Source organism: Triticum urartu, chromosome 5A, assembly GCF_056163025.1.
Source record: "Triticum urartu cultivar PI428250 chromosome 5A, HENAU_Tu73, whole genome shotgun sequence".
NCBI classification, from domain to species: Eukaryota; Viridiplantae; Streptophyta; class Magnoliopsida; order Poales; family Poaceae; genus Triticum; species Triticum urartu.
Window position 1 is genome coordinate 57553149 of NC_141877.1, and position 71415 is coordinate 57624563.

The following is a 71415-nucleotide window of genomic DNA, read 5'->3' on the forward strand; positions in this document are numbered from 1 at the left end:
AATATTTGGATAATTCCTTAATACCACCTTGGTCAACTCATAAACTCCTAGAAACCAACACATGGACTTCAAGAAAAGCCTATGGAAAAATCCTTCAAATATAACTCAAGACAACCATTAGTCCATAGAGATTGTCATCAATTACCAAAACCAAACATGGGGGCACCGCATGTTCTTTCAGAGAGGAGCACGGGGAGGAGAGGGAGAGGGGAACGATAGTTAGGGTTCGAACCGGCGGCTCGGTTCGACCTAGCCCGTTAGGTCGAACTCGTCCGAGTCAGCGACCCCTCCACGCGCCGATTTGGCCAGCGTGTCACCTGACATGTGGGCCCGACCTGTCAGATACACGGTCAATACGCGCTTATACGCTCCTTAGCCCGTTATGCACCACTTAGGCCCTGAGTTGGTACTGAACTGCGACATGCACGAATAGTGGTAGTGACTCGTGAGTAGGTGCGCAAGTGTGGTACCAACATGCAATTAACCTCCTCTGGTGTATTCATGAACACGGCGGAGGGGCTGGTGTCGCCGGAGTTTAAGACGGCGGAGTTGGGGTGGTGGGTCAATGGAACGTGTGCTGGCAGTGAGGCTGGCGGCCAATGCGCCCCACAGACCGCGACGTGCTCCGACATAGAGACTCCGAGCGGCGCGAGTGGGTACCGATGCGTGTGCATGGCGGGGTTCTACGGCGACGGGTACGCTGCCGGAGATGGATGCTAACCTCGGTAAGCACTAACCAGATGGGCAACAAGAGGATAGTGCAGCTCGACATCCCGTGAGGTTGACCACCCTCTCTTGAACCCTACCCTCTCCCGCGCCGCCACCCGCGAGGCGGCCGGGGAGGGCTTCCAGATCCCGCCACAGGCTAAGCCCGACTGGCAACGGCGGCGGGGCTCCATTCCTCCGGCGCGGTGGGGCGAAGCGGGCCTCCCTGTCGTGTGCGGGTGCGGGGCGCCACGACGTGGCGGCGCGCAGCCTCCTGGCAGGCGTGGTGTGGCATGGACGGCTGTGGGCGGAGGTGCACGCCTCGACGTGGCGGCCGATCTGGCCGGTAGGCAGCACGGGTTGCGGCGGCGCTGGCCGGTGGCAGAGGACGTGGGCAATGGTGGTGTTCTGCCCCACGTGCGAGCTCGTCCTGGGTAGGGCGGTGGAGCACGCATGAAGGGGTTGTGGTGGCGCGGCGGCCAGGTCTCTTCAGGCGGTGCGGGGCGGCAGTGTCGGCCCCCTTCTCCTGGATCTGTTCTGACGGTGCGCTGGGCTTGGTGGGCGCCAGTGGTGCCGGCCGCAAGAGTTTCGAGGATGGACCAAATCTAGGGTTCGTGCTCAGGCGGGTCCAGTCAGGGCCCGGGGCGGATCAGAGCACTTGCTTCGGGTAGGAGAGGTTGGGTGTGGCCTGGGATGTGCTCGCGGGGTTGCGCAGGCTCCCTTCGTGGGTACGATGCTCGTTGGTGGTGGTCGTGTTACCAGTGCGTCGGTGCATGGATCAGAGCTAGTGACAACGGACATGGCGTCGTGTGAGCGTGCCTGGCCATGGGCGCCGGGCAGGCTTGCCAGCGGCCATTGGCAGTCTCAGTCGTGTTCCCCCAGTTCACTGGGTATTGATGTGGGATGGAGGTGTGGGTGCCTTCTACTGTATAGGCACCTACCCAGACTCAGGGACTGATGTCGAACTAGGAGCTGACGGACTGGCGTCGCTCTTTCTATCGTGGTTGTGTGCGACGTGAGGTGTGTGACCAATGGAAGCTTTCATTCTGAGAACCGTGTGCTCACTTTGCAGCACATATGTTCATTCCTCGCATTGTCTGGTCACTTTGCAACAGTGGAGGCGCCGACGCTGTCTTGCAGCAACATGTGGTCACTTGGCGGCATCACCGTCCCGGATGCCGATTTGCAGTAGATGTGTTCGTTCCCAACTCTGGCTTGCAGAAATGCGGGCCGTTTTTTCAGCAACAGCACTGCGACAAGCTTTGCAGCGCCTGGCCGGCCTTGAAGCATCAGGCTGTGTGCAGCGTGGCCGGCCTGCATTGCCGCATGGTCGGCCTTCGGCAGTGGCGCGGGCCTGGCGTTGCACCACCATGTGGCCCGTCTTGCATCGTCTCCAAGCTATTGCAGCCGTAGCGTGCACCCCACCACCCCTTGCAACAACTCATGATGCTGCAGAGTTTTTCTTTTTGGGGGGAGTTGGTAATGGCATGGCGGAGCACAACGTTGGGGGTAGCTGCGAGAGCTGCAGAGAAAGAAGATAATGTTTATCGGTGTGGCGGGGCACGTGGAGAACGATCAGTTCGGCGTTCACATCCAGCGCGAGGATGATGCCCACCAGCCTCAAGATCGCAGGCTATATCCAACAGTATCGCATGGCTGATTAAACGTTATGATCTTTTTTTTTTCAATCTATGAAACGTTATGATCAGCCGGCTGAAAAACAAAAGAGATGCATACGTGTTGTCCATGAAAATCAGAGAGATTCATAACGTGGTGTCCATTACAAAAGAAAGGTGCATATGTGTGCACGCTCTGATTTCCTTTTTTTACCAATTGGTATCTGGCTTGTGGTCATGTACAAATTCAGATCTACGAAGTATTGCTACTGGATTTGTGTATATTTATATTTTCTTTCTTACGCTTTTGAAGGGCCTACATTCCTATTACGGATAAGCAACAAGCATTCATGTCAGTAGTTTTTGTGGGCCCTTGTGCTAGGCTTGGCCTTTATTCGGCTTTGTTTCAGTGAATATGGACTTCTCATCCGACTTGGGCATGATTTCAGTTCATCAAACTTTATGTTCCATGTATTTTCATGTTAACAATGCATTCATCTTTCTATGCAAAATGGGGATGAATGCATTCTAAAAGGGCAAATATAAAGTGAAAATCCAATTCGGCTCTTGGGAGCATATGCTCCTGCCCATGAAAAATATTGTTTCCAAATGTCAAAAAAGTTTGAAAAAAAATAAATGTGATTATTGTCACATCAAAACACTACCTGCACATTTTTAGGACGAAAGTTTAAGTATTTTGATCTGTGCAAAAAAAAACAAGTTGAACGACAAATGTTATCTTTAAATGTTACACTTATTTTTGTTTTTTCACCGACGAATCACCGTCATCCCGTTTCGCATGAAAATTGGCAAGCACTCTTGTTACACTAAAAACAACATATACAAAAAATATCAGAATTTTTAAATTTTATTTACTATTAATTTTGAATTTACTATTCATTAGGGAGCATATGCTCCCAAGAGCCAAAACGGCCCTTTATATTTTGTACTTTTCATATTGTATCATCAATTGTTCAAATAGATATATATTTGTCTTTTTTTACTTTTTTACTATTTTTTACTCCATAATCCATCTGCTACACGGTGCTTCAAATTCCCACAACAACACATGGGGTATCATCTAGTTAACTAAGTGTTCGGCTAGCTAGCATCTGTACACAACGTCGGCTTCAGAACTTCTTCATGCAGCGCTATCTCACACGGCCGCGCCGCGTCTCGCGGTACTCGGCATCTCGCCATCAAGTCGTAGCACACAACCATCTCCGGCATCTCATCTTATATCCCTGCTGAACAAGCTCCTACAGCCTACCTACACGGTAAGCTATTCGGGCCACTAAATAACATGCAAAATTAAAACTACACATGCTGATACAAAACATCAAGGTTAGTTCTAACACCGAGGAGCTAGTGGGAGGCGTCTTCGCCGTACTTCTTCCCGAGGCCGGGGTAGAGGAGGACGGTAAGAAGGAAGGGAAGAAGCAGGAGCTGTGCTGCAGCCTCCATGGATTGGGCCTCACTTGACAAGGGCTCGAGGGGAAGCACGCTCGGGCACTCACGGTCGAGGCAGCCACCCGGGCGGCTTCTCCATCCTCGAGCAGATCATCCCTGGTGCTCCATGCCAAACACCGAAAGACGTCAGCAGCTCGAGAGGCCCGACGACGGGACGGCGGCGAGACCGTTGTGGTCCGAGGAAGGAGACATCGGTTACGCTCAAGACATGTTTGATGAAATGCGCGCGAGAGAGAGGAAGAGAGAGAGAGAGAGGAGAAAGACAAGTCAAAGTGTCTATGTGGATTTTATTTTTGTTTCCACATCATCTCGACACTCGGGCCCCAGCTGTCCTAATCGGGCCAGAATGTTGACTGCACGTTTAATGCTATGTGCAAAGTTTAATGTTGTGTTCGGTGTTTTTTGTCAAAAAAAAAGAAAAAAAATATGATTCTCTGCTAATAACATCAGAGATTGTGGTGGTTTTATGCTTTTTACTGTATGAGAGGAAGTTACGTCGAAAGCATTTTCGCCCACCTTATCGTCCCCGATATAGCTGGGGATGATCTCAAAACTGTCGAGCTGGAGTTTTTGAAGTAGATAGCACACTGCATCACCCTTGTCCCACTTGATGTCTAGATGAAACTCCGTAATCCACATACATACTTCAATACAGGTAAAAGATCCATGTTATGACTACATTAAAGATTAGATTTTTGACCAATAGGAACTACTTACACTGTGACCAGCGGTTTCTCCGAGCTGTGGGTAATCCGCGCTTATATTCCTAACACAATCCACAACCAAGTCCTAGTATTGTAGAAAAGAGTTGAAAAGTGTGAGGCCAAGTTTTGAACAGAAAGTTTGTGTATCGATGCATTTATAAAAACAAAAGAATTACAATTGAGGTCAACTATATCTTCTCCTTGACAATGTACCGAAATGCATAACACATTGTTCTCGACTCTAGCGTTGTGAATGGTGCTAACAGTGCTTTAAAAGCATTGATAGCCTAATTTGCAAACAATCACTAGCTTCATGGCAATCAGATAAATTAGGATGGCGGAGCTACGTTGTAGCCAGGGGGCCGATGCCCCCCCCCCCCCCCCCCCCCCCCGCCCCACCCTCCCAATTGGTTTGTAAGTCTTGGTTTCATGGCCCAACAATTAGCATAATTTACCAAAATTCAGAAGAAGAAAATTCTACATCATACTAATGATGTACTATAGTAAACAATGAGAATAGCCATGGTAACTCATGGACTCTTGAATGCTTCAACCCAATAGATCATCACAATTTCTACATCATACTAAACCCAATAGATCATCACAATTTCTACATCATACTAATAAACACAACATGCTCAAACTTCATAGACATACCCAACAATAATCTTGAATGTATCTCAACACTCAGGCTCAGACTTGATCAATCTCATCAGCACTCTCATGTCTAGCTGCAGCTGAAGCCACCAGACAATGCAGGAACCTCTTGAACTGAATGAGAAGTAATTGTGCAACATATATAAGCATAACATGAGCATTGCCAAAAAAAGCATGACATGAGACTGGATGCATTACTTCAGGCGGGTCCTTTAGTGAGAAGTACGCTCCAGTAGCCCTTGGCTCCTCCGAGACCACAATCTCAATTCCATGGGTCTCCATACGAAGCACCTAATTGTAACAAGCACCGGGGAAAAATTACTGTTAATGATGCTTGAAAAAATAGATAATTTTGTGAGAGGGAGTAAAAAGCATAAAACCATCACAATCATAGAAAAGCATCACTTTGTTTATGAAAAAAACCACCGAAAGCAAAGCTAAACTTTGACATATAGGAGTAGCACTAACTAGAAAAAGGTCATTTCTGACCCATGAAGCCCACCCATCGGAGCTGAGTTGGCCAAAAAAAATTCGCCATGCGAGCATGTTGACTAGTCTTTTCCCTCTTCCTCCTATGTCATTCTTTGGCACTACAACAAGTACCGCACGTGCATTAGAGAGAGCAGCCGGCTGCGACGCACCCCAGTGGCAGGCGGGAGCAGAGCTCGAGGGGAGCTCGCAAGGGGCAGGGACGTGTTCGAGCCCGCGTCACTGAGTTTGTGGGGCGGCGAATCTCGGGACTCCTCCATCCTCCGCAAGCTCGTCCCAGCCGAGGCACCCAAGGCACTAGGATGCTCGCGGCCGCCCCGGCGTAAATGGAGAAGGTGGAGCTCGCTGGTGAGGCTTCTCCCCTGCAATTGAGGATAGCAACGAGCTAGAGGATGGAAGAAGAGGAGGCGACAAGCACAGGGAATCGAGGAAAGGAGCTCCAGGAGCCTGAGCCTAAGTGCCTAACGTGGCCGTCGGTGGCCATGGTGGTTTACCTCCTCAGACGGCCAGAGACGATGAAGGAGGAGGCTGTGGGCCGAATTGCTTGAGCGATTGTGGCCTCCTGCGAGCAGTGGCAATGGCACGAAGGGAGTGGTGCTAGCAGCTGGGCCCTCTAGCAGTGACCCCCGAGGAGGACGCGCTCACTACCTCACGGCAGTCGATTTCGCTGTCGATCGCCTCGCCGCCTCAAGGGACACGCGGTGTCGCCGTGCAGCTCTCTATGGCGCACCTCGAGGATAAGCCCTGGTACTAATTGCTCGTGCGCGAGCTGGGCGAATGCGTCGTGCGCGCTCATGACCTCGGCAGCTGCAGGCAAGGAGGTGGCGAGGGGCGCGGGGACCCGGCCGAGGAGCCAGAGGAGCTCTTCTTACTACCTGCTCTACCATTTTTTATGTAATTCCTTGCTAGTCTGACTAAGTTTTTTTTTTTTTGAAGGGTGCTAGTCTGCCTGAGTTTGTTCAATTAGACATGAACTTGCCCGTTATTAATGAATAAAAGCCCCTACAGCGTTTTTCAAAAGAAAAATATGTTTATTATTTATGTCACAAGTTGTGTCCCACTGCTCAGTTTTGCGGCTAGAAACTTTAACTGCTTAAAAAAGACATGGCTTCGTTAGGTGCATATTCAAAAATGTCATTGGACACCATTACTATCAGCTCAAATCTCATTTGCCTTGTTACAATGACATAAATACCTATGTACCAACATGTCAGCACTTCCTCTATCTTAATACAATAAAGTGTGGGTTCCATTTGATCCCAACAATGTTTTTTTCATGTAAAATTATTCGCTGCTTACTCCTAACAAGTCGGGCCCACACGTATCATTGCGATATATAGAGAGCTGAGATGTGGGTTTAGAGGTATTTTTGTCATATAACATGGTCAATGGGTTTAACCTGACAATAACGATATCTAATGGTATTTTTTTAGCAAACAAACGATGGCATTTTTTAGCAAGTATCTCACGAGACGATGGCATTTTTGAGCAGTTGCAACTTCTAATATCCAAACTGAGTAGTGAGACACAACTACTAGTTTTAAATATGTTTTTGCCTTGGCAAATTAAGATCAAAATGATTTACCAAAACAAATAATCCATGACACCATGGCATGCTTTATCTTTTTACATTTTGACGTGTTACAAAATATTCCATGATAGAGAACAAAATTAAAAATACCAAAGATTATTTTTCAACAACAAAATTTCCATGACCCATGAAGTAAAATTTTCATGCTACAAAAAAAGAATTGCCATGATAGAAAACAAAAGAGAAATAGAAAAAAAATTCTTCAGTAAATTTGCCATGACCCATGAAGTAAAGCTTCCATGATACAAAAAATAATTTCCCATGTTCCATGTAGTACAATTTCCCGTAGTACAGAGCATAGCTGAAAAAACATGCGGTGTCCCCATGTTTGGTTTTGGTAATTGATGACAATCTCTATGGACTAATGGTTGCCTTGAGTTATATTTGAAGGTTTTGTCCATAGGCTTTTCTTGGAGTACATGTGTTGGTTTCAAGGAGAGTTTGTGTCGACCAAGGTGTTATTCAAGGAATTACCTAAAGATTGGTCTTGTGAGAGGTTAATCAAGACTAAGTCAAAGAGTGAATCAAGTTGATCAACCCACAAAGCGTAGAAGATGTACCGAGAGGGATCAAGTGATCCCATGGTATGGTAAGCATTGTCAATTACGCTTTGTGTACTAACCCATGGTCTTCGTGAGGGTTCTTTGTGGGGTTAGGTTGCGGTGTGCAAGTTCAAGTGGAGCATCACGAAGAGATCAAATGCTTGAAGCTTGCCGTCCTTTGTGGTGACAATGGACTTGTGAAGATGTGCGGAAGAGTGGCTCACCCATAGTGGAGTATGGGGGAGCAATCAACTAGTCTTCATCAAGTCAACACAATCAAGAAAGGTTGCGGTGTGCAAGTTCAAGTAGAGCATCACGAAGAGATCAAATGCTTGAAGCTTGCCGTCCTTTGTGGTGACAATGGACTTGTGAAGATGTGCGGAAGAGTGGCTCACCCATAGTGGAGTATGGGGGAGCAATCAACTAGGCTTCATCGAGTCAACCCAATCAAGAAAGGTGGTCCAACTTGAGGGAGTCAAGATCGTCATCATCTAGCTCAAGTGGACCATGTGCAAGGCAAAGGTTTGCCCTTGGTAGGTTTTCTATTTTACCGGTCTCATGATGGTAGTTGGGAGACCGGGTTATAAGATCGATTGCCGTACTATCAAGGGGGGCTCTCGATGAGTAGCTTGACCGTATCGTTCGTAGAGAGCTTAAACCATTGCATCCTTGCATCATCTTTATTGGTTCTTGTTTGGTTCTTCTCTTTGTGAGTTTTGGAGCTTATGGTCATCTTGGTGACAAGCTCGAGTTCATCGAAAACGGAGTCCACTCACATCTTCTATGATGTTTTCGATGTTGGAGGTTTTGTCGGTTCTTCTCGGTTGGAGGTTTGATGCTACTCGTCGTCTTGTATCCAACAAGGTTGAGTTTGCTCAATTCGGAGCTCATATGCAGAAGTTATGGCAGTTCTGGTTTTCCATGAAGTTTACTTGCTTTCGTAGAAGTGGCTTAAGGATGGCGCCAGCGGTAGTACCGCTGGGCCGGAGTGGCAGTACCGCTTATCGCCACAAGCGATAGTACCGCCCATGGCCATAAGCGGTAGTACGGCTCCGGTTCCGCGCTGGTACCGCCTCGACTCGAGACGTGGTTTTCTCGTGTCGGGTTCAGCGGCAGTAGGAGCGGTAGTACCGCTCATGTGCAGTAGTACCGCGGCTACCACCACCCCTAGTGCCGCTCAATGGCCCTCCTCTCTGTTCCTTCTCCCTGTGCTCGTGATAGGCGTTGTGCGCAGTCCCAGCGGTAGTACCGCCGGGCTGGAGCGGTAGTACCGTTTATCGCCACAAGCGGTAGTACCGCTGGCTCCAGCGGTAGTGCCGCTCATACGGCTCCGCCACGCACTCTGTTTCGCTCCGCTCTCCGTGTTCTACCTCCGGGCGGTAGTACCGCTCCCCTGAGCGGTAGTACCGCTCGTGCGCGGACTGAGCACATAACGGTTGGATTCGAGAGCTCCTATAAAAGGGGGTCTTCCTCCCCATTCAACCTTATCCTTTGATCTCGTGTTCTTCCCCCATTGTTGACCTTCTTCGAGCTTGCTAACTCTCAATCCCTCCATGGATTCTTGCTAGTTTTTGAGGGAAAAAAGAGAGGAGATCTAGATCCACATTTCCACCAATCACTTTCTCCTCTATGTGAGGGGAACCCCTTGGATCTAGATCTTGGAGTTCTTGGTGTTCTCCTTCTTGTTCTTCCTCTCATTTTCCTCCCTAGCATTAGTTGCTTCGGTGGGATTTGAGAAAGAAGGACTTGGGCACTCTATGTGCCCTTGCCATTGCATTTGGTGCATCGGTTTGAGTTCTTCACGGTGCTACGCGGAAGTGAAGTTTGAGAAGCTTATTACTCTTGGGTGTTTGGGCACCCTAGAGCTTGTTCCTCTTGGGTGCCTTGGCGCCCTAGACGGTTGGTGTTGTTCGGAGCTCAATCATTGTGGTGTAAAGCTTCGGGCAAGCGTCGGGGTCTCCAATTAGGTTGTGGAGATCGCCCCGAGCAATTTGACGGGTACCGGTGACCGCCTCCAAGGGTTACCAAAGTGTATGGGTTCGGTGACCGCCCCCAAGGGTTGCCATTTGTACGGGTTAGGTGACCGCTCTCAAGGGTCCCTTAGTGGAATCACGGCATCTTGCATTGTGCGAGGGCGTGAGGAGATTACAGTGGCCCTAGTGGCTTCTTGGGGAGCATTGTGCCTCCACACCGCTCCAAACAGAGATTAGCATCCGCAAGGGTGTGAACTTGGGGATACATCGTCGTCTCCGCGTGCCTCGGTTATCTCTTACCCGAGCCCCTTTACTTATGCACTTTACTTTGTGATAGCCATATTGTTTCTTGTCATATATCTTGCTATCACATAGTTGCTTATCTTGCTTAGCATAAGTTGTTGGTGCACATAGGTGAGCCTAGTTGTTTTAGGTTTTGTGCTTGACAAATTAACCGCTAGGTTTATTCCGCATTTGTTAAAGCCTAAATCGTAATTATTTTAAAACGCCTATTCACCCCCCCCCCCCTTCTAGGCGACATCGACGATCTTTCAATAGCAAACAAAAAGGGTTTCTAAAGTAAATTTCCATCACCCACGAAGTAATTTTGCCATGATATAAAGAAAGAAATTGCCATGTTCCATTTAGTACATTTTTGCCATGATTTAAAAGAAAAAATAAATTGCCATGGCACTTGAAGTAAATTTGCCATGGACCAAAAAAAATATTTTCATGTTCCATGAAGTAATTTTCCCATTGTTAAAAAATGGCATTTCCCACTTGCCATGGTACTAAAAAAGAATTTTTCCGTTGTCGAAAAGAAAGAAATTTTGCCATGGTTCAAATATAATTTGCCATGACAGAGTTTGGGGAGTTTCTAAATAGTCGCACAGCAAAATGATCACAAATTTGCCATAATTCCTTTTTAGGAGTTTGTCAATACTCGCATCGCAAATTTCAAAGAACTTACGTTAAAACATATATTTAAAAAAAATCTTGCATAAAATTATCACTATGGCATTTTTAGTTACAAACATCGTTTTTTTTCTTCAAGCCATTTTTTATCTGATTCATTTGTACATGATGGCGGTTTTATTTTATATTACATGGAAATTCGCTTAATTGTGTCTTTATATATAACTATTCAATGTCAGGTCTAATATAATTTTTTTAGCCTTTGGTAGTAACCACAGGAAATTGCGATAATCCACTTCTAAACCCAGGCTCATTTGCATCCGCGCTCAAAAAAATCAAAATAAATACTGGAAAATTTCAAAAAAATTACAATTATTTTTTCATGGTACATAATTTGATGCGTGAGGTCCGCTTCAATTTCCAAATCATTTGATATCTGAGCAGCTCTCAGAAAAAAAGACAAATTCAAGGTCTATAAAAAAGTTATTGTTCATGCACTGTTCTTATCCGATTTATCTTTTTTTCTGAGAGCTACTCAAATGTGCAAATAACCTGAAAATTGGAATGGACCTCAAGCAATAAATTTTCTACCATGCAAAAAAATGTTTTTTTTATTTTTTGTGATTTTTTTCCTGAATGGGTGCTGATGAGCCTGGGCAACGAAACTCTGCACTCCAGGAAATTGGTCCTTTCTCGGCCCAATTGGGTCACGTTTTGAGATGGTGAGAGTTTGTGTGTTCGCACTGGGTTTTTTTTTCTTGCGAATATCTCTTTTTTTTGCGAATAACGCGCTGGGGGCTTCTGGCAGCGAACAGAATCGTTCGCTCGATTGAATTCCCCAGGCGAAAGTAGAAGCCGAGTCGGTAACTTACTACTGTAGTCGTCTATTCCTAGGTATATTACTTATATATACTCCATGTGTATTGGCGGCAGCTATCATCACAGAATATCACTCGGGGCCAGACTAGCTAGGGTTAGACGAGGCTTAGCTTTGCACGACGGTGGATCGATAAGAAGTCAGCCTCTGCGTCGTTCGTCGTCATCGTCCAAAAATGCTCACCATGGCACCTCAAGAAAAGAAAAGTAAACTAGCGGCCGCCATGGCACCAGGACCGCCGCCAACACTCCCGGACGAGCTTGTAGAAGAGATCCTCGTCCGCATCCCGCCCGACGACCCGGCCAGCCTCCTCCGTGCCTCCCTCGTCTGCAAGTCCTGGAGCGAGGTCGTCTCCCGCCGTGGGTTCCGCCGCCTCCTCCACGATTTCCACCGCGCACCCCCGGTGCTCGGGTATCTCCACGACTACAAGGACATGCCCGATTTCATCCCCTCCACCGCATCGCCATTCTCCCTCGCCGTTCCCCACCGCCGGCTCTGGCAGGCCGTCGACTGCCGCCACGGCCGCGCCCTCTTCCTGTCCAACCCCAAGTGCCCGTACACCAAGGAACTCCTCATGTGGGAGCCAATCACAGGTGCCCAGCAGCGCATACCGGTGCCCGCAGCATTCCAGAGTGGCCGCACAACCGCCGCCGTGTTCTGCACAGCGGATGGCTGCGACCACTGCCACTGCCACGGAGGTCCCTTTTGCGTGGTCTTCGTCTTCTCCGTCGACGACGAAGAAATACGCGAAGGCGCCGTCGAGCAGGAGTATGTCACGTCGGCGTGCGTATACTCGTCGGACACTGGCGCCTGGGGCGAGCCGACCTTGATGCATGGCGAGTGTTACATGTCCTTCACATGTTATTCCAGTGTGCTTGTTGGGAGGTCTCTGCTCTACTTCTTGTCCGATGGTGGGTTGGTCCTGGAGTATGACTTGGCAAGGCACAGGCTGATTTGGTTCGACGTACCATACTCCTGCAGCATTAAGGATATATTTGATTGCAACCTCATGCTGGCGGAGAACGGTGGACTGGGACTCGTCGAAGAATTGAATCCGCATCTGCAGTTGTGGTCAAGAGAGGCCGATGCCCGATGGGTACCGGGCCGGATCATCTACTCGGGAAGTTTGTCCCTAAACGGCGCTCCGGTGGAAGAAGTCCATGTGGCGGGCTTTGCCGAGGGAGCAAACATCATTGTTGTAACCACATCTGCTGGCGTGTTCTCAATCCAAGTACAATCAGGGCATGCAAACAAGGTGTGTGATGAGGCCAAAGGGTGTGATTATTTTGGCTATGGTAATATGATTCCAATTGTGGGGTATTACACTCCTGTACCCAAGTTGAGCACATGAGGAAAAGGGTTATGATATAGGTGGTACCATGGTTATTTAGCAGCTTAACCGCCTGAATGTTCTGTTTACCAACTCGTGAAATAATAAAGCTTTTGAACTGACGATAGTTAACACTGCTTTCTAAGTATTGAATTGCATGTCTGATTCCAATTATTCTCTGAAAGAATTGGATTGTGTGGAATGTGTTAGTTCTTAATGTAGATTTGCATTGGATAAGACCGTATTCAGGTGAATAAAAGAGTACACATTCACTTGCAGGTGGGTGTTACCTTGTATCCAAAACAGGAAGGTGTGGCTACTACCAGGTGTACCCACATTGATACGACCACAATTAGCACTTGCCTCTCGTTGCCTTTAGCCCCCGCTAACATATTTCTCTTAACATGCAAGCATGCCACCTCATTATTCAACATGCATAGAAGAAGGTCCACCTTAACATGCAACTATACATATTAAAAATCAACTTCAATGTGCAAACATGCATGCTATTTACATTTAATTCGTATGCACTTTCAAAAACTATTATTTTAAATATTCATGTTCCATATAACTAAAACCTCATTGAAATATTGTGAAATATTCCTGCAACAACGTGCAGGGCATCATCTAGTTTATATAGTCAGCACATCCTTCTCTTGGATACTTCAAAATTTTCTGTCTAGTACAAACTGAATACGTTGACAAATCTTCAGAACCAGCAAGCTGATCGAACTTGGAGTAGGTATAACTGCTGTCTCGTGTCGTCCATATCCCAGCAAATCAGCCAAGCTTCTGATTCTTGGTTATGATCAAACTGACTGTTTCATTAGCACGCAGACATACAAGTCACACACCATTTGACTCAAGAAACCTAACTCAAACTGATCTGACATTTCCATCTTGGCCATGAAGAAACTACCGTACAGCATGGCACACAAATCTGCACATGCCATTGTTTGAAGCAGCATAACGTGTAGGCAGCTAAACATTCCTAGACTTAAGGGAAAATCATATACCTGTAAAGTGCACATGGATGTTTTCACACAAATCACTAGCTCATATGCAAATCAGCAACCTGCATGTACTGCTGCCTCTACTTCAGCCAATCATCAACACACACACTTAAAACAGCACAGAGAACTATGACCACGAACGGCAGCAACATGACCAAACTAACCAACCAAGCAAGAAGGATAACTCGCGTGCACCGATTAATAGTTACAGTAATATGCAGCTAATTAACCAGGAGCAGAAGGATAGTTGAACTCATCATGCAGTGATAAAGAGACAGTAGAAAGTTCTCTAGCTGGATAAAGAGACAGCACAAAGTTCTCTAGCTGTCAACAGAGCGTACGTCTTCATCCTACCATTTACATGTCTCATAACGCTGCGCCATCCCTTGTTGAAGATAGATGGTGAAGGACATGATTATGTCAGGCAACAACTACTTATAAAAGTGCTGCATACTTCTCACTCTTTGAAGAACACGAACGTACTCAAAGTATTTACCGGAGTCCATCCCCATAGTTGCATTTACTGTCGTCCCACCTCTATATGAACTGTAATTTCCGCCAACAACTAAGTCAAAGCCACCAAATTCCTTAAATAGGTCCTCAAGTGCATCGGTCTTTAGCTTCCATATGCCATTTAGTTGTCTCAGAACTCCGCTCTGCTCTGTTTTTGCCCACCATCTTTTCAGAATTTTCCTGTTCACATCAGACTCTTCAACAGACACTACACACTTTAGTGGAATACCGAGACGATGCAGCGCAATTTCTGCACCCCCAACTCCACTATAGATGGATAGTACCCTCAAACCATCTGGATAGATGTCTTTTAGAACTGACAAAAGATAAGCAATGGTGTCCGTTTGAAAAGCGTATTTCATAGCACCAATCCTGTCCGGTGGATTTAGACCAAACAGATTTGTATGGTTTGATGGGTAACCTAATATCCGCTCCATTTGATTTGGCTGCAGAGGGCCTAGCCGGTCTTGACCAATCCAGATAAGATTTGCCATCTTGCATTGGTGCAAGATCTGCGCTCGTTTTTCTTCTGAAAGAAATCCTCGTGAATCTTTTATGGTCTTTCCCAACATCTCACAAAGTTGTTCAATTCCTGCCACCTCTGAAGTAACACTACCAATATGTTTTCTGGTATCCCATGTGGGCCAGTAATGTCTTGCGGAAGGCACTGCATCCTCAATTGTCATTGGTGACTTCGGAACCACAACATGCCTTCTCTCTGTTGGAAGGTTATGAAGGTAACCTTCCCTTCGCATCAAAGCTGAGAAAAGCTGACTATTTATAAACTCGGGCTGCACACCCGACAAGAAACCCGATATTTCAGACCACGCATCTTTGGTGATGTTAACAACATTTCCATAGAGGAAGAAGGGAGGCTTGGCAAGGTCACCACGGACATTTGCACGAGGGCCCGATGTCATTTCATAATCTTCTTCCTTCAAATAACCATCACCAGCTGACCCAACACCGCCACTTAACCACGGAGTAGGTTGATTCACAGCATGACTACTTGAGGCTCCTCTGTCGTCTCTGAATATATGCTTGGCCTTTTTAACTCTTTTGTTGTCATCGTCATCGTCATAATAGTTCAACCTCTGATGATATGTTGAATATTCAGTTTCTTGCTCCCCTTGCTCCCCTAGAAATTCAGACTCAATTTTCACCTACAATAAAACATAAGAGGCCAGATTAGAAATGAGAGTGGTTATTAATTGGATTTTAATATATATATGCCACATACACAAGAGTTATAGGAACATATGGCACTGAAGTCAATGATTACAGAGTTATATATTTTGTAAATCATGAAACAAAACCTAGGAAACCAACTGGAAACATCAGAAAGAACATCATAGGAACGTTTATGTAAACAGCTGATCTAACCTGTAGCCTTGCCAAATATGCTACACGGCCCTATTGTATACAAGATGACTTCTAGCAAAAATCTAGAACATATGTCTGTCAAATTCACCGCACAAAGTCTGTAGCAGTGAGAAATGGATGTCAATCAGTTACCTGTTTCTGCTCAATGGTACTGGCAATGCGTCTTGCAAAAATTGAGTCAGCAAGCTCCTGAACTGCTGCTTCCTGACCTGAAAAGAGTAGGAAACATGACACTTAAAGGATTGTTTGTAGAAACTCACCAAAACAGTCTAACAGCGGTAGACTACAATATACTCGTCAGCTTAAAAATGTCAGATTGGTACACTAAAATATGTGGATTACAACTGTGATTTTGTCCTAACATCGCGTTTCATAAGTTCTGCACAAGTGTGCAAATTAGCCTCTGATAATGTCAGTATTACTGAAAACAGCTTTTGCCCCGGTTTATAGATAAAGCGCCCAACCAAGCATCACACAAAGGTCACACACACACACACACACACACACACACACACACACCAACCCTGGTGATGATTCCACCTATACAAGAGAAGCACAAATAAGGCCAAACAGGAGACCAGTAAACCAGAACTAAGCAAAGCTAAGCTAAGCACATGAACAAAAGGTGCTTGCTTGATCCTGACGATGACCGTAAATCTTCCTAGAGTGCCTCGACACGCATCGCCCAGCGGGACACCAAGGTGCACACCTAGTGAGAGGCCGGGTGGTACATGATACGAGCAGTTTGAAGGAGAAATAAATGGAGCGGTGCCTTCAAGGAGAAGAATCGCGTCTATGGACGTCGTCGTCAACATGAACATGATCATGCAAGGCATTCACCAGCGCCCCAGCCTCCAACCCCAGAGACCATCAGTGACAACCACCGATCACACCCAATGGACCTTGGCAAGTAGATGATACCTCTGAACACCCTCGTGGCATGACGCTGATCCCAGCAACCCCCTTGGTGCCATGATGGCCATCCAAACTAGGGGTAGACCAAAAGCTCGTAGCTTGCGACCTTAATGGATGCTCGATAGATCGACTCGTGAAGCTCATAGCTCGCTTCTTAATGAACAGAACCAATCACTGGTTTTAGCCTGTTAAGCTTAACAAGTGACATAACGAGTTTCACGAGTAGCTCATTAAGCTCGTTAATACAACAATGCGTATTCTTGTGTTAAGTTACTACATTTTGTGGCACCTCAACCCTTCTATTCCACCTAATCAACCTAACCCAACCACTGAAAAAAATAGCATGCTATAGCGTGTAGAGAATTGTCTCGCTAAATAAATCAGTGTACAATGTCTCGCTAATAGCATAATTTAAAGGACAACGCTATTTTGTATACCACACTATTTTTTTCCCTTGAACCCAGCACATCAAGGACAACTAGTGTACCTCCACATGTGGTCACTTTCTTCCTTCATAAAAACACATTGTAACTGAATCAAAAGGGGGTAATGCCTATGAACTGTTAAGGGTTATATATATTTAGCTGTGTATACTTTGTATTTTTCCCATTCTATAAGGGGCTTTCTGCATATTGTACTACACATATATGCGTATATATACTAGCCTACGGCCACCTGGAAATATAAGTGGCATATTTCCTAACATGGTATTAGAGACCCAAAAAAAATCAGCACGTGCAACTTGTGCTTGAACCCATCTTGTGTCGCCACTTCCTCCTCTTCAACGGTTGCGCTACTCCCGACGCTTCTGCCTCTGGCCACTGTCTAGTTGTTGTCGCCCTCCACTGGCCACCGTCTCTCCTCCAATCCCCAATCTCTGTTGTCGCCAGTCTCTCCGCCTATGTTGCCTTGTCTACCCATTGTTATCAATAGTGGCATCATCACGGTGGTCACTTGTGTGGCTCTCGTCTCTCATCCTTAGTTCCACATGGTCTTCTTGGGTCCGTCTCCAACAGTGTGTCTTTAGACTATGAGGGTTGCCGACTTGGTAACCAAGTCCAGTTACCTTATCCTCATAGCGGGACTCTGTTTCAGGGTCCTTTCGACCATGTTCACTCTGATGTATAGGGTCCAGCTCCCTTTGCCTCAAAAGGGGCCATCATATATAGGGATTTCTCTCGACACACCTGGATCTCGACACACCTAGATATATTTTATGCCTTCTTATCTATCTATATATAAGCGTTTTGTTGTCATGGTTCACACTCAATTCTCTACGCCTATTTGTGTGTTCCGGCTGATTTTTCTGGAGAGTATATCTCCAAGATGTTGCGTGGAGTCCTTGCTGAGCAGGGTACTCTTGCTCAGTTCTCTTGTCCTGGTGCTCATGATCGTAATGGTGTGGCTGAGCACAAGCATCGTCGCCTTCTTGAGACGACTCGTGCGTTGATGATCGCCACCTCTCTTTTGCCCCACTTTTGGGCTAAGGTTCCCTCCAGTTCCAGCTATCTCAGCAACATTCAACATGCTTTGCTCTATAGGGCGGCATTCCTTTCGAGGGTCCTTTTGATCGCTCTCCTGATTATTTGACACTTATTTTGTTTGGTTGTCTTTGCTATGTTCTTCTTGCCCCCAATGAACGCACCAAACTAACCATTCAGTCTATGATACAATGATGAGCATAAGGGCTATCATTGTTGGTCGTCGAATGCGTATTTCTAAGATGTGACTTTTGATGAGTCTTATCCCTTCTACCCACGTCCATCTTCCTCAACCTTTTCAATGGAGGATATATCTTTCCTCACTTTTCCCGACACACCTCTATCACTCATGTTGAGCCCTTGTCCACCCATCCCATTGTTCATGCTTCTCCGACTGCGGCAGATCTGACGCTGCCATCTCCTAGGGTTTCCTCACCTCACCTGTCACATGATTCCGCACCTTCATCCCTTGTGGCTTCACCATCTCTATCACTTGAGCCTATACGATGGTGCGTGCTCGTATTCTTCCCTTTTTCCTCACTATTATACTCATGAGCCATCTACTTCTGATGTACCCTCTTCCGTCTCAGCCTACTTATGCCTTACACCATCACCCCCATCTGCCTGTTGACCCAATGGTTTCACTAACGTTGTTGTCCTTGAGCCAACTTCTTATCATGATACAGTTGTTCATCCCAAATGGCAGCTTGCGATGGCATAGGAGATTCCTGCTCTTGAGCACACCAGCATATGGGATCTTGTTTCTCTTTCTTTGTGTTCGTCCCATCACTTGTACAAAGCTTGTCTTGTGGCATGTGGCTTTCAGCAGGATCATGATCGTCATTATGATGAGACTTTTGCTCATGTGGCCCATATGACCACTGTTGGCACAATTCTTGTTGTGGCCTCAGCTTGATGTTAAGAATGCCTTTCTTAATGGTGAATTCTGTCAGGAGATTTACACGCATCCACCACTTGGATATTTTGTTCTTGATGATGTCATGGTCTGCCACCTTCATCGCTCTCTCTATGGCCTTAAGCAAGCCCCTCGTGTCTGGTTTGAGCGTTTCGCCTCTATGGTAATTGTTGCTGGTTTTCCGGTAAGTGCTCATGATCATGCGTCGTTTGTCCGCCTCTCTGCTCGTGGTCGGACTCCTCTTCTATATGTTGATGTTGATGACATGGTCATCACTAGCGACAACCCTGAATACATTGCCTTTGTGAAGGCATGTGAGCAGTTTCTCATTCTTATCTTCACCCACTTCGCTACTTTCTTCAAATTGAGGTTTCTTCTACCTCGCTTCTTCATTTCCAAAGAAAAATATATTCAGGATCTCCTTGCTCATGCTGTTGTTACTGGTGAGCGCACTGTTGAGACCCCATGGAGCTCAATGTTCACCTACGTGCTTCTGATGGTGACCCTTGTTTGATCTGACGCGTTGTCACTGTCTTGTCGGGAGTAGTGTCCAAGTTGTCACTCATCCGGATATCTCCTATCATGTCCATACTTTTGAGTCTGTTTGTCTCTACTCCCACTTCACTAGTCACCTCCTTGTTCTCCGATATCTTCGTGGCACGATCTCTCACCGTATGTTCTTTCCCTGCTCAAGTTCATTACAGCTTCAGGCCTATTCAGATGCTACATGGACTAGTCACCCTGGGCTAGTGTTTTTCTTGGTGGTTCTTTCACTGCCTTGAAGATGAAGAAACATACTACAGTTTCCCATTCGAGTGTAGAGGCAGAGTGGTGAGCTCTAGCTCCTTTGACGGCAGAGGTGACGTGGTTACAGTGGTTACTTTGGGAATTTGGTGTTTCTGTCTAAAAAGCATGGACACGACTGATATAGCCGAATAGTTTTCCTAGTAACGACGGGACAAAGCAATACGCGTGGACACGACATGTATCCAGCAATATCTCTTTCCTTTTGGGTTTATAAAAGAAATAAAAGAAAAAGGGGGTACATCAGGGATACTGGACAAATATGGCATGGGGGGAAGATGGGAACGTTAGCCACTGGTGGGGAAGAAGAGACAGGCAGAGTGGAAGATGGGAAGGTGGTTGCCGGTGAGGAAGAAGCTCTAGAAATATGGGGATTGCAGCCTGCGGTGAGGAAGAAGATTCAGGCACACGGGAAGATGGGGATGCAAGTTGTCGACAAGCAAGAAGGTACAGGCGCATCTCATGTTCTGCATTTCTTTGGTGGCTAGAGGCGCATCTCATGTTATGCACTTCTTCGGTAGCTAGAGGAAGTGGAGAAAGAGCATGGGAATAAGAAGGGCTGGAAAAGCTGGCCTAGTCTAGGTTTTCTAAGGTTGGATCTTATATGGGCTCTGAGTGGAGGATTACATGTACATGGGCTTTTGGTGGAGGGTCTTCTTACGTGAATGGACTACTCAAGGCCTTTCATCAATGAAAATGGGGCAACAGATATGCAAAAATCTTAACTAAAAAATTCTCTCATCAAAATTATCATTTAATCTTTGTGCTATTTATTTTTCTAAATACTTACATATGCTGCCATATTACCAAATGGTTGTTTTTGGAAAATGCTGAATCTCATGTCCCCGCACTCGTATTGATGCTTCTTACGTTTCTATCACTACACCTACTCTGCTCTTGTTTGACATTACAAGCGTTGTTAGTATTGCGAATGACCCTGCGAAGCATGAGCTCACCAAGTATATTGGTGTTCATGCTTCTTTTGTGCGCGCTGGTGTGCAGGATCAGTTTATTGCTCTTTAGTACAAAAATGCCTTCAAGAGTTACAATTGGCGGATCTCTTTGCAAAGGCTCATACTAGAGCACAACATGACTTCTATCTGAACTCACTCTTGTTGATCCACCATGAGTTTGAGGAGAAGTGAGGCGGAAGAGAGGCGGCGACCATCATTGCACGCGCCGTCTCAAGAAGATGACGATGCTTGCGCTCAGCCACACCATTCTGAGCATGAGCATTAGGGCCAGAGAACTAAGTAAGAGTACCCTGCTCAACAAGAAATCCTCGCAACGCATGGGAGATATACTCACCAGCTGAATCTGCGCGAAACACACGAATAGGAGTGGAAAACTGTGTATGAACCATGGCGGCAAATTTTTTGTATATGGACATAAGACCTCACTGCGAGAAGACATGAAATAGATCCAAGTGTACCGAGAAAAATCGTCTATAAAGATGATATAGTAGCGATGACCCCCTTTCGAAGCGAAGGGAGCTGGACCCCAAACATCAGAGTGAACGAGATCAAAAGGACGCTCGGACACTGACTCACTGTGAGGGTAGGGTAGCTGAATCTACTTACCAAGCCTACAACCCAGACAATCCAACGAAGCGTTACCGGAGACAGACCCCAGAACACCAGAACACCACGATGAACCAAAGATGAGAGACAAGAACCGCATAAATGGCCAAGGCGATGATGCCACTGCTAAAAAGAGCTAGTAGATGCAGCAACAGAGGCTACGAGATTGGCGGCGGTGGCAGCGAAGGGAAGACGAAGCTAATCAAGCTCCTAGAGACCATTAGAGCATCGAGGGCCGGCACCAAGCAGAGCACCCGTGCGACGATCCTGAACAAAACACGAATCGAAGTCGAGAATGACCCTACAACTAGAGTCAACAATGTGACCACCAAATATGAGCTGCATAGTAAGTCGAGGAACATGAGCGATAGAGGGAACATGAAAGGAAGAAGTGCTAAGAGTGCCTCAACTAGCTACAGGGAGAGAAGTGCCATCAGCCGTAAGAACACTAACAGGAGACTCAACAGGTCAAAAGGAGGTCAAAGTGGAAGAATCATAAGTCATATGAAAAGATGCTCCAGTATCAAGAATCCATGGGGATGTACCTGAATGAGTAGATGGTGGGTTCTCAGTGCCAGAAGAGCAGCCACGAAAACTGCAGAACCTGTCGGTGAAGAATCCCAGGCACCAAGTGGGCATCGTAGCTGTGCAATCTCACGCGCAGACAAGGACACGGCAGAAGAGGTTGAGGTAGAAACACATGCTGACGATGAGCAGTCGCCACCACCTGTGGAAGCCGCGTGTAGAGTCGGCCGAGAGTAGAGAGTCAACGTAGAGCCGCATGTGGAAGCCATTGGGGGGGGGGGGGGGGGTCGACGTAGAGCGGTCACCACCGCGCACAAAAGCCGTGAGAGGAGTCGACATAGAGTGGTCGCCACCACGCGCGGAAGCCGCGGGAGGAGTCAACGTAGGGCGGCCCACAACATCGGCGAAGTCACAAAAGGTGTCGGAGTAGAGCGACAACCACCACCTCCAAGCGGGCGAGCACCAAGCACCGAGGAAAGGCGCATGTGCGAGACAGAATCAATGTACGGAATACCGTCAAAAAACACGGGGCAGCGTGGGAGAGGCGTACCCGCCGAACACATTGTACCTCTTTTTTTGCTTTCTCTTTCTCTCTCTCTGTTTTTTTTTTGCAACCACGGACCTTAAGCCGGGTAAACGGAAGCGGCCAACTGACAGAATCGCCCGTCGGCCCACCAGCAGCCCAAAGCAATTCACGGACCATGCAGAGAGTAGCCCGTACGCGCGCACACGCAACACCAAGCAGGTGGATCGATTCAGCCCTGCAGTTAACACACGTAGGTGTGAGAAGTGGTCGGCGGCCGATCTAGCACGACCAATCTAAGGCGGAACCGGCCAGACGCGGACGCGGATGGCAGCAGGAACCGGTGGCCGGTCGACTTGGGCGGGGACCCGAGCTGCTCGATCTGGAAAGGCGGGCAGCAGATCACGAAGCGGACGGGATGGGTGGGCAGCTTCATCCAGGCGCTGGAGGTGGCGAAATCCAGCGGCCGGCGGCAGGAATCAAGGCCGGCAAATCAAGGCCGGCGGCGGAGATCGGCTGCTGGCCTGTAGCAACGGATGCCGACAACCACCTGGCCTGGTCGTGCACCTGCTACGGAAGAAGACACACGGTGCGGGGCCTCCAGATCAAGACACCCGCGAACACGAGGTTGACGAGGGCACCGCCAGGATCAGAAGAGACGGGGTGGGTGGGAGTAGCGGCGCCTGCAGTAGGAGCAGCAGACAACGTGGAGCAGCACAGCCGAAAAAAGGAAAACACGAAGGCGCGATTGGATCTCAGCACGAGTTGCGACGTGCCAAAAACAACCTAGAGCTCTAATACCATGTTATGAATATGCAACATGTATTACTAGGAGGTCAAGGCCACCATATATATGATGTACATGAGGATGCCAAAAGGCAAGAATACAAAAGGCCAAAGGCCATCATCAATATAACTCTTAACAGAGGGGGGGAGGGGGTAAGCAGCGTACTCTGGGGGAATATTAGGCTCTATCGAACATAAAGGGAATTGGAGGTAGCATTTTACTTATGTTAAGTCATCGACTGGTTTCTTCAACCCTTTTTCTATGTGTTGGTGTTCTATATGACCGACATAAGACTCGACTTGTTAGATATTATGGAGGTTTAGTGAGCACCATTTCTCTACCATTTTCTTCTTTTTCACCTTAGCCAATACGAGTTTACCCGGCGGGGAGGGGGGTTAAGAGTTATATATATTAAGCCATGTATCCTTTTGTGTTTTTTACATTCTATAAGGGGCTTTCTGCATATTGTACCGCACATGTACGTGTATATATACCGAGTACTCATGACCTAGCATGAGAGCTCAAGAGCTTAATGAGCATCAGATGAACAGAGCCGGTCAGAGTTTTTTGCTTGTTAACGAGCTTAACGCCGAGTAGCTCGTTAATCCACCCCTAGTCCAAATGAAGAAGCATGCCGTGTAAAAGAAGCCCACAACGTTGTGCGTCATGAAGGCCCTAGAGCGAACAATGACATCACCACACATGCAAGAGCACCGCAGAAGGGCACAATGAAGGAGGGCAACCGCGGCAAAAGGCGAGGATAGTGGAAGACCTAGAGAGAAGGGGCATTGAAGCAACACCTCAGAGGAGAACGACGTTAGGCCTTGCACAGCTTTTGCTGATATGCCATCCTCCATAGGCAACGACAAGCAACATCGCAAACATCAAGGGAGAACACGAAGCTCATCACCCATTGTCAAGCCCAACAACCAGAACCTAGCAGACAGGGAGCTTGCCTCAGAAGCATAGTTCACCTCTTCGGCAGCCGAACAAACGAGCCCCAAGAAGAGCCATCTCCGAGGAGAGCATGTGTGGGCCATCCCCCTGGCACAGGCCACCCTATGGTGCAACGACCCCTGTCCAATCCACTCAAGCCCTCGCTACAACCCCTCCATTGGAGAAAACGCATAGCTAGTCACCTGTCAAACTATGGACGAGGAACACGCCATGGAGGCTCCAGATCTGGTACCTCTAGATTTGGAGACTCGGCTAGATGTCGAGCGACCATGCCATCAAGGCGACACAGTAGGCACCCATGCCATCGGGCCTGCCATCAAGATAGCCGAATCCGACCACTAGGCCGCCGGGGAAACGTCGCGGTGGAGGGGAAACACCACGAGCAGAGCAGGCAACCAAAGGCCCTCCTAGTCATGACCATCCTGCTCCAGACCGATGGGCACCACAACGAGGAGAGGGGAGGAGCAGCACCCGATGGCAGTGCAACAGAGGCTAGGGTTAGGGTTTGGGTCGCATGGGATCCGAGAGTAACAGCGGAAGAGATGGTAGCCCGCCACCGGCAGCAGTCGCATGGGGCTTTGCCCGACAGCTCCAGCAAGCATGGCCGAGGGAGGCGGGTGGAGGAGAGAAGCTGACGTGGGATGAGAATGCTTCACTAAAAACAATGCACCATATAGTGCTTGCTAGAAGGATGAAGAGTATGTAGTTTGCATAAATGTTATAAGCAAGCATCGTAAGCAATCCATTGGCACATATATCATAAATAATCTCTTAAAGGATTCGAGTATATCTAGTAAAAACAGTACTAGAAGCTAACAATATATTGAATAATTTTATAACTTATTAATTTTGACCTACCGAAGCTATCAATAGCCAATGACACTTCTTCCTCAGTAAAACCCATCTGAAGCAAATGAAGCGTTTTATCCATTACCCCAAACAATGATTCAGCTTTTACCTGGAAAAGTGCATTTTAAAGTTAAAAGTTGTAGCCGTTGACTATTATTGTTGCTAACAAGGAAATGTATATAATACAGACTAGTAGATAGTGATTATTGAACAAGTTTTTTGGGGTATACACATGGAAACCTAGAACGCATGGAAATAAGCCACAGTAAACAAGCACATCGTTAAAGAATTGCAATAGAAATAACAAAATTACGGATGGTACTCATTATTTGATAGAGATAATATGAAAGTCTTTTCAAAAACAGATTTATGGAGTTCCTGCTGGAAGCCTTTTTCCCGTGTTAGGCGGTATGTTATTTTTAGTCTCAAACCAATAATGAACAAAAGCAAATGACTATTGAATTTTGCAGAAAGAACGTATTATAAAAATAATTGATTGCTCATGCAGTCCATATTGTAAAGGGCCCATGGAATAGCTAGCTCTAAGTATACTTCGTGTCTACAAATATCGAGATTTAGAAGTAGAAGTAGCAAAGAGAAACAAAAGGAAAAAGAAGAAAACCTCATTTGTAGCATGGCCATTTTCCATATCTCCCGATAATACTCCTCCTTGAGCAGTGACAATGAAATCTACAAGCTGATCAAGTAGTGCATCCTCACCTAAAATTAAGCATATGTTGGAGTACTATTGTTATAATGAATATAATGAGAGAAAAGTCAATATCAAACACTACTAAATTGACTTTGATACATATTTACAATAAACGATGTTGTGATAAGACTGTGTGCTCTTGGTACACCTATACAACAACAAAGCCTTTAGTCCAAACAAGTTGGGGTAGCCTAGAGTTGAAACACATAAGATCTCGAAACAAACTCATGGTTCTGACAGGCTAGAGCTGAAACCCATAAGATCTCGAAACCAGCTCATGGTTCTGGGACGTGGATAGCTAACTTCCACGCACCGCTGTCCATGGCTAGTTCTTTGGTGTTATTCTAGTCATTCAGATCTATATTTACAGACTTCTCCCATGTCAAGTTTGGTCTACCTTGACCTCTCTTGACATTATCAACACACTTTAACCATCCACTACGCATTGGCGCTTCTAGAAGCCCACGGGCCAGTTCTTTTGGGGCTTATGGCTGACTGTGGAAACAAGCTGCCCCCTCCCCAACTTATTTTAGAAGCCCAACCAATTTTTTTATTTTAGAAGCCTACTAATTAAGGGTGCAGCTTATTTCCACAGCCAACCATAAGCCCCCAAAGAACTGGCCCTATATTGTATATGCCCAAACCATCTCAGACGATATTGGACAAGCTTCTCTTCAATCGGTGCTACCCCAACTCTATCACGTATATCATCATTCCAGATTTGATCCTTTCTTGTGTGGCCACACATCCATCTCAACATGCACATTTCTGCTACACCAAACTGTTGAACACGTCGCCTTTTAGTCGGCCAACACTCAGCACCATACAACATTGCGGGTCGAATCACCATCCTATAGAACCCGCCTTTAGCTTTTGTGGCACTCTTGTCACAGAGAACGCCAGAAGCTTGGCGCCACTACACAATCAAAAATATATAAAAAATTGCTATGTTTACAAGTCAATGCAGAATCACAAACCTAATTGGTCGAATGCTAAATCGACTTCCGTATGTGAGAAGTTCATTGTGCGGAGTAAATATGACCTCCTTTCTAAGAAAGAATCTGGCTCCGGCTGAAATTAGGAACATTCAGAATATTAGTCTAAAGAATTCAAAACAAAGAATATGATGATAACAACTATGGCTAGGAAATCACCTTGATGTCTTGTTTAGAACTGTTTTCTTCATTGTCAGAATCAAAGAGACTGCCTAACGAACTTGACGATTCGGACCCAGAATTCTGAGGGGGCATATAGCATCAAGGTAATTTGAGAAATATGAAGAGCGTGAATTTAGATCTCTTCCATGATGTGCAACATATAATACCATTAATGAAAATTGAAATATGAGAATGCCAGATTTGACACCAGCCAATATCCCTCTAAATAAGACATCATTCTAACTCCTTGTATATTTCTCACAGTAGTGACTAGCAACAATACAAAGAATGAAGGAATAACCGCATAGAAGAAACAAAAGCTTAAACATTGATGATGAGAATTAGCCCTCTAAATAAGACATCGTTCTATCTTCTAGATATCCTCAAATAAAGTTACACTAGCAACCAGCAACAATACAGAACAAAAGAATAACTGCACAAAATAGAAGAAAACAAAAGCAAACATATCAACAATGATAATTTCAAGGTTCGTGAGATGCACAATATACGAAGTACAAGATCTTTACAGGATGGTAGCAATCAAGCACCGATACTGGTGTGCAAGAAAAAAAATCTAAGGAAATAAGAATTCTTCAGTATCAGTATTGAAATATATTCTTTTTGTGCGGGAATATTGAAATCATTCACATTCTATACAATATTTCCCATTCTACACAATTTTTCCTGCTATTTCTTTTTAATCCAGAATCAGTTATCTATTAATGATCATGAAAAGGAATAGGGACACAAGGGCCATGGTAGACTTTTAACAGCAAACTACTCAATCAAGAACTCAAGAAGGGATAATTTTACTATAAAAGCAGAACATAAACACTACGACTGTCCCAACATATCAACTAGAGAATGCATGGGAAAATCAGAATCACTTACATGATGAGACAAAAGTGACTCCAATATAGTATTAGAATCATGATCACCTGTATTGGAGATATGTGTGTGGTTAGTCTATAGATCAAAAGGTATTTGCTCTAAGTTAACTGTGTGTTCATTGCTGTAAAGGTTTCATATCGCTATACACATAAAAAAACATTTTGTAAATTATAACATACCATGTTTCTGAAGCATTTTGTCAACCAGTAATGGTGAAAATCCCATACCGATAAAGTGTGACCTTAGATAGCTGGATGAAGAGCCTGGCTGACCATCCTAGAGTAAGAGTGAAGAACATCATGTCATTTTTACAACTTCACTAACAATAATCCAATAAAAGGGAACAATGTCACAAAATTGTGGTAGTCCTACCAATTTGCATTCTCTGATTCTATTTGCAATATAGAAAAGGTGTCCAGATAGCATTCTAGTTACTCTCAAATACTCAACACCGTAAATCAACTGTATCACAGTTAGTGCTCCAATCTTAAAATGCGGACTACATCCAACTCAAGAATCAAATTTATAATAACTCCTTGTGTTTTGGCGCTACGATACATGTGTTCAAGTGAAAGCAAAACAGGACAGGTGAAAGGTTTCCACGGAGAAAAACAGAAACTTGACATTGGTGGCTCAGTTAGAAGCACCACTTTAAGATCCAAGACAAATGTACATCACTAGAAAATGTACACAACATATTGATTATTACAGAATTAGGGCAAGATGACCCGACATCCTATTCGTTAAATCAATCACGTAGGAATCAAGCACATGTAGGCAGCAATTGACACTCATTACACAATGCCTCTAAACAATCAAGCACATGTAGTACATTACAAAACGCTCTTATATTTCCTTACAGAGGAAGTACGCACTAAACAAATACTACCTAAGTCCCAAATTACTTGTCTTAAATTTGTCTAGATATGAATGTATTTAGACACATTAGATACATCTGTACCTAAACAAATCTAAGACAAGTAATTTGGGACGGAGGGAGTATCGATTACTCAGCTCGCATACTTCTCCCGTTTTTCCCCAATCCATTAACAGTAGTTTACCACAATATTTTCAGATAGCACATACATCAATCGCCTCCTCCGCCTTTACGGCAGTGGGTGCCGGAGCCGGATTGGGCTGCGGCGGGTCGGCGGCGCCATCCCCATCACAATCTTCGATCTTGACCTGCGTTTAGTGTGGCAAGAAAAGGCCGCGAGTCAGCACAAGAGCGGGCGGAAAGAGGAACACGGGTGAACAGAGGAACCAGCCGCTACCATCTCGATCGAATCCGCCTCAGACGAGACCCCCCGCGGAAGAAATGGTGATGACGACAGTGGAGTGGTGAGCACTGGAGTGAGGTGAGTGAGGTGGCGGTCGGCCGGAGCCGAGCAGGACACGGGCACGCGGTCAAAGCCCTAGCCGCCGCATCGCGGAGTGGAGGACTGGAGGTGGTCCTGCCTCCTGCGGCGACGACTCCGCCAGAGAGCTCTTTTTTTTTTTATGTCCAGGGGTTGGTAGGGTTGCCTCGCTCCCACAAACCTCTCCGCAAACCCTATATTACAGCCTGTGCTTGTCATATAAACTATTTTTTAGACGTATGCATTAACTCAATCAAATCCGCACTTTCCAAAAACAACGTCGTATATTAAATTATTCATATATAAAATCTTAAAAAAATCTCAACTAATTCTAAATTTTTTACCTTTCATTATGCATATTCAAATCAAATCAAATTTTATCAAAATATCAACTATAATTAAAATTGACTGGCTCATTTGCGTGTTTTTTGTTTCTGTTTTTTCTTCTATGTTTCATTTTTTGTTTTGTTTCTTTGTATAACCAATTTATTTTTTTGTGCTCGGCATACTTTAATAATTGACATTCTGTCAGAACAAAATCCAACCAAATCAACACTTTCCCAAAACAATGTCATGCACTAACTCAAAACAAAATCTAACCAAATCAGCACTTTCCTAAAAAAATGTATATAGACATTTTTTAAAGGGCAACATATCTCGTGAATCCGAGCTTATTGTGTATCCATGTATCCCTGTGATCTCAGCCATTAACACTAAATCATGCGCCTCCCGTGCAGCAACAGGAACATTTACAATTAGCCGCCCGCTTTTGGACCTAACAACCATTTATTTTGCAGCAAACTCCCGAAAGTCCGTCCTCCACGATCCTCAACCGAGGTCCCCATGTCGTTTCGTGCTGCCCCAAATCCTCTGATCCTCTGCAGCCAAATCCCGCACGCCGTCGCTCCAAAATCTAAATCCCAACCCAAAGGCCTCGTACGATAGAAACCTTGGGCTAGACGGCCCCCATGAAGTCCTTTGGCGACGGCAACCAAGAAGCGACGACAACAGCGACCAGCGACAGCAACGGAGATCCGGCGGCCGTCTCAACGACGAAGCCATGGCGAATTGATGGTTCCGCGACGGTGACAACTCGTCCCAAATGCGGCGCCAACACCCCCTGGATAGCCTCCTACAACCACGACAGTCCCGATGTTGTAGCATGACGTCTGTAGGAAGCTGTTTGTTGACTGTAGCAGATGTATTAGTGCGATGCTTAATGGCATGCCATGCTTAATTGCTTTGCTTATATAGCCTGTAGCCTGTAGAGATGTAGGCTGCCGAAGATGTACTAGTGCAGTGCTTGTATCCTATATGGAGTCAGTTTGCTTATATCCTGAAGCTGTAGGCTGTGGTAACAGATTGTACTAGTGTAATTCTTGCTCACATGGTCATATTAGTGAAATTCCTGTCAGTTTGCCTGGCATTTGAAAAAAAAAACCCTTCGCTGCTACCGTGAAATAATTCTGTGACTAGTTCAGTTATGCATTGAAAAAATTGGTGACTTCATGTGGTCAAAACATGTAGTGATCAGTAACCTTTTGACTTAAAGGAAGTGGTCTGCAACAGCATTGTCCGGTTTTGAGATCAATGCCATAAGCAAAAAGTCAGTATGAGAGGTTCCCATGAAGTGACTAGATCCATTATGTGTTGAAACTTTCTGAATTATCGTGGTTGAAGCAAATACTGTTCAGTAAAGCTTCTGAACTATGAGAAGTGGCTTGCGATGTGTTTGTTCAGTTTTGAGATCAAACATATAAGCGATGCGACACTATGAAAAGTTTATTGAACATTTGCCCCAGGTCTTGGTTGATCAAATAAATTGACAAAACTGCATTGTTTGTCCTTGTACGATGCTAGTCTGAGGAAAAATATTGGTGCAATAGCAAGCATGGTCAACATTTGAAATCCTGAACTTCAGCTTCATATTTAACCATCTAACGGATATGAAGGGGCAATAAAAATGCATGTACTGCCACTATACAGCCTCTCAAGTTACATAGAAACCAGAAATGTCATCATGCTTCCATACTTGGTAGAAAAACATTAAGTGGATACATATGTTCAATATTCTGTAACAATTTGACAAGCATCAAAACTTGTCAGAAATCAACTAAACTTTAATTGGATATAACACAAATTCTGATCCATTATATGACTTCAGTATATCAAATTGCAAATAATATAACATAGATTAAATCATTATTTTCTTGGACAATTTTTCATATCAGGAAGCACCATTTGGTTGCACATCTTCCGCAATCAAGCTCCTTTTCCCTTCAATAGTTTTGCTTGGACAATTGCGACTATCATGAAACACCATTTGCTTGCATGTCTTGCACAAGCGTGCAACCTTTAACTTCGCTTCTTTGTCCTTCCTTTTCCTATCACCCTCCTTGATCTCCTTTCCACTCTTTATTCTTTTGCATCTCCCCACGGTACGAACATCAGTTGGTGGATGTATATCAACTTCTGTAGGAATATTACAACCAATAAAAGCCTCATATTCGTCTTGCCTAGTGTTCTGTGTGGCTGCAGGGACCATTTGGTCTAAAGGCGCCTCAATGCTCAACACACTTGATGTTAAGAAGTCCATGCCTTCATTTGAGTGCTTTGCCTTTTGAATCAACTCTTCCATCTTATCACGTACAGTCGAAATCTTCTTTCTCGTGGCTGCATCTAGTGAATCTGTGGGCTTTTCTTCTAGTAGGTTCCCCTGTTCATCATAAACATTCTCCCTGCAAAGGAAATAAGATATTGTTAGTCCTATGATTTTGAAATTAGAATAAGAAATTGATTGGCATGCATTTTTTACCTCTTGCACCGTTTCTGCCATCTTTTCATAATGTAATAGTTGGGAAGTTCATTTTGGTTCTCAATCCTCAACACTTGGATAATATGTCGACATGGAATACCGATTGACTCAAATAACTTGCACGGACAATTTGCTATCATGGTTGTAGTGTCATAGGAGACCTCCCTAACCTTACCAGATCGACCTCTCAGGGTCACCGTTTTTAACCCCACACCTTGTGTAATACCCTGAACACAACAATGATCTCTAGCAGCAATAACTTGTAGCTGAAATTTCTCGAATACCTCATATGTGAATACCTCACTACCTTGTTTCTCCATTGTCCATGGCGTAAATAGTTGTGGGGTGGTATGCATGCTTCTGTTTGTCTGCCATTAATTCTTCCTCACGTTGGCATTCTAAAGCTGTGTCGAACCTAAGCCAGAACTCAACAAAAGCAAGCCTACGATGAATGAAACGGTTGAAAAAAGAATTTGCACTTTCTGACCTTGAAGTGGTTCGGAGCAAGCCCGCAAGAGATATATCCATAAAGTAGGCTGGTATCCATGTATCTCTAATGGTAAACCTCTTAGCTAACCACTCGTTATCCTCCAACCCAAAATCTGTAATGATGGAATTCCATTGTGACTCAAACTCACTTGCAGTTTCTGAACCCCAAACACATGAGTTCAACCTCGGCCAAAATTCAGAATCTTCCCTAATCAAAGGTCCAACTTTTTCAGGCACCTTTTCCATTATATGCCACATGCATAACCTATGCATAGTGGCTGGAAGAACTTTGTCAATACCATTCTTGATGCTAGCAGCTTCATCAGTTATGATGAGTCTAGGTGCTACCCCTCCCATTGCTTTTAGGAAGGTCTGAAATAACCAAATGTATGACTCATCCTTCTCATTTGATAAGAATCCAGCACCAAAAAAGACACTTTGTAAGTGATGATTAACCCCTGTAAATGGTGCAAATATCATGTTGTACTGATTAGTGGTGTATGTAGAATCGAAGGATATCACATCACCAAAGTGACTATAGTTCTTCCTGCTTGTGGCATCCGCCCAGAACACACGCACCAGGTTCCCCTCATCATTCACCTCAAAATCATAGAAATGCTGAATTCACTTCCTGCTTTCTAGCTAATTGGGCCACAAACATTTGAGCATCTGCGTCTCTGATTTTATACCTGAGTCCGCGATAGTAATTTTGCAAGTCCCTCTTTGTGCACCCAGCATTCGGAATTCCACCCTCGCTAACTTGCAGGAGCCTGTATGCCTGGGAGGTTCCAATGCTTGCCTTATGACATGTGTATAAAGTATTCTTTGCCCTCTCACTAACTCTATGATTGGATCTGATCAAATGACGCTTATCAGGTGATACAAGACCATGAACATGATGCTCAATCCATGAGTCTATCTTGTAGGTGTTCTCCCCACAAAGTCTAACAAATATATGAGCATCACAACCGCATCGCGTGTCTGTCTGCTTACGTCTTTTCCTCAAGGGGTCATTAATCTCCTTAATATCTTTTGACTTGAATCCTTCTCTACTACACATGAAACGCTTAGTCCGGACCACCTTATTCTCAATCTTTTTCTGCTGTCCGATACGAACGCCAAAACCTGATTGATGTGCATATGCCTTGTAGAACTTCTCCACGGCCTCGAGTCCTTCAAATGTCATACCCACTTTAGGCTTCAAATGCTCATCACATTCAGGCGTAAAAGAAGAAGACTGCAATGTCAAGAATAAACGGAAATAAGTAATTTCATGTGTTCAGTATTTTTTTGGCAAATGCATGCATAGTTTCAGTTAGTGCAAACTGACTTACAAAGAGAGGTATGGTTGTGTTCTTTTTGGGCGTACTAAATCCCCCGGGGCTCATATGCATTTGAATGTTATTGATTGGATCCATACTTCTGCACATGTAGCTACACAATTAGCCTTGCAAAATACACTATGTATACACAAGGACTGAATTTGTCGGTTGTTTTACCTCAAAGTTTTGATGCCCACGTGTCTCTGATTGCAAGGGGTACTTGCTACTTGTCCGTGTCTAGTCGCCGCTGCATCAGAATATTTCAGTTATACATGAGATGGATCAGATCGGGGAAGTACAAGCATGGGGCACTTGTTGGTGCTTATCTGGTTTGTGTTAAGTGTTAACATGGGAGTAGAGGAGCACGTAAAGGATTGGGATGCTACCTGCATGGGGCGGCCGGGTGGGTGCCGGTGCACGTCAGGATCAAGTCGATCCAGATCAGACGTATGTCCAGTTCGGCGGCGGCGGCGGCGCACGACGCATACAGAAGTTGGGGTATTGTTGCAAAATTAAGTTGCTGCTTTTAGTCGGAGGGCGGGCGTGTAAGTGTAAAATTACCGCAAACTTTGATAATTCGTACGATTAAGATCGTGGGGTGAAAAGAAAAGGGATACACGGACACACAAATAGCTCGGATTCACGAGATATGCTGCCTTTTTAAAGTGTATATTCACTTATTTTCCTCGCTATATTGTCAGTATCTATATCTATACCTATATAAAAAGACCCAAAGAGAAAGGGACAGATCCAATTAATCTCGGCCATCAAATTATATCAATCCAATGACATAGACTGCTTTAATGTCGAACGCTCAACACGTTTAGCGTGCGGTTAATTTCATATCAAATACAATGCTAGTTACATAATAACACATAAATAATATCCCACTTAATATCTGCATACACTTAATATACTTTCAAATTAACGTGCATTGCACGTACACATTGACTAGTTAGAATAGGGAAACGTTTAGACCCGACGTGCCGGCCGAAATGTTGCGTCGGTCGCCTTCCACCACACACGCGTCTAGTGGGGCCCAAGCACCGCTTTCCCTCTTTTCCGCCTTATCTCTTTCAATTGAGCATGTCATTCTATCATCTCCTTCATATTTTTTCTTCTTCCTCATTGCTCTGCCGTGGCATCCCTCAATCTCGCGCGCCCTGCAGCCTCACCCCCACATTCGACTGCGCGTGAGCACCCATACAGGGCCCTGCACGAGCTCGTTGATTTCCCCTACTGTGTGACGGGGCTGCATGCGCGACGACAAGCATGATGCTCGTCCTGTGGGGGTGCGACAGCTCACCGGCAGTGGAGCAACCGGTCTGCGGCAGAGGCTATTGCGTCCAGCGGCAACAAATGCTGGGACCGACGGCGACATGGGGGGCATGCTGCAAACGATAAGGTGCAGTGTTGGAACCGAGCGAGGGAATTTGCTTCGCCCGACGAGGGTTGGTGGTGGTCGGCGATGGCGGTGTCCACCATGAATTTTTGTTGCATTCATTTTTTTGCTGGAACGACTTTTCATTTTTGCGGGAACCAGCTTTCAATGTTGCTGCAAATTCAGAGGATGGTGGTGTCCTTGCCGCATGATTTTTGCTACATCAATTTTGGGCTTGGAACTACTTGTGATTTTTGTTGGATCCAACATTTGACTTTGCTGCATAGGCTAGGATCTGGGGGCGACGACGACCAGTGGCTGCCATTTGTCTTTGCGCATTGGCTTTTTTTGCTGAAACCAGCAATCATTTTTGCTACAACCATCTGAAGCAAAGCTGGAAATCGACGAGATTTGTTCGCGACTTTGGACGACGGCGCATTTTTGCTGGAACCATGATATTTTTTTTTGCTGGAACGGTTGTTGGTTTTTGCTACCACCAGCGAAACTCCCTTTTTTTGCCGAAGCTTTTTTCTATGAACACGGCGGTGGAAGCCGACGCCGGCGGCGAGCAGATGGCGATGGCCGAGGGTGCTACAACCACAAGGCCCACGTCTTGGAACTAGCCGACGGATAGCTGTAAACGATAGAAGCTGAATCAAGGCGACGAAGGCCACAAAACGACCACGAGATTTAGCTTCAACTGCGATAGCGGGGTTGCGAGCATGTTGATGGCAAGACGAGCGAGGAGCGGCGCCCTCCGTGGAAGGATAGACACGGGGGAGGTCGACCGGCACAGGGGACGCTTTTCTCCCTGGACGCGCGTGGAAAAATGAGAGAAGGGATGATGTACAAGAAAGAAGGCGCAATCGCCCGACTCATGCAACCGACCCAAATTTTGGCCGGCACGCTGGCGCCTAGCACTCCTATCTTCGCCGAAATCACTAATTAGGCTAGTCATAGTGGGAGTAACTTAGCTAGTAACATAGCGCACTTCATTTTTTTTTGCTTACGTGGCAAGTATTTAATGTGAGGTGGTAACATAATATGTTACTGTAACATAGCGCTTCCCAAAACAAGATAAGTCTACAAGCTAATAAATGAAGCCATCTATGACACTACTATTATATTACTTTGCATTATGAAGGTAGTAACTTAGACTAGTGTCATGCATATGACACTAATCTAAGTTACTCCCCACTATGACCAGCCTTAAGGAGTACTCGTTGCAAAGAACACTCCACTTTACCAGGTCGCGACAAGTGGCCTGGGAGTTTTCCCTTTTTTTGTAGATCCGTTTATTCAAAACGTTTTATCTCTTAAACCGTGCGTCCAAATCTCGAACCGTTTTTCACCGTTGGATTCCTCGCGTTGAGATTTTCAAAACTAGATTCCATGTTGATAGGTTTTGACGAACTTTTTTTTTTCACGAAAAAACCGGATGGAAAAACCGGACCGGAAGCATGGTTTTTTCCCTTCCCGAAAGAGGCACGTCCGTGCCTCTCGCGAAATCACAACCGTGCATCTTGTGAAAGCAAAACCATGACTCTCGTGGAAGAAAAAAAAACAGAAAACACGTTTTTTTTCGTTTCCGAGAGGCACGGCCGTGACTCTCGCGAAAGCACAACCGTGACTCTCACAAAAGAAAAAAAAACAGAAAATGCGTATTTTTTTCCCTTTCCGAGAGGCACGACCGTGACTTTCGCGAAAGTACAACCGTGCCTCTCGCGGAAGCAAAACCGTGACTCTTCCGAAAGAAAAAAAACAAAAAACGCGTTTTGTTTTTCCCTTTCCGAGAGGCACGGTCGTGACTCTCGCGGAAGCAAAACCGTGACTCTCGTGAAAGAAAAGAAACAGAAAACACGTTTTTTTTCATTTCCGAAAGGCACGGCCGTGACTTTTGCTAAAGCACAACCGTGCCTCTCGCGGAAGAAAAACCGTGACTTTTGCGAAAGGAAAAAAAAGAAAATGCGTTTTTTCGTGCAATTTTTTTTTTGAATTTTTTTTATCGAAAAGCTAAGAAAGACTGGAGAAAAACCAAAATATCGAAAAACCCGAAAAAAAAACCGTTTAAAAAGCCGAAAACATGTGCGGAAAAATAAAAAAAATCGAAGGGAGCGTCCAGAACGCGACACGTGACAAATGGCTAAGAGCGCGTCAAATGGCGCTGATCGTTACGAGACTCCCAAAGAAGCGCTCGTTAACTAGTTGCTTCCATCTCCGCCGCCCAAAAAATAAATAGATGGGCTATAGCAACGCACTGAATTTTCTATCAGGGGAGTCGTCGATGCGGGGTGACAGGTGGGCTGGAGTGGACTGGGCCTCTACCAATATATCACCGTCTCCGCCGTCCAAAAAATAATAGAAAATCTCGTCTCCGAGTTTCCCCCACTCCCGCCAGCCGCCGCTCCTCCAGGTCTCCGCCGACGAGGAGGGCGCCGCCGCTCGTCCATTACTCGTACGCCACCGCCTCGTCCCGCAACTCCCGTGACCAGGAAGACTCGCCTCCCCTCGCCTCGCCTCGTCTCTCCGCTGACCAGGAAGGTTCCAGAAGCTATCGGAAGGGTTCCCCACGCGCCCCCTTCTTCCCCGCGCCAGTGCTAGTTCCGGCGGGCGCCATGGACCTGGACCCCGAGGGCATCTTCCGCGACGACAGCGACGAGGACGACGACAACCTCCATGTACGCTCCCTGCTCCGCGCTATCCTTTCCCCCATTTTCCATCTTGGGTTCGATTGCTGCGTGCGTCGCGATTTGTTCTGATGCTAGCGTGTGCTGGTTCTGGATGCAGGAGAGGGAGGCCAACAAGGAGATGGTCGTCTACCTCATAGACGCCTCGCCCAAGATGTTCACCCCCGCCAACGCCGCCAAGGTGAAGCACAAGCAGCTTATATGCGCATAGTTTCACAGCCCCAGAGCACTGTTCATTCTGTAATTAAGTCAGTATATAACATGTACTCCCTCCGTTCCTAAATACAAGTCTTTTTAGACATTTCAAATGGATTACAACATACAGATGTATGTAGACATATTTTAGAGTGTAGATTCACTCATTTTGCTCCGTACTTAGTCACTTGTTGGAATCTCTAAAAAGACTTATATTTGGGAACGGAGGGAGTACTTTGACCATAACTTTCTCTAAGTGGTGCAACTTACAAGTAGTATGCTTGGTTTTCGGCAGAAGCAAAGTAGGTAGCTAGTCTTTCGAGGGTTTGCTTCTGATCTAGGACTCTAGGTTATGTTTTAGACTGAATGGTTTGGGGGAATACGATGGTAAGGGTAGGAGCTTGTTGTAAATTTGCCGATATTTAGTTTGTGTGAAGTTCCATGGTTATAATCATTTGCTAGGTAATGTAGCATTTTGGTTTTGCTGTTTCTTGCAGCCAGATGAAAAGCAGGAGACACATTTCCATACCATAGTGAACTGCATCACGCAGTCTCTGAAGACACAGATTATCGGGAGATCCCGTGATGAAGTTGCAATATGCTTCTTTAACACCGTAAGTTGCTACTCATAGTTGTAAGCTTTAACTCGATGCTTGATTAGTTATTAGTTAATTTATTCGCTGGTTCAAGTCCTCTGATTTTACTGCAAGTGATTGTTCGGCAAAGACGAGGTTTTCGAGTTTCAACCTGTTAGTTGAGACCTTAATCTTCGCTGGTGTATTGCTCTCTGTGACAATTTTGCTTCCTAGTTTTACTTGATAGATCTGCTGTTATCAGGCCTGATGAGTGGACACTGATCTTGAAGATTTCAATTATCTCTTTGAAATCCACTTTCATCCATCAGCAAATGAACTGATTAGAACTGCCGGGTGTTGAAAAAATGACATGTTGCTATGGTTTGTTCTTTTGTCTATCAAACAGTTAAATGTGTGAAAATTTGAGATGAACTGTTTGTCTTGCACTATGTAGATTACTAATATCTGATAAGATTCTTTTTATGATGTTCCTTACAAAGTGCAACTTCCTCGAACACTTACGAAGTGGTACTGATATGCTATTGTTACATGGTACTCTTCTTTGATATAGCTATCACATAACTCTTGCAGAAAGAAAAGAAAAATTTACAGGAGCTGGCTGGTGTATATGTTTACAATGTCACAGAACGAGAGCAACTTGATAGGCCTGATGCAAGACTGATTAAAGAATTTTCTTGTGTAGAAGGTAATGCTACTTAATGAATTGTTCTTTTGCACAGCTGATCAGAGTTTGAGTGATACACATGCTGGGCTACTTCCATGTAGCAGATTTGTATATAACACTTGCAGAAAATTTGAAATTGTACAGTTGGATGGTTTACTTATACCATATCACACATGCATAAAAATCATGCTACAAGACTGAAACTCAGACATTGTATTATCTCAACTGATTCTGGCATTTTACATCTCATGTTGATTTCATCTTTTGTGTTCTCTTGGTCACAAAAAAATTGTAAGGCAACCATGCTTTTAGAAAGTTAGCTAGGAAATATCATTAGTAGCAGTACATGAACATTGTAAGCATGATGTTTATTTCATTTTGTTTTGGCCTGAATAGAAAGGCTCTATGGATAAAATTGGAGTAGGGTACTTGTGTATGAGAGAACTCAGCAATTATGTTTTCATTATAATCTTTGTTTTCACTTGTGCAAGATTCTTTTATGAATAACATTGGAAGCCGGTATGGAATAACCTCTGGATCTCGAGAGAATACCCTGTACAATGCTCTTTGGGTTGCACAGGCACTGCTGCGTAAAGGGTAACTTCACTTTTCGCCTTTGTTTCTCAGATGCCGTAGTTTATATTAATTAACACATCCCAGTAGCATTAAACATCTTTGTAGAGGTGTAGCCTGTATACATGACAAGTATTGTCTATAACTTTCTTGGGGGATACAGTTCAGCAGTAAAGCTTAAATTTCTATATATTATGCACAACGATCTAGTTTGCATCAGCTAGATCATTGTGCACATTATACTTATTAGCTATAAGTGAATGCAATATACCTTAGGTGCTTTAACAGTGTTTTGCTGGATGTTGAAGCATAAATTTACGTGTTAGTGAATGCAGCATCCTTTAGGTGCTTTAGCTATCAACCTATCATCTAATGTAATGGTTAACACCTATGTGGTTCAACTTCAGTGATTCCCCTTTCTTCTTTTTTCATTCCTCAGATCTGTGAAGACTGTGAGTAAGAGAATCCTCATATTCACCAATGAGGATGATCCTTTTGGTGGTATTACAGGAGCAGCAAAGACTGATATGATCAGGACCACAATTCAACGTGCAAAAGTTTGTCTATGACACATACATCTATTCTGTTTTCACACCAAGCAGCCCACAGATGCAAATTAATATGGCATGTTCCTAATGATCTTATGTTTTTGTTCTATAATTACTTGCCTACCTTCAGGATGCACAAGATCTGGGCCTGTCTATTGAACTTCTTCCATTAAGTAGGCCTGATGAGGATTTCAACATGTCCCTGTTTTATGCAGTAAGTCTTCGCAGCTCCCCTCTCCCCCCGTATCAGTGCCAAATGCTAAGCAACTTCCATCTCCCAGGATTTGATTGGTCTGGAGGGAGATGAAGTAGTGCAGTACGTGCCATCTGCTGGTGAAAAGTAATTTCTTTCTTTAATCACCAATTTTACTCTTGATTGTTTCTTGTCTTGTTGATACAAATGTAAATACTCAACGGTATCTTATTCTTCTAATTACTTTCCGCAAAGAAAAGAAAAAAGACAAATATTGGTGCTCGAGTGGGAGCTTGCAACTTTGTTGAATGGAGATAATCTGTGTCTCAGAACCAGATCTGAGAACAAATATACAGTCTGTTGTTTCTTGTGACTATGTAGACTTGCTATTGTCCTCCCACGAATTTTGTGCGTAGTGGGTGTCAACTCTGTGCATTGTCCTCCACATGTTATAAGAACATAGGATAAAACATCTGAAGTAATGGTTAACTTGTTATCTTTGTTCTCGCCAAAGAAAACTTGTTAATCTTTGTTTAAGCGTACAAATGCTTCCATAAGGTTTTTTGCTGTTCTGCATGAAATTTAGGTTAAGTAACCTCAGGTGCACTTCTTGTGTGAACTAATCCAGCTGTAAAACCATTATGTGCCCGGGTGTAGGGAAGAGGTGGATGCATATGTAGGCGAGAATTGTGGTTTGAGCACAAGAGCGGTTCACTCTTGTACACGCGGCATGGCTCTTCCCCAGCCACGGAGCAGGGCTCTGAACACTTGTGACTTGGAGAATCTATTTGTTGTTTAATTCAACTAGTTATACAGTTCACTTACATAGCAGACCCTAGAGAAAGGATACCATACACAATTGGCATATAGCCAACTAGTAATATTCTAATATGTAGCTAACTGCTACTAGGATACTAACTCTTCTGGGCTGCAATCAGGCGCCTCTCCTGATTGGGTCATTGAAACACGGACTAGTAGTCCTAGTCGATTATCACCTTACCGTCCAAAGTGGGTTCAGATGCTGCTGCTGTTGCTGTCTTGGATCTGCGCCTGTAGGTCTGCTGCGCCCGTAACAAAAACTTGAATGGATTTTTTGCTTGATCATCAACAAGAATCGTTAGCTAACTTTGTAGAGCTTTCAGAAGCTCTAGCTGGAGTATATCTTAGCATCTCTTGGTATGAATGATAATTTTTATGCTACCAGTCTGTTACCCTAATCATTATGGAAGGTTATGCTTATGCTTTACTTTAGTTAGATAGTTTGGTTTAGACCCACTTACTTTGAGCCTCATTCTAGTGTTGTTCTTTGAAGGCTGGAGGATATGACTGATCAACTGAGAAAGCGAATGATGAAAAAGCGCAAAGTCAAAACTCTCTCATTTGCAATTACGAATGATGTTTGCATAGAGGTGAACACATATGCGCTAATCCGTCCAACTGCTCCAGGTATGCTCTGACTCTGTCTTTCCAATGCTTGTTTACAAGTTGTTGTAACTTAAGCGTAAATGTGTTACTTCTATATTTGTAGGGACGATTACGTGGCTTGACTCGATCAGTAACCTTCCATTAAAGGTAAAGTTATGCTCTATGAAAAATATATGCTCTTTGTTGCTTACTTTTTTGGATTTTGCTGATGCACCTTCATAGTTTGTTATGCTATCATTACAAAAGTTGTGATGAGCTTATGGTAGGCTTAAGTCATACTCCCTCTGTATCACAAATGCATGTCGTTTCGGATATTGACATGGTCTTCAAGATTTACCTTTGACCACTAATTTTACTATTGTAATAGTATGCATACATAACACAAGAAAATTATCATAGTATGAGTACTTCTCAAAACAAATATAAGCATATGGTTTGCAAGTTCTCAAACTAAATATTTGAAACAATATTTATAGTCGAAGTTTGAAAATTTTGACTGAAGGCATTTCCAGAACAAATATTTGTAATATGGAGGGTAGCTAAGAATTGTGTAGATAACATCCTGGCTATGCAGTACCATCTCTTGGATAATGTTGAAAGAGCATCTAAGCAATTCTTTTCCTGCTCTAATTTTTAAGGATATTTGGTTAATTTGACCGGGAAGTGAAAATGTTTTCATGGTTGATGATGCAACATTCTATAGTCTGACAGTGTGGTAACTGATTTATTGTAGACCCAGATTACGCAACGCCAATCTTTTACCATGATAGGGCAAAAGATTGACGCAACCTGTGTATAGGATCAGTACCCAGCACTTCCACATGTTTTGAGTATGCATTTACGTAAGCAGCTATTACTGTCTTGATCATAGAGCTACTATTTTATGGTCATGCATATCTTGACCTTCAAGGGAGTTAAGGTTGAGATGCCATGTGTCTGCCACACAAAAAGGAAACGGATCAAGGACTAGTCACTGTGTAGAGGAGTACTATTATAGTGCCTCTTGGGCATAACAGAACATTCAACACTTTTACATATTGTACAGTCTTTGGGCTTTTTTTCTTCTTCGGAATCTGTTCCTGAATGTACTCACATAATGAGATGTTGCATATCTTATGGAAGTGAGAGTTTTTGTTGTCATTAACTTCCTTTTATTAGGGAAATTTTACAGTGCAACTCTTCTCTTACAGTTGCTTTTTGCTTACATTCCCTTAACACATAAAATGATGTTTATACAGACTGAAAGGTCTTTCATATGCAATGACACCGGGGCCCTTCTTCAGGCTCCCCAAGAGCGCTTCCAGCTATACAATGAGTAAGTACACATATGTTTATACAGTGTCATCTAATAATGTATTTTTTTGGTTTCTAGATTTATTTGTGTTATACTTCCAGTATCTGCTTCCTGATTTCTTCACCAATCTTTCCATTATTTGTTTTCTTGTTTCAGTTTGATGCTTATATTTGTGATCTTAAAGCACTTTTATGTATTCATGTTTGTGCAGTAAAGTTGTTAAATTTTCTGTTCGTGAATTGTCTGATGTGAAGAGGGTTTCAAGTCATCATCTTCGCCTTTTAGGGTTCAAGCCATTGGATTGCTTAAAAGATTATCATAACTTAAGTCCGTCAACATTTATTTACCCCAGTGATGAGGTAATAACACTTCCTTATATTGGTCATCGCCAAGGGTACTTTGTTCTTTTGTGCATAACGTTCATCATTCGAATACTATTTTTATGTTGTTTCTACAGAGTCCAGACCATTTATGTCTCTACTCTCTGTCTTTAGACTGATAATCTTGTTCATAAGCTTCCAATATTTTCTGTGATGAGAATGTTTTCATTATATGTGCTTCTCTAACTTTAGGTAGATAATCAATAGTTGTAAACTTTCAATATTTTCCTTGATGGGAATGTTTTTCATTATATGTGAGGGCACTTTTGTAGTTTGACTTGGTGGTTCTAGTGCATACTACTTCTTGTTCAGCCTGAAGGAGTAGTTCTCTTAGTGAAAATATAATGCTTCGCTCAGTGATTAGTTACTTTGTCCTATTAGTAACTAAAATAGATCTCTTGAAAATATTTAGGGTTGTTGAATGATGGGTGCATGCTAGATTTACTTCCTTTGCTTTGATGCAGCAAATATTTGGAAGCACTCACATTTTCATGCTTTACATAGCTTGATGCTGAACATAACTAGGGCTGTTGAATAATGGGTGGATGCGATTTACCTCCTTTGCTTTGATGCAGCAAATATTCGGAAGCATTCGTGTGTTCGTTGCTTTACATAGCTCGATGCTGCGTCTTGGACGGTTAGTCACTATCGCTTATTCCCGATCCTGCCACAACTTCTATGACCACTTCAGGAAGAAAGCTTGTCCGAGAACTGAAACCTATGAATGTGCATAAAGCTATCCTGAATCATAAGGATGCACTGAAAAGAACTAGTATTGGATTATTGGTTCTAATTAGTATGGACTATTGGTTCTCACATTACATTCTCTCGTTGTTTGGGATAATTTCTGGGGATAACCACTTGGGTATGATGTTGAGGTATTATTCACGACAAGTAAATGAATTCGAATACACGTGGTTGGAACATTGTTTGTTGTAGTTTTGGGTTTGTTTGTCATGTCTTCTGTTGAAATAATTTTTGATGGTGTGATCTGTAGTCTGCTGGCTGTTTGGAAAATGAAAGGATAAAGGAGTTGTGGCTTATGATGTGAAAAGCATGGTAATGGGTGATACGGTACACAACAGGGAAAGTTATTTCTTTTAGGTCACATATCTAAAATGGGTTTTTGGTTGGCACTCTTCTAAACTGTAGGATCCCAGTCAATGCCATTTACCTGTTTTCCCCTTCTATGCCTAATTGGTTCCTTGTAACTTCTGCTGGGCTGTATATTTTTTTTAGGTTGTCGCTTTGGCATGTATGTTCAACTTACTCGGCTCTTTTTGTGTATGGGAGGTGCCAAAGTCAATAAGAGTTTGGCCACATCAACAGATAATCACTTATCTTATTAACATAATGTTCTGTAGCAACCCATCATCTCAAACCTTTCTATGTTATTACTACTACTCCCTCTGTTCACTTTTGTAAGTCGTTTAAGACAGCTGAAATTGAACTGTTTTAGATGCTTTCCTAAATGTCTAAAACGTCTTACAAAAGTGAACCGAGGGAGTAGCTATCATGTGTCATGTTGTCCCCCTGTTTTTGAGTCGAACGACTAGTCGCGACTAGTCGATGAGTTGTAACTGGAAGTCGTCAAACACCTCTACTAGTCGATCGGCACGGCACGACTCGTCAAGAGTCGCTACCCCAGAATGACTTGTCGACTCGAAAACCTTGCATGTTGTACATGTTCTCATGTGTTTATTCAAACAAATGGCTGGGCATAGACTAAGGTGTTCTGTAACAAGATTACAAGAGTACACATGCTTATAGCATCATAAATGTAGTGTTTCGTGTTTCTTTTTACGGTTATATGATCCGTGCTACAAACTTAGAATTATGATATGTATGATTTCAGGTTTGCACTTGCGTTTTATGGGACCCCAACTCGCCCACGGCTTGTAGCCCTTGTTGCACAAGTAAGATGTATTTTCCATGTTTATGTTTGTTTTGCAATGATTACTATGGTAAACTTTTTAGTCTGGGTTACGTGTATGATATGAGCAACCTCTTTAAGGACAAATCTATTCAATGTAACAGTGCAAATGGTGTTAATTGCACACAAAAACCCCTTCTTATTTTCCATAAAAAATGATTTCTGGCAAGTTGATGTATAACATGATTGTTCTATGCATCACACGATAGCTTATCTCTGGGCAACCACAGAACTATGTCAATATCTGGGTTTGATTACATGAACAAAAACGACTAATCTTCAATCTTCTTGCTTCGTTTCCCTGAAAATTTTCTACTTGCTTCATTCAACTAATTACTTGGATATTTCTCAGTGAGATAATGAGGTAAACTGTAATAAACCCGAAATGACTTGGCTCTACAAACACCTCTTGTAGTGATACTCAAGTTTCCAATCTTTCATGTTCCAGCTTCTCCCCATTTCTCACTTATAGGATAAGACTCGAGTGGATGGTGTGAAAATTATCTACTCCTGCATCACATTCTACTTTTTTGTATTATGCATCATGATTTTTCTGTCTGTGGCTCTGAACTTCTTGGATTTACAATTTCATAACCCCCAACTATTTTCCTTCCCAAAATAAACACTGGGATTGAAAAACAGGAAGAGGTTATTTCTTCGAGTGGTCAAGATGAGCCACCTGGAATGCACATGATCTATCTTCCATACTCGGATGATGTTAGATATCCTGAAGAGGTAACCACTGGTGCTGCATTTGTATTTTCCCTTCTTAAGCAACAGAATGATTTTACACTTATGTGCAGGTTCATCTGACTTCTGGGGATGCACCTCGCGCTACAGATGAGCAAATAAAGAAAGCTTCGAATCTGTTGAGACGTATTGACCTGAAGCATTTCTCAGTACGCCATTTTGCTAACCCAGGTAAATCACTACCTAGAATTGATTTTAGTTTTTGTTAGAACTACTCGTAACTTATGTGTGTGTTCCACTTGTAGATTTGCCTCTTATCTTACAATCTATATAGACCAGGATTGCTTGCTGATGTGTTGTAGCTCAATATCTTGTTGGGTTAGCATGGCAATGAGCATTAAGAACTAAGTTGATGCACAGACTCTAAATTCAGTGAATTTCTCATTATTCCGATTGTGGTTTCTGTTCTGTCATGGAACAGGATTACAAAAACACTACGGGATTTTGGAGGCCTTAGCTTTAGGTGAGGATGAGATGCCGGATATAAAGGATGAGACCCTTCCCGATGAAGAAGGCTTGGCTAGGTACATGTTTTCTTTTGTCAATTGTGTATGCTACATCCTAATTCCGCCATTTCTTTCTTGCAAATGCAACTTATTGAATAACTATAGTCAACCATCTTGGTGTTCCTGCGTCCAAACAGGAACAGTGATGATGAAAACATAATTTAGTGCATGCTGAAATAAGCTTAAGATATTTTTATTCTTTATACGTATAAGAAAGAACAATCTAGGGCATGCTTAAATAAGCTGAAGGTTTACTTATCAAACGTATTGTTTGTATTATAAAAGAAACATACAACAGTCGTCCCGTACCTTATCGTGGAATATTTCCTATACTCTTATCTTAGGCCAGGAGTAGTTAAAGCTATAGAAGAATTTAAGGCTGCAGTGTTTGGTGAAAATTATGACCAAGAGGAAGCTGAGGCAGCAGCAGCAAAAGGTGGGGCCTCAAAGAAGAGGAAAGCAATTGCGGATGCAGCTTCACAGAAAAGCGCGGCTTATGATTGGGCAGACCTTGCAGATAATGGGAAGGTGAGTAGTCAGGTTATATTACAAAGATTATGTTTACATGAAAAAAAATGCTCAATACGCAAACTGTTGCGATAAATTGGTCTTTTGATAGTCGCCCACTCTACAACCCATGCTGTAATTACAAAACTAGTTAGCATAATATGCCAGATCTTGGCATTTTAGGAACTATAGTTCCACCAAGAATCCACAGAAAATGAGGTTATACATGTCAAACTATGCATGCACCTTTGAAACATGAATTACATTTGGATGTGTTGTTTCTTTGATATCCCTGAATAGCGCCATTCATCCAAACCTTTCTGAGTTAACCACACTGATGTTTGTTTTGCAAAATTCTGAATCTTTAATTTGCAGCTGAAGGACATGACAGTGATGGATTTGAAGACCTACCTGACGGCGCATGGCCTCCCGGTTTCTGGTAAGAAAGACGCCATCATCAGCAGGATCTTGACTCATCTAGGCAAGTGAGAAACAAGAATCATTGACTGGAATATGCAAGACGTCTAGTGTGCATCCTATGTAGCCATGGATGATAGACCCGCCCTCTCTGTTTGGGCCGTGGCGATTTTGTATAGCAGTATCGGGTGCCAATGTGACTTCCATGTTAGTTTGTTTGAAACCATGCATGTGCTCTTGTGCCACGCAACTTGGGATGGAGTTGTCTTAGATGTCTTGTGGCTGGTGAAAGTGTGTTCTGACAAAGGTTATTCCATCCGCTTTGTCGACAGTTTACTTTTTTTTTTGGTATGGCTCACCATTCATTCCAAATGGTACTACTCTCTCCGTTTCTAAATACTCCTTTTAGAGATTTCAATAAGGACTACATACTTGTTTTGCTCTGTATGTAGCCTTTATTAGAATCTCTAAAAGGCTTATATTTAGGAATGAAGGGAGTATGAAAAGCACGTTTGGGGGGTCGGTGCAATGGGAGTTTTTCTTTTTTTTTTAAAAAAATAAGGTGAAATATTTGCCTAGCTGCAAAACGGCAATAGCCTAATTGAATTACTTTTGTGGTATTATATTACTCAAATTCTTGGCCCACGCAATGGCCCAAGGAGACACTTGGTGTTTCGTGTGATGATTGCCACCGGTGCCGGTCTTGTTCCTAAAAATGGGTGCATTTCTTTTCTTTCAAATTTCCCATACAACAACTAAAAATGGGTGCATTTCTTTTCTTCCAAATTTCCCATACAACAAGAAGCAGTGCATTCACAAGTTGAGCATTGTGAGTGAGAATCTTGTCCCACCATGTTGGCGGGTGATCGTCGAGATCAGAGCTACGATGCAACTCTAGATTGTTCAGATAGGGGTTTAAACACTCATTACTCCAGGCACGCGACAAAGTTTATTACCAGGCTCAGGCCACCGTAGTGGTGTAACATCCTACTCCTGCTTTAGTTTGTTCTTTTGTATTATTCAACTCTCCCCTACAAATGTTTCCAGTGCCTCCTTTTATACCCTATTGGGCCTATGAAGCGGGGACCCGACAGCCTGTGCGGTGACGCAGGCTGCTGGAGTGTTCTTTTGTATTATTCAATTCTCCCCTACAAATGTTTCCAGCGTCTCCTTTTATACCCTATTGGGCCTATGAAGAGGGGACCCGACAGCCCGTGCGGTGACGCAGGCTGCTGGAGCTGGCTCACCTACTCCTTTGAGTTTGTTCCTTTCGTGAAGGACATGATGAAGCCCATGTCTGGCTTACCTTGTTTCATGCATATCTTGACGTGTTCCCACCCGGGACGACTGATATGAGGAAGAAGCGGGGAGAGAACGCTCCCCGACGAAGGAGGGGGCCTAATGTAGGGTAGAATTCTAGTTTGGCTCAATCTCACACACTTGGAGGGGGAAAGAAGAACAATCAAGAACACAAAAGTGAATCTCTCAAGACAACCTTCGTGTCGGGCTTCCCCCGGCTGCGCGGGTTGATAGGTTCTCTCGTGTCACTCCCGTGAGGAAACCCTAGTCGCCGCCGACAATCGCAATCCTCACCTTTCCTCCTCTCGCTGCCACCGGTTAGCGTCGCCAGGCAAAGCTTGCGCGGCGTCGGTGGCGGCGGGGCCACTTTGTTGGTCTCTGGCCTGGGCTTATGCAGCGCGGGAAGTTCTCAGGAAGAGGTGAGGGCTCGCGTGGCTGCGCGGGCCGATGGCGGCGTGGAGCAGAGAGTGGATGGGCTGTCTTGTCGTTCGTTGGTGTGGAAGTAGGCTCGTGGTGCTCGCATCCAACTGCTTTACCTTGTCTAGGAGCTTGAGCACTTCCTCTGCATGATCAAGCCCTTCTTGGATTCTAGGACTCCTGCATTCTTCATATGGACCCCACAACTTCTGTAGTGCCTTCTTCATTGCTTCAGGCGACTCCTTGTCAACCCCTGAATAAAGCCACATTTGCCTAATTGCAAAATAAAAAACACATCACTTAATTTAAACAATTGTCAGGAAATACAACAACTGCTACAAGGAAAGAAAGAACACCCCATTTTCCAATTGAAACAAACACTTTGCACTCATGTTTTAAACAATGCACAACTTGAGAAGAAAATATCACAACGACAATGCAATGTCTGAGATGAGGCAAAATTTACTTGAACACTTACCAAAATTTACAACACTTAACAATACAGTGCATCAAGAATTTATAGCAACTACTCCCTCCGTTCCAAAATAGATGACTCAACTTTGTACTAACTTCACTTGCACACTTACAAAATCGACAACACACAACCAAAATGGTAACAGGTCAATGCATAGTGTTTCATGTTTACAGAGGATTACAACTACATAAAACATCAGTTATGTGACACAATTCAGTGAAATCTACATAAATTCCATGGAAATCGGATGAATCTACTAAATCCATTAACTTTGCAATGGACACAATTCATATTTCAGTAAATTAACTTGCTTTTGAACTCACAAAATTTTGTCATCCTTGGACAGAGGGTTTGCTTACATCCTGTGCACAACCATAAAACCTCCTTCTGGTGAGGGTGCCTTCGAAAGCTACAATTTTCTTAGCATTTCTCTTGTGGTTGCACTCCAAATCCACATTGCCTTTAAAGTCGGAGTCTTGAATGGTAAGAGGCGCCTGGATTGAGCTCAAATCGGTTAGAGCTGCTCAATTAGACACAATTTTGGTTCAAATCGACTTACAAATCCAGTAAATCCCCAATTCACAAGCAATCATAAGTATTTGTAACCCTAACCCTAACCTAGGAGACAAAGAAGAGAGGAGCTTATGTGAGAGTCGAACGCTGCCAGGGATCCATTGCTGCTCTCATCGTCGTTCCAAGAGACCATTGCGTCCGACAGCTGGGCGGTGATGAGGTCGAGAGATTTTGACGGCAAGCAGTAGAGCAGCGGGAGGGAGTAGCAGAGAAGCACAACGCGAGGGAGCGAGGAGAGGAGCGGGAATGACTGTGGAACGATGAATGGGTTGAACCTAGGCTCCGACCAAGCGTGCCGTCAGCTTTGCCGCCATGTGGACGCTTAGCCACGTAAAAAGAACAACTCAATTTTTCCGTTAGTTTCTTTTGTGCCACTATCAACGATAGTGTTCCATGCATTTTGCCATGATTTGAATTGTGGTGGTCTTTTGCGAGTTGTGACAGGAATGTGGTGGTTTTTATCCATTTCACTCGCAAAATACTGCAGTTGCACGACGCAACATTTAGGATATTATAATGAGTCAAATCATATTAATCATATATTCTAACGTGTAGTGATTAACCAGGACTACCGGCTTACTTTTGTCCTTGTACAGTGCTGTGCGAGCAGCACACCAAAATTGGGTTAAGAGCTTTAGTATATAGTCTTATTGTAATACATTTTGTGAACACGATGTCTGGCTAATTGAAAGCTGTTTACTATTGTCCTTGAACGGTGCTGTTAACATCAAACTAAATGCTCAGCATAATGATCAGTAGGTTTGTGTAAGCAAACTGTGGTCGAACCTCGCGAGTTGTGGTTAACAATCACCTTGTACCGTACCGGCCCTAGACAAACCAAGCCGCGGTGCAAGATCGGGAGCGCAGGCTGCTTGGCGAGTGAAGGTATGCGTGTGTAGTACGTGCACACAGGATATGATTGTGTATGCTCGAAGAAAAAAAAGATACGCGTGTGTAGTACGTGCACAAGACGAGTGGAGGAGCGTGGTCGTTTCGTTTGTTCTGTCAAACACGGCAGCAGCAAAGTACAAAAGAGGCGGCAGCGTCAGCCCCTGCGTGGGGGCGAGGCAAGCGCGCACCACCACTCGCCACGGATCAAGACCAGACGCCGGCCGGCCAAGCTTGCTCGGATATAAGCTAGCTAGATTCCGTGAGATATGCGGGGCGCGGCCGGACTGCCGCTGCCGCTGCTGGCAGTGGTGGTGGTGGTGGCGCTTCTGCATGCGGCACGCGGGGCTGGAGCGGCGGTCGGCGGAGGATGCGATCGGAGATGCGGGGGCATGGAGCTGCCGTACCCGTTCGGCTTCTCCAGCGGCTGCACGATACGGCTCGGATGCGACGCCGGCGTCAACGGCGTCGGCGCCGCGTGGCTCGGGCGCGCGTTCGAGCTGGGACTGCTCGTGCGCAACGTCACGAAGCGCTCGATCATCGTCGACCTGCAACCCGACTGCTCCCGCCGTTTCAATACGTCCGTCGCGGCGCTCTTCTCGGACAGCTACGCTCCCTCCTCCGGGAACAGCCTCATCGTTAGCTCGTGCGACGACCGTGCCAATATCAACAACTGCAGCATCACCCCTGTCAGCTTCATGAACAGAACCTCGTCTCACTGCAGCGCCAACGAATCCATCAGATGCATCCAGCCCCCCTTGCGTTCTAACATTACAAGCGGCTACCATTTTCTGAATAGAAGCGAGCTGCTCCGCTCGGACTGCACCGGGCTGGTGTCGTCGATAAGCTACAGCGATGCAATGGGGCCAGCAATGCTGCTGGGCGTGCTGGAGCTCGATTGGTGGGTGCCGGGGCGGTGCCGCTGCTCACCCGGAGCAAATTGCACCCAGTTCACCGCGCCGACCACGGGTCAGGAGGCGTTCCGGTGCGAATGCCAGGATGGGCTCGAGGGCGACGGCTTCATCTACGGCACGGGTTGCCGGTTGACAGGCACAGCGTCCAGCCGCCAACAACGAGTGCCGTTCGGGGTCTTCACCGCGGTTACCGCCATCGCCGTGGTGCTACTTGTTCTCAGCATATCGGCTTGCCTCATCTTCCGCCGCGGCCCAAGGCGAAATACCATGACGAAAACCAAACAACCGCTGAAAGCGGTGGCTGCACTCTTCCGCGGCGAACTCGTGGACGACGAGCTCGACCAAGGAGCTGCCGGACCCCGGCGATTTTCATACGACGACCTCGCTGCTGCAACTGGTAACTTCTCCCGTTCTCCGACGACAGGGCGCTCGGAAGGGGATGCTTTGGGTCAGTTTACCAAGGGTTCCTGAGCGACATGAACCGCGAAGTGGCCATCAAGAGGGTGTCCGAGACCTCTCGACAAGGATGGAAGGAGTTCGTCTCTGAGGTGAGCATCATTAGCCGGCTGAGGCACCGGAACGCGCTCGTCAGCTCCTTGCCCGTCAGCGAGCAGATGTGGGCTGGGGAGTGCCCGTCGACGAACGCGTTCTTCTTGCTAAGCCGACCTCGACGGTTGCCGCTCCACGTTCCCCGCGGCGGCCACGGACGCTGCCGGAGCTGAAAGCGACGGCCGCGAACAACAGCAACTGTATGCGCACGTGGCAATCCAGAACGCCCATCAGCCCATGGGGACGCGACGATCGTAGTCACATGTGTTTTGCACCATCTCCGGCCGCGATCCACCGTGATGACGCACCGGACGCACTCGCACCGCCACAGCAGCCGTTGCCCCATGTGTGCCACGCGCCGATGCGGTTCCCCATCCTTGTGTCCGCCAACACGCACGACCTCACGCTGCACGTACTCCTCCACGCCAAGCACGTTACGTCGGCGAGGTGCTGGTCCCCATGCAGGACCTCTTCGGCGTCGCCTGCGCGCGAGCACCAGCACCGGTCGGAAAGCGCGGGGGTGCTTCACATCTCCTACAGCCTCACCGACGACGCGCCGTTGACGGTGATGGACCACACGCGGTACACGCAGCAGCAGAGCGCAGTGGCTCCGTATGGGTACGGCGCACCGTCCGCGACGCCGGCGAGGCACGACGACAGTGGCGGCGGAGGGATGGGGCTCATGGGCGCGGCAGTCGGCGGGATGATGCTGGGCATCGGCGAGGGCGTCGGAGATATGCATAATCGCCGACTCAGAGATGGGCATGGACGGCTGCTGGCCTGCTGCTAATCCGCATGCATGCATACGCGGCTCGATCGCATGGAAAATGTATGTTGATTTTTTTTCTCCGGAGTGTTTATAAGAATTTAAGGAATGAGATGATCGAAACCTTTGCGCAGCCTGCCGGTCGATCGATTTCATGGTGTCGTTCTAGGGTTTCTCTTCCCTATAACAGCAGGGTGAATTGCATGCAATATATCAAACAAATTTACACACGTGAGCATTTTAATTAGTAGCATGCAGTATAATTTATATTATTGAGAAATTAGTAGCTTGTATTTTTTTAAGAGATGCATTACCATTTGCCAACAAATAAAGTATTAGTTTATTTTGTATTATTGAGGACTAAGCTTTTGTCTTATATAAAATTTTGGTCACATAATGCATCAGGGGTGAGAACGTCTTTTCCTGTCCCCATCTAACACCATTAGTGCTCAAAATGACCTAGAGTGTCACATAAGGCAAGAAAATTTCACGAAGTGTCAAATAGGGAAGAAAAATTTACCAGGGCCAAATAAGGAACCGCATTTTCAAGTAGTGTCAAATAAGAAATTCTCTCTAAATTAACTCGAGAAAAACTAATATACCTTGTACTTCGGAATAGAGAGAGTAGTATTTAGAAGAGTTTTTTCACTAACAAGTCTGTAGATGTTAGTTCCATAAAACTGAGGTTCCTCTGTCAATATTTTCTGCACTTTACTGTAATACTTTTGACAATTGTAGGTACTCCCTCCATTCCATAATGTAGTGCTTCCTCTATCCACGTGTTTCAACTTTGACCGTAAATTTAACTACCAAGACCAATTGTGGCGGGAGCAAAAATTATATCAGTGAATTCGTATTTGAAAGAAGTTTTCAATTATATAAACTTTTCTCCCACCGCAGTTGGTCTCGTTGGTTAAATTTATGGTCAAAGTTGGACCTCGGAAAGCGCGGGCGCACTATATTTTAGAATGGAGGGAGTACAAGATAGTGCTCGGAGTAGGTTCTGCACTTCTGTACTTGCATCAAGACACGGAGCAGAGAGTAGTGCACAGGGACATCAAGCCAAGCAACATCATGCTAGACGCTTGCTTCACCGCCAAGTTCGGCGACTTCGGGCTCGCAAGGCTCATCAACGACGGCCGGAGATCGCACACGACCGGCATAGCCGGCACCATGGGGTGCATGGATCCGGAGTGCGTGCTAGCTGGCAGGGCGAGCGTCGAGTCAGACATGTACAACTTTGGGGTGGTCCTCCTCGAGGTGGCCTGTGGACAACGACCGGCTTTGGTCAGGACGACGGCGACGTCATCCACCTAGTGCAGTGGGTGTGGGACTTGTATGGCAGAGGAAAGGCCCTCTCAGCCGCCGATGCACGACTCAAGGAGGACACTAGTAGAAAAAGGGCCATTTGTCTTGGTTCATAAGGTCCATCTGTCCCGGTTACGAAACCGGGACTAAAGGGTCGTTACTAATGCCCTTGGCCTTTAGTCCCGGTTCTTATACGAACCAGGACAGATGGGCCTCCATGTGGCCGCTGTGGCGAGCCCAGGCAGGAGGGCATTTAGTCCCGGTTGGTGGCATCCACGTGTCAGCTGTTCAGGGGCTAGGATTTTTGTTTTTTTCTGAAAGGGGGGGGGGGTGGATTTGGGGTTTTTGTATGGTTAATTAAGGTGTTTCATATATTGTGTTAGGTAGCTAATTAATTAATAAAGAGAAGTGTCCTCTCTTATCTCCATGCTTGGTCGACGCTACGTACTATACGTATAGAGAGGCCCTCGACACGCTAGCTAGTAGGAGTTCATTCCACATCTCCCACGTCTAATTTGAAGAAGGGGGTTAATACATATATATGAATGAAACTCAACAGAAATGATGCTGTAATAAAATGAAATTGTGAATATTATTGCTTACGCACATCAAATTGTCTTTTAGAGTAGCCCCGATTATCTTTACAAGTCGCGTTGTAGATGAACTCGCACACGTAGTATCCACAGAAATCATTCCCTTGTTCCTGCCACAAACACTTTACGAGAAATAGAGGTTAATCAAACTGATAATGAAGCATTATAAATGGCATTGATGAAAGTAGCTAGAATCAACGGGATCGAGATGCGCGGAACTAGCTAGCTAGTACTACTTACTTTCGGGTATGTCCATCGCAGCTCCCCCGACAGTCCCGGAGATTGTGCGGTGAATACTTTCCAAACCCTGCGAGACAAAAAAAACAATTACTTGATATTAGGAAATGAACAAAAAGTTGCCAATATGGTGCGATAATGATCGATTGAACTTACTTCTCGAGCATTTTAGTCATCTCCGCATAGGTCTCGGGAGATTTTCGTCTCGAGTCTAAGACGGTTACTAGTCCCTGCTCAAGCTTAATCTCCATGAGAATATAGTGGAAGTTGCGCATGCATGCATAACTCATCAATTACGTTACTATAACCTCGCTCGAGTAATAAGGGAAACCGAATATGCACAAGACAGTAACACTCACTCGAAGTTGTAAGGAAAGAGTATTTTATCTTTGTTTTGATTTACTATCAATGATTTGAGCAAGTTGGCCTCAACATCATCGGCGTTCTTTTCAACCTCAAATTTATCTATGAGATTTGTGTTAATGAACCCAATATCATACATTTCTGCTTTTCTGCACTCGACAATCTTCAATCTGCATAATATAGTGAGGATAATCATATATACATGCAATGAAAGAGCTGAGTTATATATAGAGACTTAATGACAGAAGTAGTACTTACAAACAGTAGCAAGTGACCGTTAATTTATCGAGGGCCTTTTGATTGAACCACTGGAAGAACTCCTCAAATGGAAGAGTCAACAAATCAATTCCAACGAGGTCGTGCTCCTCTTTAACTCTCAGATACAAAGTATTCGCCCCCCCAGACTCTTTGCAGGTTTCCATGTACCAATCATGGAATCTTCGCATCATCGTTATTAGAGATTTTTCATCTTTGACAAGAGGCTTCCCGTAATGGTATTGGTGTTCTTCCACCTCCAAGAAATCATAATGTACATCGTCGGGCAGGTAATCTTCAAGATTGCTATAACCGGGCACCATCCCCGGATCATTAGCGACGATATCGCTAGACACCTTGAGCGGGGGGCACGATTGGTCTGCTTGTTCGCCGAGCTGGGCAATTTTTTTCCCAACTCGTCGTTCTGCTAACCTTCGATCACTGATAGTATTTCCCGACCGCTCCGCTTCGATATATACCTTTGCAGTAATGCGCTCATAGTTGGTTTTTGGCGGAGACTTCGGTGGTTTCCTCAGGGCATCAAGTGTGCGCTTTGCTTTCACCCGGTCTACCTTCTCCTCCAGAGGTGGATGTCTCTTTGCTTTCACCCCTTCAAATAAGTCATTCACTTATTTTTCCACGATCTTCGCGTTTTCTTCCACGGTCCTCTCATATGGTAACTTCTCTAGAGGCTTGAGAGGTGGACCGAATCTGTATTGCCTGCCTCTGGCTGTACTGCTAGACGTCGGAGCAGACGGAGCGGCTGCGGTTGTCCTCTTTCGTGCTTGCTTACGAGGCGGAGGAGAAGGACTACGACGCGCCAGAGCAGCCGGGGCGGCGGCGGGTCTCTTCCGCCCTTGCTGGCGAGGCGGAGAAGGAGGAGGCGGGTGGCTGCTCGGGCGCGCCGGCGCAGGCGGAGAAGAAGGCGGAGTGCCGCCACGCGCCGGAGAAGGAGGCTGGTGGCTGCTCGGGCGCAGGCGGAGAAGGAGGCGGAGTGCCGCCACACGCAGGAGAAGGAGGCTGAGTGCCCTGATCACTCGCCGGAGGAGGAGGCGGTGGAGGAGGCGGAGTGCCCTGACTCGCTGGAGGAGGAGGAGGAGGAGGAGGAGGCGGAGGCGTCTAGTTTGGAAGGTTGATGAGCTCATTCCGCCATAGGCATGGAGTCTTCAGACAAGAACCCAGCCGAGTCTCCCCGTCACCCGTAGGGTGGTCAAGCTGGAGGTCCTCAAATCCTTCCGTGATTTCATCGACCATCACCCTAGCATATCCTTCTGGAATCGGCCGGCAGTGAAAAGTTGTGCCAGGTTCAGGAGGTGCAATAGAGCCAACGTCCCTTGCTGCGCCTTTTTGATATACTCCTAAAGCTTCACGATGGGTGTGTTCAGCTGCTCGTTGGTCCAAACGCACTTCCCTGTTACAGGGTCCAATTTTCCCCCAACCCCGAAGAACCAAGTCCTGCAACGGTCTGGCCAGCGTCGCGTCTCTGGTTCGATCCCTTTAGCAATGAGGTGATTCTCAGCCTTGTCCCACAACGGCCCGGCTTTCAGGTAGCCACCTGACCGCGTGCGATGGTGATGCTTCTTCTTTGCAGCATTTTTCTTGTTTGTCGCTGATATCTTCGCTGCTCTCTTAGATTTCTTTTTGGTGACAAATGTGGGCCACTGATCTTTGATCTTCTCAAATCGGCCGATGAATTTTGGAGTCTTGTCTTGGTCGACAAACGATGATTTCAGCTCATTCTTCCACCTCCTGAATAGCTCAGCCATCTTCTTAAGAGCATAAGCCTTGATCATTGGCTTTTTAACTGGATTCTCCGGATCCTCCTCTGGCGGGAAGGTGAAATTTTCCTGCAGCGCGGTCCAAAGATCAGCTTTCTTCCTATCGCTGACATAAGACACCTGAGAGTCTTTGTCCTTAGGCTTCAACCATTGCTCGATGCTGATCGGGATCATGTCCCTAACTAGAACCCCGCACTGAGCATTAAATTTTTGCTTGGTCCGGAGGGGTTCAATCGGTTGGCCAACACGATCAATTTCGACGATCGTGTACCTTTCATCCGTGCGCAACTTTCTCTTCGGGCCTCGTCTCGTTACCGAAGTGTTGCTCGATCCGGAGGGCTAGAAAAGAAGAAAAAGAAGAGAGTTAATATGTGTACATACCAAAAACAATTAAAGCATCAATTAGCTATAGTCAACACATGCTTAATTAATAAATATATATATATATACCTGGCCGGACTCCGTTTGGTTACCGGAGCCGTCATCACGGTGTCCTTCCCCCTCCATTCGGTCATCGGAGCCGTCATCACGGTGTCCTTCCCCCTCCATTCGGTCACTGGAGCCGTCATCACGATGTCCTTCCTCCTCCATTGTTTGACCATCGTCATAGCCTGCTTCTTCATCATGTCTTTCCAGACCATCGGTGCATGTGACGTTGAGAAACGACAAGACGGTATTGGGGATCGTAGCAGAAATTTAAAATTTTTTACGCATCACCAAGATCAATCTATGGAGTAATCTAGCAACGAGGGAAGGAGAGTGCATCTACATACCCTTGTAGATCGCTAAGCGGAAGCGTTCAAGTGAACGGGGTTGATGGAGTCGTACTCGTCGTGATCCAAATCACCGATGATCCTAGCGCCGAACGGACGGCACCTCCGCGTTCAACACACATATGGAACGGAGACGTCTCCCACGCCTTGATCCAGCAAGGAGGAAGGAGAGGTTGAGGAAGAGAGTCCACCAGCAGCACGACGGTGTGGTGGTGATGGAGTGGCAGTTCTCCGGCAGGGCTTCACCAAGCTCACGCGGAGGAGGAGAGGTATTGGAGGGGAGGGGCTGCGCCAGGTTCAAGGGTGTGGCCGCCCTCCCACCCCTCCACTATTTATAGGTGGGGAGAGAGGGGGCTGGCCCCCCTAGATCCCATCTAGGGTTGGGGGCGGCGGCCAAGGGGGGGAGGAGTGCCTCCCAAGTCAAGTGGAGGCCCTCCCCCTTAGGGTTTCCCCTCTCCCATGCGCATGGGCCTTGGGGGGGGGGCTGGTGCTGTGACACCCCAAAATTTTGACCTTGTTTTACTAATTAAAATTTTGCCAAGGAATTTAAAAAAAATTATTTTCTGGTTTTTCCTTTGATTTCAGAGCCATTCTTTCCTTTGTTATCATGGAGTTTTTACCCCAAGTGAAATCTTTCCAGTTATATTGTTGGACTTGTCTTTCCCCTCAAGAAGAACATTTCTATTAAAAGTGGATTTAATTGCATAATTATTTCTTTTTGAGTTTTATTCCTTAAAGTGAGTTTTCTTTGGTTTTAGGGCCCCATTTGCACTGCAACCCTTTTATAAATTCATCTAAAATTCCAACCAAAATTTGGAGGTGTCATGTGATGTTTCTAAATCACTTTTATGCAAAAATACATTTCATTCATTAAATATATTGAGCTCTACCCCAATTTTTCAAATCTGGTCCAGTGGGCAATTTTGCACTGCAACACATTTAAATATTTCTTTCTATCCTCCACCAAAATTTTGGGATGTTCATAGGAGTATATTATTCAAATTTATGCAAAAACCCATTAATGTTCCTTGAAAAATTTGGGTGAATCAACCTCTTTTTCATTCTGGTCCAGCTTGGTGATTTGTACTGCATCCCTATTAAATTTTGCTCTAGTGGCCATGAGCTTTCTCCTGCTTGTAGTACACCATACCAAACCCTTAAGTCCAGGAGAGTGGACCCATTGGAAGATTTTTGGCTCCTGAAACAATGCCTTTTTCCTTCTGCCCGGAACTGAAGTTTGGCAAAACTTACACTAACAAGTTTGAGCTTTTGGCAAACTAACCTCACCACTCTCTTATTCATCCAAAGAGACTCTGATCTGGAGATTTGGGCCACCCAAGAATTGCCTAGGTGCCATAGGCATTCTGTCAAACACCTGGTGTGCATGTCCAGTTTTGGCATGATTTTTGTTTTGCACTGTGATCTTGCCCCTCTGTACATACTGGCATGTCTGCTAATCTCCTAAGGGACACTAGCCTAGACCTGCTAACCCCCAGCTTCACCCTTGCCGCCTAGCATGCTCTGGCATTTCGCCGAATGCTTGGCGTGCACGCTCTGGGCGCGCCCAGAGCGCGCGTTTTGCACGTGCGTGCACCGAGCCGCCGCGTCCCGCTGCCGATGCCCCGCGCTCGCTCTGGCCCTTCCCCTCTCCCAGTCGACGCCCCGACCCCTCCCCTCGCCGCAGAGCCGCCCCTAGAGCTCCACAGCGCCGCCGTCAGGTCGGCAGCGGCGGCTAGCGGGCGGCCACAGTGCGCCCTGCCATGGACGCCGCCGCCCAAGCCACCCCCGCATGCCAGCTGCCCTCTAGAGCAGCCCGAGCTCATCCACAAGCTTGTCCGAAAGAGCTCGTCGCCGCCACGTCCCCCTGCTGCAACAGAATGACGGTCGCCGGCGTTCTTATCCACGCCATCGTCGGAACTGACCCCGACCGCCTATTTAAGGAGCCCCGAGCCTCTTCGAAACCTCAGGCGACCTCAAGCCACCCCACCTAGCACCCCCGTCTTCTTCCCCATCTCCGGCCAGTACAGCCGCCGCCGCCCTCTGGCCCATTCAGTAGCAACCCGAGCCCCTCCCATCCAACCAGTGCCACCATGCGATTCCCCTCGACCGTGCGGAGATGCCCAACCTCTCAAACGCAACCCAGAGCCACCGTAGCCCAAACCCCCATTGCTCCCGAAGCTTCCTCCGCCGCGGAGCTCGTCGCCGGCGATTCCCTCCACCCCCGCCGACCCAACGACCACCGGGAGGACCGCCCCGGTCTTCCGGATCCATCCCAACCCTCTGGAGCCCGCGGGGAGCCGCCGTTCGCCGGCGTTGATCGCCGGAGCCCTCACCTCTGTTCGGCCAGAGGAGGACAAAGGCGGGGCGACCGGTCAAACCTGACCAGTGGGCCCCCTGGACCCACTGTCAGCGACCCCGATCGAGTCCATGATGGCGTAAGTGGAAGCGCAAACCCCGAGTACGTCTCCTCTGCTTCGAAGACGTATTCTGCCGGAAACGTTTTCCCTTTTTCTGTTTTATTTTAAAAAACAGAATTGACTGAAACTTTGACTGGCTATAACTTTTTAAATATAAGTCCAAATGAATTGATTCTTTTTCCTACCTCTCTCAAATTTCACCTAGTTTATTTTAAGATTTATTTCAAAAATAATTAGGACAACTTTTTGTACTGTTTTTAAAGTATGTGTTATTTGCCTATTTTCGAAATAGGATTTTGGAGAGAGAGAAGAGAGCTTTCAAAAAAATATTGGAGTGCACCTCACCTCTCCACACCTTGAAGGCAAGCATTCTGAACCCTAGCATAATGTTTTGTGGGTTGTTCGATATGGTTATAACACCACCTCGACATGAAGCGTTGGTTATTTTTATATGGCGATATGATCATACACCTTGAGTGCATAAATGAAAATTCTTGCTGTTGGAAATGGGCATACTTGTGATAGCAATCACCCTCATATGCCTCTCATGCCTACCGGGAAGGACCCGGGAAAGTATCTGTCTTGTGTAGACACGAGCTTGTCCCTCGTCGAGACGGTTATGACCGGTAGGGCAGGGGGAGGTATGATAAGTGGTGGTTGTGTCTGATGGCTGTGAAATATAATTCTTGAGCTAACCATGCAGGAAATACTTAAGCCTCCCGAGTCGGCCGTAGATCGAGTCTTGTTCCAGTAACCCCCATACTTGTTTCGTGCTGCCACTTGCCCCTGCCGTAGGTAGGGTACAGTTCAGTAAGTTGTCAACCCCTGTCCTAGCACACACCGTACAGAGAGGCCATGGTGGAAGATACCGGTTGTAGCTGGTAGGCATGCCACCTGGTCCGGGGCATGGGTGTTTCCGGTTGGGACCGAGAGGGGAGGCCACCCCTTAGAGCGCGCGATAAAAATTTGATCCCATGCTACGCGAGGTTGTAGCCTCCCCACTTAGAGTTTTGCTTAACAGGTGTCTGGGTGATTCCAGACACGTGTAAGGTTAAGCTGGTGTGTGCAAGTCAGGCGTGTTTTCGACTAAAAGACTATAGACGGAATTAGTTCCGATGGACTAAAGGAATCCGTTGCTAGTGGGTAAAGAGTACACCCTCTGCAGAGATATTATACCTATTCGAATAGCCGTGTCCATGGTTAAGGACTACATTCTGGGATGGGTCAAGTGTCGGTCTTAGTGTCGGTCTTCGGAGGAAAAACTATTAAACCAGAATATTGATCCTGACTTGTGATGTGTGATGATTATGATTATTATTATTATGGACTAACCATTTATGTTATTTGAATTATTGAGTATCCCTGGGACGGTTCTACCTCTTGGATATTCACCATGATTATTTTTATACATAAGCCCTTTATGTGGTGTCGCTCAGACGCCCGACTGTGGCATGTTTTGTTATTTCATTTACTTATAAGCCCTTTATGTGGTGTCGCACAGATGCCCGACTGTGGCATGCTTGTTATTTTATTTACTTATAAGCCTTTTATGCGGTGTTGCACAGACGCCCGACTGTGGCATGCTTGATATTTTATCTACTTATAAGCCCTTTATGTGGTGTCGCTTAGACGCCCGACTGAGGCATACTTTATATTGTTATCCTTTCGAGGCGTCGCTTCAGACACCCGATCGGTGCATTCTATTTCTACTCGCTGATTGCATATTCATATATGACATGATTAACCTGCTTGCATGCATCATGAGCTTCATTTATGACTGACGAAGTAATCATGGAATATTTCAAAGCATGATTATCAGTGGCTATATTATACCTGTGTTCTTAATGTTTGCGAGTACATTCAAAGTACTCACTGGCTTGTCCCTGGCTATTGTCTTGGCCAGATTTCTTGCGTGGAAAGGAACGTTGCAATGACAGCCCCGGAACCTACGCATTGGAGATAGCAGCCTCGCGAAGATAGGAGTTATCCTGGTCAGCTATTCCTGTGGAAAATGGAGTCCCATAGACGCTGACGATCCACAAACCGCTTCCGCCATCAACCACTAGAAACCAATTGTTGTACCCATAGGCCAGAATGGTCTTGTACTACATATTTTGTAGTTTGCTTGGAGTTTCTGTAACAAGTTGGTGTCTCATCAGCTAACAGTAATCCTGGGGCTGGTGAGCACAAGGGCCGTTTTTGGGAAATTAATATCCCGAAAAACCGGTCCTGACAGGTGCCCTTGGCTCATTAAGGTTAGGGCGCCCCCTTACAGCCCATGCTGCTGTAGTGGACGTGGTGGAACATTTTCTGGACCTCCGGACCCCTCCGGAATCCTCCGGAACCTTCCGGAAGCTTCCCGGTACAATACCGGAAAAAACCGAACTTTTCCCGGAACCCGAACAACAACTTTCCATATATAAATCTTTACCTCTGGACCATTCTGGAACTCCTCGTGACGTCCGGGATCTCATCCGGGACTCCGAACAACATTCGGTAATCACATACAAGTCTTCCTAATAACCCTAGCGTCATCGAACCTTAAGTGTGTAGACCCTACGGGTTCGGGAACCATGCAGACATGACCGAGACAACTCTCCGGCCAATAACCAACAGCGGGATCTGGATACCCATGTTGGCTCCCACATGTTCCATGATGATCTCATCGGATGAACCACGATGTCGAGGATTCAATCAATCCCATATTCAATTCCCTTTGTCCAGCGGTATTGTACTTGCCCGAGATTCGATCGTCGGTATCCCGATACCTTGTTCAATCTCGTTACCGGCAAGTCTCTTTACTCGTTCCGTAACACATCATCCCGTGATCAACTCCTTGGTCACATTGTGCACATTATGATGATGTCCTACCGAGTGGGCCCAGAGATACCTCTCTGTTACACGGAGTGACAAATCCCAGTCTCGATTCGTGCCAACCCAACAGACACTTTCGGAGATACCTGTAGTGAACCTTTATAGCCACCCAGTTACGTTGTGACGTTTGGCACACCCAAAGCACTCCTACGGTATCCGGGAGTTGCACAATCTCATGGTCTAAGGAAATGATACTTGACATTAGAAAAGCTTTAGCATATGAACTACACAATCTTTGTGCTAGGCTTAGGATTGGGTCTTGTCCATCACATCATTCTCCTAATGATGTGATCCCGTTATCAACGACATCTAATGTCCATGGTCAGGAAACCGTAACCATCTATTGATCAACGAGCTAGTCAACTAGAGGCTTACTAGGGACATGGTGTTGTTATGTATCCACACATGTATCTGAGTTTCCTATCAATACAATTCTAGCATGGATAATAAATGATTATCATGAACAATGAAATATAATAATAATAACTAATTTATTATTGCCTCTAGGGCATATTTCCAACAGACGGCATCACTTCCCTGTGCGATTATCTCCCCCAACACCGCTTCTGTTGCTTCGTCTCGGGGGTGCGGATCCATAGTTTCTGCAAATATTTACAACATGGCAATTATTATTCAAATATGATAGATGGATATATTAGTGGCAAACATAGAACTAGCTAGCTAAGCACAATAAGGAATCATATTAGTGGCCTGGCCTCGACGCTTCTTTAGGGTTTGGGGTGGCCTCGACAACGCTTCAAGGGTTTGGGGTGGCCTCAACAACGCTTCAAGGGTTCGGGGTGGCCTCGACGACAACACTCTTTTAACTTGGTAAATTTGGGTGGCCTCAAGAGAGTTTGTCGATTGGGTAGGGGCGCGGCGGGAGGGGGTAGGAGACCGACATTGTTTTTTTCTAGGGTTTGGGTGTCCTCGAGAGTTTTGGTCGAGCGAGAGGGCCGGGGGGTGCTCCCGTGGTATAAGTTATCACGGTCGAGAGGGGGTATATATATCGACCGCCCCTCATGTTGAAGTTATCTGGGAGGGAGTTATATATATCGACAACGACGACATACATACATGGGAAAATAATGTTATCGGGGAGGGGGTATATCGACAACGACATACCCGATAAAAAAAATAAGAAGACGAAGAAGAAATAAAAAGAGGATAAAAAGAAAGGAATAGAGGAGAAGATAGAAGAAAAAAAGAAGAAGAAAAAAGAGGAGAAGAAGAAAGGAATAGAGGAGAAGAAGAAAAAATAGAATTTCTATTTTTTCTTCTTCTCCTCTATTCCTTTCTTCTTCTCCTCTTCTTTTTCTTCTTTTTTCCTCTTCTTATTTATTTCTCCTCTTCTTCCTCTCCTCTTCTTCTCCTTTCTTCCTCTTCTTATTTTCGTTTTTCCTCTCCTTCTTTTTCTTCTTCTTCCTTTCCTAGCTAGATATATAAAACTTTTCTTCCTTTCCTTATTTTACGTTTTCCTCTACACTAACATAAAATGCACTAACCTTCTTTTTCCACTCCTTTTTTTCTTCTAAATATGAACACATACATAAATTGACAAAAAATATGCACACAAACATATACATAAATTTTCCTATACATACACAATTGTTTTACAAATATGCACATATACATAAATTGACAAAAAAATACATTTATGAAAAAAATGCTATGAACATGTACACACATATATACACATACACACACATATACAAAAAAATACATTTATGAAAAAAATGCTATGAAATAAAAATGCAGGGCAGGGACGGTGGCACGGCAGGGCAGGGGCGGCGCGCGGTGGCAGCGAAGGGCACGGGCGGCGCGCGGCGGCCGTGCAGGGCACGGGCGGCGCACGGCGGAAGCGAAGGGCAGGGGTGGCAGTGCGGTGGCAGCGCGCGGCAGCGACGACGGTCAGTATAGGGGGGAGGAGCAGGGGAACGGGGCGGCGCTCGCAGCGAGGTGGCGTCGGCGACGAGGAAGGCTTGGGGACGGCGGACGACGAAGGCGCGCTCGGGGGCGAGGGCAGGGGCGCTCGGGCTCGGGGACGACGTCGGCGACGGCGACGGAGACGGCGACGACGAGGCACGGGCGATGGCGCGGTCGGGGGCGACAGCAGGGGCGGCGGATGGCGTCGGGGCAGCTTGGCGGTGGCGATGAGCTCGGCGTTGTCAGGAGGCAATTGGCGATGAAACTGCCAAATTTTCTAAGTGTGGGCTTATATAGTAGGACCTTTGGTCCCAGTTGGTGGCATCAACCGGGACGAATACCCCCCTTTGGTCCCGGTTCGTGCCACCAACCGGGACCAAAGGTCTCTTTTCAGCAGCCCAAAGGGCGGGAAGCGGTGGCCTTTGGTCCCGGTTGGTGGCACCAACCGGGACTAAAGGGGGGGCATTGGTTTCGGTTGGTGCCACGAACTGGAACCAATGCACCCCTTTAGTCCCGGTTGGTGCCACCAACTGGGACCAAAGGCCTTGCACAGTGGGGTGGTAGTGGGAGTTTAGTCCCACCTCGCTAGTCGAGAGGGGCGCGAGTGGTTTATAAGCCCCACTGCCGCACTCCTCTCGAGCTCCTCTCCATTGCAGGCTTACGGGCCTAATTGTGACTGCTATGCCTGATGGGCCTACTGGGCCTTCTGTGGGCCTGAATCCTGGCCCATGGATGGGTTTCTAGTCGTATTCAGGCCGTGGTGGCCTAGTAGGTGGCAAAAAAAATTCCCGATTTTTTGTTTTCTTTTTTGCTTTATTTTTTTGTTTTGTTTCTACTTACAACAAAATACTTATTTATTTTATTTTGTTTTGTTTCTAATTACTTATTTATTTTATTTTATGATAATTCTTTTTGCTATTAAAGTTTCTAACAAAAAATTTTCTTTATGAACTTTTTGCTTTTAATGATTTTGAACAGAAAATACTTTGATAATTTTAGTTGCATCAATTTTATATAATTTTAGTTTCATAAATTTTAGAGGTTGCTTATAATGTTTTGAACAGAAAATACTTTCATAATTTTAGTTTCATAAATTTTATTTATGTTATTAAATTTTATTTTATTTTGTTTCTACTTATATATTTTTATTAAAGTTTATATTATTTTGTTTCAAATTACTTATTTATTTTATTTTATGATAATTCTTTTTGCTGAAAGACCCTGAAATTCGTAGTATCATCATAATTTTATTTTATGATAATACTTTGATATTTTTCATGCATTTACTGATTTTTTTGAGCTGAATGACCCTGAAATTGAAAAGCACTACAAATGAACTCTGAAAAAGTTGAAAGTTGGCAGGGCATCATCATTTCACCCACATAGCATGTGTAGGAAAGTAGAGAAGGTTACGTCAAAAACTAGATGCACTTTGTGTACAAAACAGACAATCTCTTTCGAAGTATTAGGATTTCATACGGAAACTCGTCTGTTAAGAAGGGATTCCATTTTTTGAACTTATTTCAACTCCAGACTTTTTGTGTGTTCAAAATGCACCATTCAAAGCCACATCATCAATTTTCAACCCTTTCTGACTTCATTTGTTATTTTTCATGCATTTACTAATTTTTTGAGCTATAATACCATGAAATTCAAAAGCATTCCAAATGAACTCTGAAAATGTTGAAAGTTGGCATGGTATCATCATTTCACCCACATAGCATGTGCATAAAAGTTGAGAGGGTTATGGCAAAAACTAGATGCACTTCGTGTACAAAACAGACAATCTCTTTCGAAGTATCAGGGTTTCATACGAAAACTCGTCTGTTACAAAGGAATTTCATTTTTTTGAACTTATTTCAACTCCAGACTTTTTGTGTGTTCAAAATGCACCATTCAAAGCCACATCATCAATTTTCAACCCTTTCTGACTTCATTTGTTATTTTTCATGCCTTTACTGATTTTTTTGAGCTATAAGACCCTGAAATTCAAAAGCATTCCAAATGAACTCTGAAAATGTTGAAAGTTGGCATGGTATCATCATTTCACCCACATAGCATGTGCATAAAAGTTGAGAGGGTTACGGCAAAAACTAGATGCACTTCATGTACAAAACAGACAATCTCTTTCAAAGTACAAGGGTTTCATACGAAAACTCGTATGTTACAAAGGGATTTCATTTTTTTGAACTTATTTGAACTCCATACTTTTTCTGTGTTAAAAATGCACCATTCAAAGCCACATCATCAATTTTCAACCCTTTCTGACTTCATTTGTTATTTTTCATGCATTTATTGATTTTTTAGCTGAATGACCCTGAAATTAAAAAGCACTACAAATGAACTCTAAAAAGGTTGAAAGTTGGCATGGTATCATCATTTTACCCACATAGCATGTACTAAAAAGTTGAGAGGGTTATGACAAAAACTGGATGCACTTCTGATAACCCACAAGTATATAGGGGATCGCAACAGTTTTCGATAAGTAAGAGTGTCGAACCCAACGAGGAGATAAAGGTAGAACAAATATTACCTCAAGTTCTATCGACCACCGATACAACTCTACGCACGCTTGACGTTCTCTTTACCTAGAACAAGTATGAAACTAGAAGTACTTTGTAGGTGTTGTTGGATAGGTTTGCAGATAATAAAGAGTACGTAAATAAAAGGTAGGAGCTGTTTAGATAAAGAAACAATAAAGTAAATATAGCGAGTGTGGAAAAGTGGTGGTAGGAGTTGCGAAATTGCCCCCAAGCAATTGACTACTTTACTAGACCGATAGCAAGTATTATGTGGGAGAGGCCACTGCTAGCATGTCATCGCTGACTTGAAATTCTATGCACTTATGATTGGAACTATTAGCAAGCATCCGCAACTACTAATGTTCATTAAGGTAAAACCCAACCATAGCATTAAGATATATTGGTCCCCCTTCAATCCCGTATGCATCAATTTCTATGCTAGGTTGAAACTTCTGTCGCTCTTGCCCTCCAATACGTAGTACTATCAACATACAACTAACCCTAGGGTGTGATCCACGCGCGCAATCATATGATGGGCACCAAAGGACAGCAACATAACCACAAGAAAATTAAATCAATCATAGCAATTCATCAACCACCGATAGGACAACGAAAATCTACTCAGACATCATAGGATGGCAACACATCATTGGATAATAATATGAAGCATAAAGCACCATGTTCAAGTAGAGGGTAAAGTGGGTTGCGGGAGAGTGGACCGCTGGAGATAGAGGGGGGAAGGTGATGGAGATGTTGGTGAAGATGGAGGAGGTGTCGGTGTAGATCACGGTGATGATGATGGCCCCCGGTGGCACTCCGGTGCCACCGGAAGCTAGGGGGGAGAGGGCCCTTCGTCTTCTTCTTCCTTGACCTCCTCCCTAGATGGGAGAAGGGTTTCCCCTCTGGTCCTTGGCCTCCATGGCATGGGAGGGGCGAGAGCCCCTCCGAGATTGGATCTGTCTCTCTGTCTCTCTCTGTTTATGTGTTTTCTGATTCTTCCCTTTCACCGTTTCTTATATTCCCAGAGATCCGTAACTCCGATTGGGCTGAACTTTTAACACGATCTCTATCCGGATATTAGCTTTATTGCGGTGAAAGAAGGGCATCAACCGACTTATGGGTGGCCCACGAGGGTCAGGGACGCACCCAGGGGGCAGGCGCGCCCCCCTGCCTCGTGGCCACCTCGGGCACCGTCTCGCGTGGATTTTTCTTCCCAAAAAATCTCCATCAGTTTTTATCCCGTTTGGACTCCGTTTGATATGGATATTCTGCGAAACAAAAAACATGCAACAAACAGGAACTGACACTGGGCACTGGATCAATATGTTAGTCCAAAAATAGTATAAAAATTTGCCAAAAGTATATGAAAGTTGTAGAATATTGGCATGGAACAATCTAAAATTGTAGATACGACAGAGACGTATCAGCATCCCCAAGGTTAATTCCTGCTCGTCCTTGAGTAGGTAAATGATAAAAAATATAATTTTTGATGTGGAATGCTACCTAGCATTATCTTGATCATGTAATCTAATCATGGCATGAATATTAAGATACGAGTGATTCAAAGCAATAGTCTATCATTTGACAAAAAAAAATAATACTTCAAGCCTACTAATAAAGCAATCATGTCTTTTCAAAATAACATGGCCAAAGAAAGTTATCCCTACAAAATCACATAGTCTGGCTATGCTCCATCTTCACCACACAAAATATTCACATCATGCACAACCCCGATGACAAGCCAAGCAATTGTTTCATACTTTTGACGTTCTCAAACCTTTTCAACTTTCACACAATACATGAGCGTGAGCCATGGACATAGCACTATAGGTGGAATAGAATGGTGGTTGTGGAGAAGACAAAAAAGAGAAGATAGTCTCACATCAACTAGGCGTATCAACGGGCTATGGAGGTGCCCATCAATAGATATCAATGTGAGTGAGTAGGGATTGCCATGCAACGGATGCACTAGAGCTATAAGTATATGAAAGCTCAAATTGAAACTAAGTGGGTGTGCATCCAACTTGCTTGCTCATGAAGACCTAGGGCATTTGAGGAATCCCATCGTTGGAATATACAAGCCAAGTTTTATAATGAAAAATTCCCACTAGTATATGAAAGTGATAACTCATGAGACTCTCTATATGAAGAACATGGTGCTACTTTGAAGCACAAGTGTGGAAAAAGGACAGTAGCACTGCCCCTTCTCTCTTTTTCTCTCATTTTTGTTTTATTTTTTTATTTTTTTATTTTCTCATTTTTTTATTTTTTTGGTGGGCTTCTTTGGCCTCTTTTTTTATTTGGACTTCTTTGGCCTCTTTTATTGTTTTGTAAAGTCCGGAGTCTTATCCCGACTTATGGGGGAACCATAGTCTCCATCATCCTTTTCTCACTTGGGCAATGCTCTAATAATGATGATCATCACACTTTTATTTACTTACAACTCAATGTCTAGACCAAAGTATGACTCTATATGGATGCCTCCGGCGGTGTACCGGGATGTGCAATGATCTAGCGTAGCAAAGATATCAAAGAACGGACAAGCCATAAAAATATCATGCTAGCTATCTTACGATCATG

The 71415-nt window shown here is 45.1% G+C and overlaps 5 protein-coding genes across 5 annotated transcripts; 3 read left to right on the plus strand and 2 right to left on the minus strand.

Moving 5' to 3' along the window:
- Nucleotides 1-11525: 11525 nt before the first annotated feature.
- LOC125507854 (uncharacterized) lies at nucleotides 11526-13739 on the plus strand. The gene has a single exon (XM_048672377.2). It carries the CDS (start codon nucleotides 11715-11717, stop codon nucleotides 12888-12890), a length of 1176 nt encoding a protein of 391 aa, XP_048528334.1. The 5' UTR covers nucleotides 11526-11714; the 3' UTR covers nucleotides 12891-13739.
- A 271-nt stretch (nucleotides 13740-14010) lies between these two features.
- Nucleotides 14011-29411, minus strand: DRM3 (S-adenosyl-L-methionine-dependent methyltransferases superfamily protein). The gene is made up of 10 exons (XM_048672374.2): nucleotides 29150-29411; nucleotides 28962-29060; nucleotides 28055-28151; nucleotides 27876-27922; nucleotides 26982-27065; nucleotides 26805-26898; nucleotides 25738-25835; nucleotides 25125-25224; nucleotides 15911-15987; nucleotides 14011-15558 (listed from the first exon to the last, which is right to left on the minus strand). Exons 1-10 carry the CDS (start codon nucleotides 29150-29152, stop codon nucleotides 14314-14316), a joined length of 1944 nt encoding a protein of 647 aa, XP_048528331.1. The 5' UTR covers nucleotides 29153-29411; the 3' UTR covers nucleotides 14011-14313.
- Nucleotides 29412-31460: 2049 nt separating this feature from the next.
- LOC125506769 (uncharacterized) lies at nucleotides 31461-32406 on the minus strand. The gene is made up of 2 exons (XM_048671485.2): nucleotides 32049-32406; nucleotides 31461-31971 (listed from the first exon to the last, which is right to left on the minus strand). The coding sequence occupies exons 1-2, from the start codon at nucleotides 32402-32404 to the stop codon at nucleotides 31461-31463; spliced, it is 867 nt and encodes a 288-aa protein (XP_048527442.2). The 5' UTR covers nucleotides 32405-32406.
- A 5135-nt stretch (nucleotides 32407-37541) lies between these two features.
- KU70 (ATP-dependent DNA helicase 2 subunit Ku70-like protein) lies at nucleotides 37542-48244 on the plus strand. The gene is made up of 19 exons (XM_048672375.2): nucleotides 37542-37918; nucleotides 38028-38108; nucleotides 38620-38736; nucleotides 39289-39403; nucleotides 39874-39979; nucleotides 40395-40512; nucleotides 40634-40717; nucleotides 40785-40843; nucleotides 42009-42142; nucleotides 42225-42268; nucleotides 43360-43436; nucleotides 43627-43774; nucleotides 44371-44432; nucleotides 45651-45711; nucleotides 46371-46463; nucleotides 46532-46649; nucleotides 46900-47002; nucleotides 47329-47512; nucleotides 47867-48244. Exons 1-19 carry the CDS (start codon nucleotides 37856-37858, stop codon nucleotides 47978-47980), a joined length of 1881 nt encoding a protein of 626 aa, XP_048528332.1. The 5' UTR covers nucleotides 37542-37855; the 3' UTR covers nucleotides 47981-48244.
- A 3475-nt stretch (nucleotides 48245-51719) lies between these two features.
- LOC125507853 (uncharacterized) lies at nucleotides 51720-55213 on the plus strand. Its single transcript, XM_087523353.1, is given in 6 exon segments — nucleotides 51720-52876; nucleotides 52879-53191; nucleotides 53246-53277; nucleotides 53355-53801; nucleotides 54678-55080; nucleotides 55083-55213. Coding segments are annotated over 6 exon segments (2373 nt in total). The 5' UTR covers nucleotides 51720-51829.
- Nucleotides 55214-71415: the final 16202 nt, after the last annotated feature.

Excerpts from the sequence above, each read along its gene's own strand:
- LOC125507854 (XM_048672377.2), top strand. The coding sequence starts at position 11,715 with ATGCTCACCATGGCACCTCAAGAAAAGAAAAGTAAACTAGCGGCCGCC.
- DRM3 (XM_048672374.2), bottom strand. Across the intron at positions 27,923-28,054 it reads CAAAATGCTTCAGAAACATG|GTGATCATGATTCTAATACT; the intron begins GTATGTTATAAT and ends TCTCCAATACAG. Across the intron at positions 15,988-25,124 it reads ATTGGCTATTGATAGCTTCG|GTCAGGAAGCAGCAGTTCAG; the intron begins GTAGGTCAAAAT and ends TACTCTTTTCAG.
- LOC125506769 (XM_048671485.2), bottom strand. The coding sequence starts at position 32,404 with ATGCATACCACCCCACAACTATTTACGCCATGGACAATGGAGAAACAA. Across the intron at positions 31,972-32,048 it reads TGGCAGAAACGGTGCAAGAG|GGAGAATGTTTATGATGAAC; the intron begins GTAAAAAATGCA and ends TTTCCTTTGCAG.
- KU70 (XM_048672375.2), top strand. The coding sequence starts at position 37,856 with ATGGACCTGGACCCCGAGGGCATCTTCCGCGACGACAGCGACGAGGAC. Across the intron at positions 40,718-40,784 it reads ACATGTCCCTGTTTTATGCA|GATTTGATTGGTCTGGAGGG; the intron begins GTAAGTCTTCGC and ends TCCATCTCCCAG. Across the intron at positions 42,143-42,224 it reads AATCCGTCCAACTGCTCCAG|GGACGATTACGTGGCTTGAC; the intron begins GTATGCTCTGAC and ends CTATATTTGTAG.